General features: G+C 54.2%; 1 protein-coding gene and 2 non-coding genes across 5 annotated transcripts; 1 reads left to right on the top strand and 2 right to left on the bottom strand.

The window, feature by feature from the left end:
- Positions 1-9,534: 9,534 nt before the first annotated feature.
- Positions 9,535-47,176, bottom strand: DPP9 (dipeptidyl peptidase 9). Of its 3 annotated transcripts, XM_069480115.1 has the most exons (22): positions 47,004-47,176; positions 46,016-46,068; positions 43,369-43,458; positions 39,354-39,613; positions 33,389-33,501; positions 32,308-32,481; positions 32,061-32,229; positions 31,206-31,319; positions 30,763-30,891; positions 28,770-28,831; positions 27,086-27,186; positions 25,583-25,760; positions 25,227-25,389; positions 22,669-22,748; positions 19,796-19,948; positions 19,161-19,296; positions 17,026-17,171; positions 16,214-16,360; positions 15,221-15,373; positions 14,508-14,650; positions 12,934-13,045; positions 9,535-10,681 (listed from the first exon to the last, which is right to left on the bottom strand). In XM_069480115.1, the coding sequence occupies exons 3-22, from the start codon at positions 43,422-43,424 to the stop codon at positions 10,589-10,591; spliced, it is 2,682 nt and encodes an 893-aa protein (XP_069336216.1). In that variant the 5' UTR covers positions 43,425-43,458; positions 46,016-46,068; positions 47,004-47,176; the 3' UTR covers positions 9,535-10,588. The 3 variants fall into 3 exon arrangements, with proteins under 3 accessions (XP_069336216.1, XP_069336226.1, XP_069336237.1); XM_069480125.1 differs by lacking the exons at positions 9,535-10,681; positions 12,934-13,045 and adding an exon at positions 14,970-15,104 and having other exon boundaries at positions 14,589-14,650; XM_069480136.1 differs by lacking the exons at positions 9,535-10,681; positions 12,934-13,045; positions 14,508-14,650; ... (7 more) ...; positions 25,583-25,760; positions 46,016-46,068 and having other exon boundaries at positions 27,084-27,186.
- Positions 47,177-47,405: 229 nt separating this feature from the next.
- On the top strand, positions 47,406-47,477 carry TRNAG-UCC (transfer RNA glycine (anticodon UCC)). Its single transcript has one exon. It is a non-coding gene; the product is annotated as a tRNA-Gly (tRNA).
- Positions 47,478-47,706: 229 nt separating this feature from the next.
- TRNAV-CAC (transfer RNA valine (anticodon CAC)) lies at positions 47,707-47,779 on the bottom strand. Its single transcript has one exon. It is a non-coding gene; the product is annotated as a tRNA-Val (tRNA).
- Between the last annotated feature and the right edge of the window lie 22,149 nt (positions 47,780-69,928).

The following is a 69,928-nucleotide window of genomic DNA, read 5'->3' as shown; positions in this document are numbered from 1 at the left end:
GATCCACCCGCCTCGGCCTCCCAGAGTGCTAGGATTACAGGCGTGAGCCACCACGCCCGGCCTGTTCTTCCCTCTTCTTGCCCACTTCATCACCACCTACTCACCGCCAATCTGCTTTCCTCGGAGTCCTCCTACCATGGATGTCTAGGCAGGCTGACCACTCACTAACACTCTCCACCTGAGAATTATCATCCCCACAGCTGAAGAGCTCCTGGTCCAAACAAAAAAACTTTGGGGGGGACATGCAAAAAATCTCTTCTTGGTGTTTTCCCTGACTTACATAATTGTCAAATTGGCCTGCATATTTCTGGTAGCTCTCCTTTTCCCTTGTTTCCTTTTTAGCCTTGCCACTGAGAGGTAAATCGTGTTCATAGAAATTACTTTTTTATAGGAACTTCTCAACAACAGCAAGATTTCCATTTCTGTGAAATGCATTTCTTTTGTTTGAGTTTTACGATAGAGCCCATTTCCAGGGTCAGTTTGCTTTGCCATGTTGTTTTGCACGAATTAGAAAACAAAAACAAAAAAAAGTTGAGTGGGAAAAGAATTTGAAAAAAAATTTTTAACTTTAGTGTTATCACAAATATTTACCATAAATGCATAAAAGAAGCTATACCCTCTAATGCTTCTTTAAAAGTATCAATATTTCAAGTAAAACCTTAGATAATTAAGTTATTTCAAAATATTTTCATTCAGAGAATGCCTGAACTTTGAAATATGGAAAATTGACCGTTATATTGTGTCAATGTTAAAACAAAGGCATTTCCAATAGTTTGAAAATAAAGTTGGTTATCTATACCTTGTTTGTCATTTCCAGAGTGGCACCATGAGCACATAGTTTTGCTGCTATTGATAAATCCCCATTACAGGCAGCACAGTGGAGAGCAGTGTTGCCGTGGTCATCCACAACATTGGCATCGGCACCATGTTCTAAGAGCAGAATGACGCATTCCTGTGCCTGGCATTGTACGGCCTGTCAGTATCAGACCAAGAAATAGATTGTAAATTCTAAGAATTCAATATAAACATTTCACAGATTTCACTTATGAGTTATATTTCAATGAGATAAATTCATTTTTATTCTGTGGGTTTAAGGTAAACCCATCTCATGCTGAAATAGTTGGCAGCTATATACCTTTATCAGAGGTGTCCTGTTATCGCCATCACAGGGGTTAAGGTCACAGTTTCTGCCCAGCAGGAAAGTTACCATCTGTTCATTGCCTGTGGCACAGGCCAAATGGAGAGCAGTCCTATGAACGTCAGAGGACTTTTTAGAAAATTGTAGTTCACTATCTCAAAACATATTCATGTAATTGTAAACATTAAATCACATGGTACTCCATCTGTTTTCAAAACAAATCTTTAATTTTCTTGTGAAGATAGGACAATATTTATTAGCTCTTAGTACTCATGGCATTAATGAAAGGGCAGCCTATTGGAATACAAAGACATTGGCCTTTGGATTCAGTTCAACTTGGGTTTGAATCCTCCTTTAAGCTGTCACTTACTGGCTGTGACTTAGCTTTTCTGTGCCTCAGTTTCCTCACTATTAAAATGGAAATGAAAATAGTGGGGACCCCTCCCAGGATGCCACTCTGATGCTTACATGAGAATCTGTGCTAAGTGTTTTGAAGAGTTCCCAGCACAAATAACAGCTCAATAATTGTTAGATATTATAATGATTACTGTGCCTACTACCTAACAATGATGACATTCTAATTAAGTAAAATGATTCAATAATATCTAACCTGTGGTACATTTTAAAGATTAGAGATACAGCTGTATTTCCATGATTCTAAAATGCTCATTTTTTCACATTTTAACACCACTGACATTGGAATGCCACTTGTAATTCATGATTTATTATAACAATAATTGGCAGCATTTTAGAAATTATCTTATTGATACATAAGATAATGGGGCATCACACAATCCATGATGACTTACATTAAATGAAATTTGATATATACAACAGGTCTCTGGCAGTTCTTTTCGTATGATTGGCATTTAAAGAAATTTTAGTTTTTAAAAGTACGATGAAAAAAGAGAGCTGAAGTAACAACAACAATGCATTTTTTAAACAAAGTTAATTCTTACTTTGATTGTCAAAGAGCTTTAAACCAAAGGAAATGCAGGACTCAAATGAATAGGTATGGCCCATTTTATTCAGTACTTAGATTTATAGAATATATGTAAATCAGATATTTCCAATGACTAATATTAGTATTTAAGACTGTTACAAAATTTCAAAAAGGCACTTAAAGGTTTTCTTTCGTAATTTTCTACCTTCAGAAATGCTTTTGTTTGAAAGCAGGGAGGAAAAGCTTCACTTGAGATCAAGTTCTAATACAACAATTTTAAATCCCCCAACTTGCTGCAGCAGGGCAGGTAAAACATGAAGTTTTAAGGATGGAATGGCCCTGAGAGATAGTAGAATATGTCTGCTACGTAACAGATTTTGAAGTAATGTTTTATGAATAAGTAGACTGAAAGAATAGATAAGTACAGTTGAAGAGTTCAATGTATTTTTTAAAAACTCATAGAGTAAAGCAATACTTTTCCAATGTTAATAGTCATTTATATTCGCTATTTTTTATTTTCTTAAGGACACAAATAAAATGATTAATCTATAATGATTTGTACATATGTAATAAATACATATAAGTGAAAATATATGTACATGATAAAATGTGTGCATAATAAAATCTACAAGCACAGATAAAAACATTCCTTTACTTTAGAAGAGACTAAAAGTTAGCAGACGGTACCAATCCAAACTAATTAATAGAAAATGGGAAAGTATTTTTCCTGTCCAAGATTCATATCCTTGCCCTTCCCAAGGATGATTTCATTAATAATAAATTTTAACTAAAACTTTTATACATGCTCATTGCAGAAATCACAGTAAAAAAGGAAAAACTTATGATCAAACTGATTTTTTTCTCACTGGATATCTTAAAGTTCACCTCTGCATGTCAACAAACATCTGTGTCTATGCCACCTTTAATGGTCACATATTATTCCATCCTGTGGATGCACTGAAATTTATTTTCAAATCCATTATACGGGTTATTCTTAATACACTGCTACTTCAAGCAGTGCTGAGAAAAACAAATTGTATGGATCTCAAATTATTAATATTTCCTAAAGATATTTTAGTATAATGAACCTGATGGGTAAAAAGAATATGCATTTTTTAAAATGTGGTACTACCAAATTGTCTATTTGAAAGGTCATGAGCAACTCAGACTTTAATCACCAGCATAAATACCACTGCACTTGATCCTCAAAACCTTTGTGGATAGACAACAATATTTCATTCCTCTTTTAACTTAAATTCGTCCTCTTACCAGGAACACTAAATATTTTTCCTATGTCCAGAGGTCAACTGTAGATCTGTAAAAAACAAATGTACCTTACCCAATTTTAGAGTACTTTTCTTGTTGATTTAAAAGGATTTTCTCTAAAACAAAGATCTATTTTCATTTATTTATATCTGTTATAAATATTTTGCAAGTATGTTTTCCATTATTTTGTTAAGTATTTTGCTATACAGGGGTTTTAACTTTGATTTTGCTAAATCAATCTTCAGGAAGCTTGCGTGTGAGGTCATTCTTAGGAGGGGCTTCATTAACATAAAATTGTTATCTATATAAATATGCATTTGTGGTTTTTTCCTAGTACTTTTTTCATTTGGTATATTTCATCATGAACTAGTCTTTTTGTTTGTTTGTTTGTTTTTTGTTTTGTTTTTGAGACAGAGTCTCGCTCTGTTGCCCGGGCTAGAGTGCCATGACGTCAGCCTAGCTCACAGCAACCTCAAACTCCTGGGCTCAAGCAATCCTACTGCCTCAGCCTCTCGAGTAACTGGGACGACAGGCATGTGCCACCATGCCCGGCTAATTTTTTCTATATATATTTTAGTTGGCCATATAATTTCTTTCTATTTTTAGTAGAGACGGGGGGTCTCGCTCTTGCTCAGGCTGGTCTCGAACTCCTGACCTTGAGCGATCCTCCCTCCTCGGCCTCCCGGAGTACTAGGATTACAGGCGTGAGCCACCACGCCCGGCCCATGAACTAGTTTTGTGATAAGAAAATCTACCTAGTTTTTTCCAGTTAACAGACATTTCATTTCTGAAAAATTCATCTTTTGCTAATACTATGAAATGTGATCATTATTAAGTTCTAAATTCTTATCTATATTTTAGTGTTTCTGGATTTTCTATTCTGTTCCATTCGCTTACATGTCTTTTCAGATGTTAGTAAACAATTTGTGGAAATTAATAGCACATGTGGATATCTAGATGAGCGAGTCTTTGTTCACACCATTACAAAAAATTTCTTAATGTCATCACAATGATAAAAGACAGACACCATACGCAAATCAAAAATTTTTAAACTTTGGTATTTTAATGGGTTGATGTAAAATTAACAAACATAGAAAGAGCTCACATTTTCGGGAAAATGAGTCTTCCTATTCAGGAACACGGAATCATCTTCCCACTTTAAAGTTGCCCTCTAAGGTCCCTTAATAGGTACACATATATATAGGTGCCCACTGATCGAAAGTGGATGTTGGATTTTATCCAAAGAAGTTTTAGCCCAGAAGTTGATATGTTATAGGAATTATTCCTCTCGTTATGTACTTTTCTGTAATGTGTACATTACTAAATGTGTACATTAAAAATAAAATGTTGCGTATGCTCATTTTTGTTAAGTAACTCACTTTAAAATGGTCAATACAGTGCTCTACAAGGGCGGTTAGGAGAGGATCGGAAACCAAATGAAGTTTTGCTTTTGTTGAGCTGCTCACAAAGGTGGCCTGGGAGCGGGACCCCTCCGGGGTTTCCTCCTGCCACGTCTCAGGAGCCCGCGGAGGGGAGAAGGCCGAGCCCCTGGGGCGACAGGAGGGCCCGGGCTCCCGCAGGGCCCAGGAAGGGGGGCTTCTCCCGCACGCCCCGGGCCCGCCCCCGGCCCCGGGCTCAGGGGTCCTATTACCTGTGCTTCTTGTCCGTCCCGTTCAGCAGCTCCCTGGAGCAGGAAGAGCAGGGGCAGGAAGCGGCACTGCCAGCTCTTTCCTTCGGACACATATCCGCTGGGTGCGCGGCGGTGCCGCCTGTCTCAGGCGTGGGAGGTGGGTCGCCCTGGAAGGGGCAGGGGCAGGGGCAGGGGCAGGGACAAGGGCAGGGGCAGGGGCAGGGACAGAGGAGGTGGGCCCCATCCTGCCGCCCAAGCCGAAAGCTTCTTTCGGGTGGAGCCTTCCGGGTCCGCGGACACCTCAGCTCCCCCTCGCGTTTCCCCGCCTGCGTAGCCCAAGGCTGGCAACCCGGTCTGGCCGACACCCGCAAGAAGCAAGCTCCACGGTCAGACCAGTAAAGGCCAAGTCAACCGTCAGCGCCCGCGCGGCACCTCAGCAGGCGATGTCGCCGCGCGTGCGCACAAAGACCCACGCGCCGCGGCTAAGGAATTCTCTGGGGCCGTTGGCGTCGCCGGCAGGTGGCGGCCGCGGCGCGGGATGGCCCGGCTCTCCGCTGGCTGCCCCGGGGCCCCCGCGCGCTGCCCGCCGGCCCGAGACAGCAGCCGCGGAGCACGCGAGGAGGGTTCCGGGACGTCCTTCTCCGCCCTCGGCGCGGGCAGGTGCCTCTCCACGCCCGCTCCGTCGGCGGGGAGGAGCGGGCCGGGCGCGGACGGGCCGGGCGGGCGGACACCGCGGCTCAGCGCCCGCTCCTCACACGCACGTGGAGCGCGAGGTCCGTGCGCGCGGCGCCCTCCTGCGATCCAGGCTGAGCAGCCCTTCCCGCCCCTGTGTGCCCCGCCACCGCCGGGCTTGGCCGAAGTCGAGGCCCCTGGCACAGGGGTCCGGGCTGCTGGGGTCGCCAAGGGGTCTCCAAGCCTCTGATGCTAGCGCTCAACCTGCAGGTCCTGGCTGCAGCTGTGGCGCCAGCGCGAGCTACCAAGGCTGGTTGCTGTCGTCCTCACAGTCGCCCAGCGTCCTGTCCCAGGCCTGCTCCTCCTTGGCCAGCAGCTGGAGCGTGGGGGCAGCGGCACAGGACACTGGGTGGCCACCAGGAATCGGCGGCTGCTTCCTGGCACTGTGCCTGCTGTCGCGAGGCCGATTTCTGGCTTGGCGGCACTGAGGCGTCTGGCCCCGGGAGTCTGCGCTGCTGGGAAAAAGGGTGTAAGAGTTAATATAAACATGAGACAAAACTATAAATGAAAGAACAATTGGTGCATACTATGTGAACTCCTGACCTCAAATGGTCCTACTGCCTTGGCCTCCCAGAGTGCTAGGATTGCAGGCATGAGCCACCATGCCTGGCCAGGAGCCAGCCTTTGAAGCACCCCACAGGGGAAGGATGAAGCGAAAACCTGGAGTGATGGGTAACAGCATTCCCAGGAGCAAGGCACACCTCCATGGAGATTGGATTGAAAGGTTTAGAGACAGTTTGCACTGGAGAGTAGGAATTATAGGATTCAAATTCTTAAATGACCTTGGATATACAAGCATTAGCTACGATTGTAGTTAATTAAAAGCTGTGTGCTTAAATAAATACTATGTGCTAAATGCAGTGTGGCATACCAGATTAGATCCTAGAACAGAAGGCAATGAGTTGAAAAACTGGTAAGATTCTAAATAAAGTCTATAGTTTAGTTGACAGTATTGTTCCCGTATTAATTTCTTAGCTTTAACAACACTCTAGTTACATAAGATGTTAACATTAGGGAAGGTGGGTGAAGAAGTACTTTGTACTATTTTTTCAACTTTTCTGTAAATCTAAAATTATTCTAAAATTAAGCTGATTTAAAAACAAAGCTGTGTGTATTTAACTGTTGTGTTGAAATTTCCCATCTCAGCAAGGCAAAATACTTACATCCTAGTCTCAGTAGTGGCTTCATAAAAACAAGTAAGTCAGGTGGGACAAATATCTTTTAAGATGAAACTATGAATATGTGTTCTCTCCCTCTCTTTTTAAGAGACAGAAACATACTGTGGCTCAGGCTGGAGTGCAGTGGCTCATAGCTCACTGAGTAGCTAGGACTATAGATGCATACCACCAGACCTGGCTAATTTCTCTTAAAAAAATTTTATAGAGAGGGGGTCTTGCTACATTGCCCAGGCTGATCTCAAATTCCTGGCCTTAAACAATCCTCCTGCCTTGGCCTCCCAAGTAGCTAGGATTACAGGCATGAGCCACCACACCCCACCACTCTGTTCTCTTTGTTACAATATCAATCTCCCCATGTTTATTAATCATTTTTACATCTTGCAACCTAACATATGACCTCAGTTCTCCATCTGAAAAACTGGAACAATAACACCCACCCTACAAGACTGTTGTAAGGATTAAATTACATAATAATAGTATGACATATATTATATATTATATTGCATCCATATATAAATATATAATATATAAATATATAACATGCAATATACTCTGAATATTGATACAAAAAATGGTAATAGCTCCTTATAAGAGGACCCTAAGACACTCTGCCAGTTTCCTTCCTCAGAGCCTTTGCAGCTGCTGTTCCTTCTACCAAGAATGCTGTTCCACTACACTTGCATGCCTGTCTTACACAGCAGCCCTTGCCTCTATCCACCCACTTTACTTTGCTGTATTTTCCTTCAAATCCCTTATTGCTCTCTAATCCATCATGTATTTGTTGCTTTGTTTTAATTTCACCAACATTTATTGAGCACCGAGGAAATGTCAGGAGCTCTCTTAGGGACTGGGGACACCTCAGTGAGCAGAACACAGAAAACCCTAATGGTTCTCCCACAAGAAAGTGGCTCCAAGACTTGGGACAGTGTTTCTCCTGGTCCCAGCTGCCTCCTTGGTGCTAGAAAGGGGCCAGGCAGAGGTCATGCAATAAATATCAGTGGAATGAAAGGACAGTAAAGAACCAGGGTGAGAAGAGTGAGTCAGCGCTATTTTGTTCTTCGAAGATTTTTGGCATTCCTTTTGGGTTTTTAAAAAAATATTGCATGAAGGCTGGGCAAGGTGGCACGGTGGGCCATGCACCGTGAAGCTCATCTTGAATTTCCACTTGCACGCCTGCAGTTCCCAGAGTCCCAGCACTTCGGGAGGCTGAGGCAGGAGGATGGCTTGAGGCCAGAAGTTCAAGGCTACAGTGAGCTATGATGACACCACTGCACTCCAGCCTGGGTGACAGAGTGAGACCCTGTCTCTAACTAAACAAATAAATATTGCATTAATATACTATTTATCTGCATTGCTGAGTTTTTTGGTACCTCCTAAAACTTGCTCCCAAGCCAAGTGCCTCACTTTCCTCATCCTCGTTCCATCCTGATCTCCCCGCCACCCCCCTACACTTAATAAATGATGGCTGTTTATTGGTTTTCCAAAGCCAGGATCTAGCGGGACCAGGGGTTGGCCAGTTACAGCCCACGGGCCAAATCTGGCCAGCTGCCTGATTTTGTAAATAAAGTTTTATTGGCACACCCATTTGTTTACATTTTATCTAAGGCTGTCTTTGTGCTACAATGGCAGAGCTGAATAGTTGCCACACAGGCTGACTCACAAAACCTAAAATATTTACCATCAGGCCCTTTACATAAAGTTTGCTGACCCTGACTTATACTAACCAAAAAATCGGGAATGGCCTTGTATTAGGGGACTGGTGAAATAAATGACAGCACATTTGCACAACAGACTGGAATGCAGGCATTAAAAAATAAGGCAGATCTAGCACAATAATGTGGCACAGCCATCAAGATATATTCAACGAAAAGCCACAGTCCAGGTGAACACAGTCGTTACCTACCTGTGTGGACATATATGCGTAGGCTGTTCCTGGAAGGACTTGCCAGATGTGGGGAGGTTATCTCTAGGGAGGGGAGAGGATGTCTTTCCCCTAAATATCCTTTTGTACTGAGATATATTTTTCTTTAAAATCCATTTTTTTAAGAAAAGGGGAGCCTTCCAAAGGATGGAGAGTGGATCGGGCAGGGCAGTCCCTCCCCGCTGTTAGAAGTATAACCGCATGCCCTGGGCATGGTCACCAGGGTCTCCCTTGTTGGTGTCTTGGCTGCTGGGACAGAGGTGAAGGGGGCTTGGCCTGCCCTTGCTGGCTGGCATTTCGTGATCCTGGAAGTGTTGGTGGCTGGAGCATCTGGCACGAAGGACGCTGCAGTTCAGGTTGTGCTGTGTCGCTGGGGGAGCCGAGGCCGCACCTAACATCCTGTGCTGGGTTCCTGGAGACCAACCGACCTTTCTGGACCTCTGAGGACATGGAATGCTCTTGTGTGGGCAGCTGGGACTGTCCTCCATGGCCCAGTGTGATCAGGGGTGGGCATCCTCTAGCCAGGCTGGCGTGACACTGGTCCTAGGCCCGTGCCAGGGAGCCCCAGGTCCCCGGTGGTCCCTGGTGACCACCAAGACCACAGAGGCAGCGATGCCTGGTGGCAATCACTCCCTGGGACACCCCTCCCACTCAGAGGAGCCCAGACGTAGAAGGAACCTCAGACAGGGGCAAGTTTCCATCTGGAATCGTTTAATGAGTCTACTTCTTACACACATAATTATAAAAGAATAAGAATTGACAAAAATATTTTCTTTCCATAATATGTAGAGGTGGTTTGTTTCTGTTTTTTTTTTTTCTTCTTCTTCTTCTTCTTTTTTTTTTTTTGGCCCGCCCCTGGCAGAACTCTTGGCGGGGAGGGAAAGGAAGGGGACAGTATAACCCTGAGGTGGGGACGGTTCCAACTCCCAGCCCCCAAACCCCCAGTGGGCACGGGCAGGGCAGACACCTGTGGCCTGAGGGCTGGGCTGGGGAGGGGACAGCGGCCGCTGACCAGCAGAGCGCTGAGGCTCCGCGCGTTTCAGTGCCTGCCTGAAAGCCTGGGGGAGAGGCGGGCATGGGAGGGCGCGGTGCCCCCCAGCAGGCCCTGGCCACGCCTCCTGCTGGGCCCTCACAACTCTCCGCTCGGGCTTTGGGGCTCACCAGGGGCTGGGTTGAAACCCCACTGCCTGACACAGACCCCGAGTCTAGACTTAGGCACCCCTTGCTTTCTGTCTTTTAAATAGTTATGAAAAATGCCCCCTAAAACAAACCACAAACATGAAGTGTGGGGCTGGCGGGGAGGACAGGCAACTGCATGCTTCTGTGCTGGGGATGGTGGCTGGCCGGGTCAGGAGACTGAGGGGCCACCGGGAGCCACAGGCGGAGGGCGCCCCCGACTCCTCTGAGTCTCTTCTGGCCGGGGTGGCCCGAGCTCTGGCCTCTCCCGTGCCCAGCGGCCGGTGGCCTCCTCCTTGCAAAAGGCGGGGAAGGCCCAAGGCCATGGGCCACCATCTCTCTGTCCTGGCATCCAAGCAGTAGCAGGCAAAAACCCAGGAGCATTAAGAAAATGATAAAAGGCGTCAGGGTGGCGAAGGCGGCGGCTCCTCGGGGCAGCAGGGCTGGCCAGCGGGGGTAGGAGAGGCACCTCATCTGGGCCTGTGGGGCCACTCAGTCCCTCCCGCCTGGTCCCCGGGGGGGTGGTGGCAGCCTCCAAGCCACTTGTGCTCTGCTGTGACGGCTCCGGGCGGCGGGCAGGCAGCCGAGGCGGCCCGCGGCGGGCTCAGAGGTATTCTTGCAGAAAGTGCAGCAGTGTGACTTCGTAGTGCTCACCCGACTCCGGGCAGCGAATACTGTGTCTCTCGTTGGGGTAGATCTGGGTGGAGACACGAGGCAGGCTGGGGGCGCTGCGGGACCTCCCCAGGCTTCCCCCCGTTACCAGGCACAGGGTGCAGACAGGAAAGGCGCATGACCACTAAGACCCATGGACCTGGGGTCAAATCCCACCTGTACCACTGACTCGTGGTGTTAACTCTAGCCCTTCTCAAAAATGGCACAAATGCGGACTTTGCAAGTTCGCTGGGAGGATTTGGTAAGATAAGGTCTATAAAGTGCCATGCACCTGCCAAACCCGCTGGGGAGGGACAGACCCATCTCTGTGGAGGAGGCCAAGGCTGCAAACCTCAGAGACACCTGGGGCTCTCGTCCTAATTTCCATTTCACCACAAGGCCGCGTTTGAACTGCACAGGACAAGCTCTAGGCCCCAGGATGGCCGCCCCCCAAGGCTTTGTGTTTTGGGGGTTCTCTTGCCACCTAAGGGAGATTTACCCACAAGGGGGACAGTGACAGGGAACTCCCTAGTGTCCTGAGACCTGGCCCAGCTGACATCCAGGCCCTCGGGTGGACGGACATGGAGTGCATATCCTGCCCCTGGCCACAGAGCGGGGTCTCCCAAGGTGCTGATGGACACAGGAACAGCTCCCCCGCCCTCTGGGGGCTGGTGGGACAGACCCTCCCAGACAACGCTGGTGCTGGCCAGCAGCAAGGCCAGGTGGCTCATTCCTCGCTGCCTCCTGCGGCAAGATGGGTTTCCTAGACATGCCCCAACCCAGTGCTGCCACCCTGGCCCGTCAGCCTGGGAACGCACCAAGCCGCCCGCTGCTCTCCCCTCCTCTACCCTTGCCTTCCTTATCCGTTTCTGGACGAATCCTGAGTTGGGCAACATGGTCCCCAGCCTCTGCAAGACCACGCCAGCCTGACAGTGAAACTGGCCTCTGGGTCCCACAGCTCCTGACGCCTCACAGGCCCCTGTCCTGCTCCAGCCCAGGCACTGGCACCACCTGGGACAGATCCTGCTAAACCCACCGCCAGCCATCCGCACATGCTGTGCCCACGCTGCCACGCCACCCTGGGTCCTGGCTGCTCGGTCAGGGCCACCCCATGTTCCTCCCCATGACCTGGGAGGGGAGAGGGAGGGTCTCTCTACTGAACTCCCAGCCCCCGGCCCAAGGCCTGGCACGTGGCAGATGGGATTTGTGAATAAAGAGGGCCTGTAGCTGCCAGCTGCCCAGTCCAGCAGTCGCAGGGTGTCTGAAATAAGGTGGGGTGTACTCCGCGCATCCCAAACACTGCCCTACTCCCACCCCAGGCCCACCTTGCATGCTGTGCTCCTCCTGTGAGGACCCAGGAGGCAGCGTTACCGTAGGAGTGTCGCAGATTGGGAGTGCAGCCCGAGGCTGCCTGGAAGGGCCACCCGAGGTTCCGTCACAGATCCTCCTGACTCTGACCCCACCTGCAGCCACCTGGGCCTGCTGGTGAGGAACATGCCTCCAGGGCAGCTTGGGATGTGGGGGCCTAGGGGAGTCCTGCTGAGAGGTCAGCTCTTCACCCCACAAGGGAGCCCCGCCTCTTTAAAGCAGCCCCACCTCACCACTGAGGCCCTGCCTCTCACCTAACCCTGACCCTTTACAGAAGCCCCACCCTGTCACCAGAGGCCCCGCCCCTCACTGAACTCTGCCCCTTTAAGGAAGCCCCACCCCCATCACTGAAGCCCGGCCTCTCACTAAGCCCCATCCTCCTAACCAGAGGCTCCACCCCTCATTCCCGAGCCCCGCCCCTCAATGCCAAGGCCCCACCCCACCCAGCTCTGCTCCTTCCCCAGCCACTCTGGTCCCGTCAGGAAGCTGCTCCCTTCTCCATGTTTGTGTGTCCACCTGTGGGCCCCCAGCCCTGGCTGCCTCCTCACTCACGCCAGCACCCTTAAATGTTACCTGCCCAGGGAGGTCTCGGATCCCCCACCCCTTAGCAATGACCCTGCTAGATGCTTTCAGCACCCTGTGGTTACTTCTAAGCACGTTTCTGTTTGTATCAACATGTCAGTTTCAGTGACCTCCCTCCTAGGCCCTGGGGCAGGGGCAGTGTGGCCCACCCCCACTCTGTGCTCCCAGGTGAGGTCCACGCACAAGTGAATAAACGGACAGCGAGCAGGGACCCTCAGGATCATGAGGCAGGCAGTGGCGTGGGAACGCAGGGACCCCGGAACCTCTGCTTCTGGTGGGAAACACCTCAGGAGGCAATCCCAGCACGCCTGCTGACTACCCAGTGCAGGGCCCCCAGGAGCCACCCACCTGGAGCTGGTAAGGTTTTCCCGCTCGGATCAGCTGCGAGACGAGGAAGTTTGTGTGGAAAAAGTGCACGTTTTCATCCAGGAAGCCGTGGAGGATGAGCAGGCGGTTGGGCCTGGAACACAGTGAGGGTGAAGGGTGTGTGTGAGGCTGCGGTCGTGCCGGGGCAGGAGAGGGAGCGGTGGGCGCAGACTTCCTCACGCCCTGAGCTGCTCTGGCCACTGCCCATGGTCCCAACCGGGCTGAGTCTCTCCCCAGCCCCGGCTCGGCTCGGCAGTGGGAATGACCCGTAAGCCTGGGGCACAACTGGTGGGTCCAGAAGACCCCCTTGCTCCCAGACAGGGAGGGGACAGGAGTGTGGTTTGCGCGGATAGATCTCTGAACTACAAGGGAGCCTCTGTGGCACACTGTTCCACAGCACAGTCAACGACAGAATGTTCTAGACCTGCACCACCCAACACTTGAAACGTGGCAGGAATGACTGATGAACAGAAATTTTTTTTTATTTTTGGGGACAAAGTCTCCCTCTATCACTCAGGCTGGAGTGCAGTGGCGTCATCACAGCTCACTGCAGCCCCCAACTCCTGGGCTCAAACGATCCTCCTGCCTCGGCCTCCTAAAGTGCTGGGACTACAGGTGCGCGCCACCATGTCCAACTAAATAATAATTTATTGTGGTAAAATTCACATAACCTAAAAGCAACCAGGTAAAAGTACACGATTCAGTGGCACTTGGTGCATTCACGATGTGCAACCATCACCTCTCCCTAGTTCTGGAACATTCCATCACTCTGAAGCCAAACCCCATTCCCATTAGCAGTGACTTCCCATCCCTGGGCAGCTGCTGATCTGTGCTCTGTCTCCACGGATTTCTTCGTTTAGTTAATTTGGACGAGTGTAACCGTCAATTTCAACGGCCGAGTGTGACGACTGGCTCTCACACTGGACAGCGAGGTCCAGGTCGGTGGGTTGTGGGGAGACGTCATGTTACCCTCGCCAGGAGCCCAGGCCACGCTCCAGACCCCGGGGAGAGCGACACAGGTGGATTTTTAAGCACCCTCTGCAACTGCACAGGATCCCGGGTGACGCTAACCAGATGGAGACACCCCAGGAAGTGGCAGCACCCTTTTCTCTCCATCAGAAAGTGAGGCCAAGACCAACGTCAAAGTGTGAAACAGGACATCTGAACTGGCCCCACAGTCCTGGACATTGTCACCATTTAGGACACGACTTAAGACAGCCAGTGCATGACAAGGGGTGTAACTCCAGCTCCTTCCATCCTTCTGAGGGCAGGGCCAGGGCCTCCTCCCTCCATGCGCACCCTTGGGTTCTTCGCAAGGGGCGGTGAGGAAGGAGGGCTGGCAGGGGTGGGGGTGCTTTGAGACACACACAGGTAGACGCCAGCCCTGCCCAGGCCACAGGGGCACAACGGGGGAGGTGTGAGGGTGGCCTGGGGTCCGTGGCTGGTGCCAGCTGGGGTAGGGGGGCATCCCAGATGGGCAGAGAAACTGCAGGTTCCCTGGGGGGTGACAGGAGAGCGCTTGGGGGAATTCGGGGTGCGGGGCACAGGGTCCTTACTCATTGGGCAGCTTCTCCACGTGCAGAGCCACGGAACCCGCCTCGTAGCCATGCTGGTTGTTCTCTGGCACATCCATGTAGCGCTCTGTGTACCCCGTGTCATAGGCCATCCAGACTGTGACTGGGGCGCCCGCGATGGCCACCTGAAGGACACAGTGGACAGGGACAGAGAGGGAGCCAGGGGTGTTGGTCAGAGAGCCTGTGCCCATCGTCCCAGGGCCTCCCTGGAGCATAGGAGCGGTCATGCACTTAGGGCTGGCGGGCGGGGAGGGGCCCTCAGACGGTGTGTCCCTGTGGACCGTGAGCTGCTCCAGGGCGGGCAGGGCGCCACGGGCGGGTGGGTGAGGGCCCTGCTCCCCCTGCCCTTCCGCCGCCTCCTCCTCCTCATGGCCTCGCCCCGCAGCACCCTGGTGGTGCCGCTGGCCCGGGGCCCCTCCCGCCGCTCCTCACACCATGCCCCACCTCTGCCCATCCGAGGGCGGGGTCCCGGGCTCAGCCTCCCACAGAGAGCTGCTGGCAGGGTTTTGCGCAGCCGGATGCCATCCTGGGGTCAGCGGTGGCGGGCAATGAGGAGGGGGGCTCGGCCCCGTGGGGCTGCTGCGGGGAGAAACAGCCACGTGGCAAGGCCCCTGCCGAGGCGCCTCTGGGGGCGGCGGGCGGGCTAGCCGGGGGAGGGGCAGGTGCGCAGCAGGCTAGCCGGGGGCAGGACCCACCTTGAACACCTGGGGCTTGTGGATCAGCCCCATGAGCGAGAGGAAGCCCCCGTAGGACCAGCCATGGATGGCGACGCGGCTCAGGTCGATGAAGCCGTACTTCTCGGCCACGAACTGCAAGCCCTCCACCTGGTCCTCGATCTCCACCTGGCCCTGGGGGACGAGGCCGGGCACCTCTCAGCGGCCTCCTCCCAGGCGTGCCACTGTGGTCCCACCTCTGTCTTCTCCCTCTGAGATCACACGTGTCTCTCTGGGGGCCACCCATCTCCCCAGGCCCCGCCAGACCCGGCACCAGCCCTGCTCTGCTGCCTCCTGGGCCAGCGCCTCTGGGAAAGACCCGTCCTCTCTCTGGGCCTGGTCTGCTCAACCCTGAGACAGGGACATTGACGTGGAGAGGGCCTGCAACAGAGGGTGCCAGGGCGAAAGGAGACTGGGTGCATCCATCACTGATACCGTCACCACTACCACCGTCACTGCCACTGCTAGGGTCTGGGTGTCTGTGTCCTCTCTGGAACTCACGCTGAGGCCCCTACGAGGCCTTTGTCTTGGAAGCAGAGAGCTGCCCCCACCAGACACCAGCCCTGCTGGCGCCTTGCTCTTGGACTCCCTGGCCGCCCGAACAGTGAGAAATAAACATATATTCCTTATAAACCCCCAGCCCAGGGGGTTCTGTGACAGCAGCACAAACGGACTGAGATGGCAGCCATCGCCACCACTGTCACCGCTGCTATTAATGACCCTGCTGCTACAGCCACCAGCCCCTGTCCGGTGCAGCCCTCGGGACTTCCCATGGACTCGGACTGTGCCATGAGCTCAGGCACCAGGTGGCATGCATGTGTCCTCTGTGTCTCCAAAGGGCACAGCTCGGAGCTGAGCAGCAAAGCGGATGTCCCCCTTGAGTCCAAAAGGCCACCTCACTATGCCCAGGCCATCCCGGCCAGGACTTCCCTGTGCCCCACACGAGCTGGGCCTGAGTGACTGAAGAGAAGTTACCATCTGGTTCTTCAGGGCCCCCTCGAAGTGCAGCCCCCGCTGACACGAGCCCCTGCCGTCGATCACGACCACGGCGTAGCCCAGCGACGCCAGCGTGTTGAGCCGCAAGTACTTGATGCCCTTGAAGGAGTTATTCACCAGCTGCACCTGTGGGGCAACATGACGTGGTGCTCTGGGCCTGCGGAACAAGTCCAGCCAGGGACACCAACAGGATGGGGACAGGGACAGGAACAGGACGGGGCCTTAAAGCCTAATGAATGTGCTTCTGCTTTATCGTGAGGCTCTGGGGACACTTGGAGAGTGACAAGGTCAGATGTGCCCTGGGCCTTCCCTGGGAAGCCACTTTGACACCACCGACGTGAGGGGGAGGTTGCTCTCTGGGGTGGGGCCGTCTTGGGCATTGCAGGGTGCTGAGCAGTGTCCCTGCCTCCACCTGCTCCATGCCAGGAGCTCCCTTTCCTCGGCTGTGACAATCACCAATGTTCCCAGATGACGCCCAGTGCTCCCTTGGGGGGCAGAGCTGCCCTGGGTGAGACGCCCCACCTTTGACGGCTCCACCTGCCTGGTCCCAGCCCCTGCTCAGGGCACTGGGCCCAAGGCCCCTCTGCCCCAAGCTGGTGACCAGGGGGCTTCCCAGAGAGACAAGGGAGAGCGGGCAGGTGAAGGGGGAAGGGACGCCGTCTAGGAGGGAGCGAGGGCTGTGGGGACGGACGCAGAAGCAGAACGAGCGTGCTCACGATGGAGCGGTGGGGAAGAGGGTGCTAGAAAGGTGGCCGTGGCCTCCCACTGACCCTCCCCTAGCGGGCACCCACCTGGGGGCCTCCATACACGAAGAGGACGGTGGGGTGCTTCTTGCCCGGCTGCACGGAGTGCGGCTTGTAGATCATGCCGTAGAGCTGCACGTCCGAGCGCGTGTGGAAGTGGAAGATTTCCGGGGGCACGTAGTCCGGGGGGCAGCCTGCGGGAGACGGAGCGGCTGTGGCTGTGGGGCCGAGGGTACTGGGCCGGCCAGGGCAGCCACGTCTGGCCAAGCCACATCCACCCGACACCCTCGAGCCACAGCCTCGCCCCAGGCCCAGCAGGTGGACCCCAGCACCCACTGTCCTGGGCTTCCCAGGGTGTAGAGGCAGAACCCTGCCGCGCGGGATGCTGCCATCGGTGGACGGTGTGGAAGTTCATACAGCAGTTCCCAGGGCGAGAAAGCGATTCCCCTTTGCTCTCTCCTGCCATCTTTCTCTTACCCCAGGACCAAGGACCGTCCTCAGCAGCCCTGACACCTGCTGGCGCCCACGGAGGTGCTGACACCTCTGGAATTTGACCATGAGCTAATCTGAGGCCGACATCTCACGGATTTTTCCTTAAATTAGTTTTCTTAGGTAAATGTAGCTGAGTCAATTTACAGGAAGACCCAGTCAGGGGTAATTCAGGTCTGAGGTTGGGAGCAGTTTATTCTGAAGGGCCAGAGAGTAGGTATCTCCAGCTTGGCAGGCAGACTACTGTCTGCTACTGTGGCGCTAATGAGGCCATATGCCACGTAAATAACTTCATGTGGCCGGATGTGGCCGCGCAGATTAGAAGTCTGGTGAAACCCAGGGCGCCCAAGTGCCAATCCCTGCCCCACCCCCAGCCTCAGTTTCCCCATCTATAACAGTAGGGCCGAGCGCCCGCCTGTCTCAGGGCCGACAGAGGAGTCAAGGATGGCGCCTGTGGAGAGGAGGCCCTCGATCCATTTCTGCTCCAGGGGGTGAGGGTATCACAAAATCCTCTCCAGCCCACGTGTGCCAGGGACTGTTTTCTAGAATGTTCTGGAAACCTACCAACAGAGCAGAGTCAGAATTAGGGTAGGTCGTCCTTTTTACAGAGTGATTTTGGGGCACCAGGCATTTCACTGGATGTAGTTTTCATTGTACATCCTTGTGCATATCATTTCGTTGATAAAAAAACAACTTTGCTTTTGTTTTTTAGAGACAAGGTTTTAGGCTCTATTGTCCAGGGTGGAGTGCAGTGGTTCAATCACAGCTCACTGCAGCCTCCAACTCCGGAGCTCAAGTGATCCTCCTGTCTCAGCCTCCCGAGTATCTAGGACTACAGGTGTGCACCATGCCTGGCTAATTTAAAATTTTTTTTGTAAAGACAGAATCTCACTATGTTGCTCAGGCTGCTCTCAAACTCCTGGCCTCTAGTGATCCTCCTGCCTCGGCCTCCCAAAGTGCTGGGATTACAGGCATGAGCCACAGCGCCCGGCCTAGATAAGGAAACACTGAAAGGTGATGAACTGACACCTAAGGTTGTGCCTCCTGTGTGTGCTGGAGCCAGAACTGGGACCCAGGGCCACCCGTGCACTGTCCCGGCTGACCCCAGGGTCTTGTGCTGTCAGGAGCCCTCTTGTGTCCTTGAGGAGCCTCTCTCATGATTGACCCTTGCTCCTTTCCCAAACAAAGGCTTTGGGATGTCTGCTCTGTGCAGGCGCCAACGTGGCCGGCTGCTCTACAGGAAGCCTGCACAGGGCACCTCTGAGCACTGCCCCGGCCAGGACGCCACGGGCGGGGACAAAGGTGGAGCAAAAAGCCTGAGCACTGGGGTGGACTGTGAGGGAGCTCAGGCAGACACTGGTGCCCCTGTCTGCACCGACTGCCCTTGTTCCAAGTGTTCACTTGCCACCTTCCTGCCGGCCCAGCAGCTCCCCAAGGATGGGGTCTGCGTCCCGCTCGTGACAGGCGGGCACACAGCTGGCACGGAGCTGAACCCCTGCCAAGTTCCCTGTGAGGGACAGGCCCCTAGTGCAGCTCAGACTCGAGACCGTGTTAGGTGGCAGGGCCCTCAGACGGTGGGGCCACTGGGTGTGTCCCCCGTCAAGTTCCTGGGCTCTTGGGAGCACCTTGGGTGCCCGGGATTGGGGGGTGGGGACCAGCTGAGGCTCCCGAGGGGACAGGGCTGGGGTACTCACTGGCGGCCTCCATCATGCTGGCCCAGAACCGCGGCTGCTTGTGCAGGGGGTCGTCGTCGGGGCCGCTCAGCTTGTAGACGTGCACGCAGGGCGGCGTGCTCACACTGCTGTAGTGGCTGATGAACATGTCGAAGTTCTGCGGGCGGGATGAGGGGGCGCTGAGCACCGCGGGATGCCGCCGCCCCTGGGTGGCTCTGACCCTCACGCCTGGGCCTCTGTCACCAAGTTCTGGACTTCGACTGTGTGCCACACCCGCTCCCTGCTCCATGACTGAAACCCCAGAGCTCTACCCACTGACACCAGGTACCATTACCCACGTTTTGCAGACAAGGAAACAGAGGCCAGGAGAAACCTGTCCCCTGTCCAGGGGCCCACGGGCCTGCCCATCTTGCTGGTTCTGCAGCCCATAAACTGCTACTGACTCTTGCCCCGGACTTGGGGTGCCTCTGCACACCCAGTGCCTGAGGTTCTAGGAAGTTCCCAGGGGTGAAGGGCCGCCTCCCACCTCCCACCTCCCACGGACAGGCAGCCCCAGGGCTCCATCACTCTCTACCACGGGATGGCGGTGGGTACGCCATCCCCTTCCTCCCTTCCTGGGGAGGTGGGGGCACCTCGGGGCATGGGGAGGGGCCCACCTGGCTCATGGAGCAGCTGTGGGAGAAGCCGGGCGTGGTGAGGCGCACGATCTCCCCGGCCGCCTCGTAGCTGACCACGTAGAGGTGGTGCTCCAGCGGTGTGTCTTTTGTGCCTTGGAAGTACACCAACTTGGTCTCCTCGTTGACCCAGATCTGTAGGGGACAGGGGGCTCCTGTGACATGCCCTGGCCCCGGCCCTGGACTTCTCGTGCCTTCCTGTCCCATGCCTCTCGCCCTGTCCCGTAGGGTGGGCCTGGCACTCTGTGGACGGGAGAGCTGATCGCCCCCAAGTCTGGCTTCAGCCCACCTGCTGGGAAGGAACCGCCTCTGCGAGATGTGCTTATCTGACCCGTGGGCCAGGGGCACCCCCTGATCTGCCTGGCTGACTGCAGGCAGTTCCCTGGTACCCCGACCCCACATGGCTGATTCCAGGCTGAATGGGGAGGCCCTGCCCTGAGCCAGGACAGAAGGCGAGGGCACAGCGCTGGGACAGAGGCTGAGGGAAGCCCCTCGGCCCCCGGCCTGCTCAGCCCACCCCTCTGACCCAGGTGCTCGGGGGCCCATCTGCCCATCTCCTGGGGGAACGTCCCCAGTGGGCCCCAGGAGGTTCTCAGGTGAGGGCCCCAGGAACGGCAGGAAGGAGGCTTGAGCGGCTCCTGCCTAAAGGTGGCTGCGGCTTCTCCAACATGCGCCTGCACCCTCGGTCCCGGGAGCAAGCGCTGCCACCAAGGAGGGAGCCGACTGTGACCGACAGCAAAAGACAAAAGCGGAGCCAGGCTGCAGAGGTCTGTGGGACCAAGGACCCGCTCTCGCCCTCAGCGTGGACGGCAGGACATCGCTCTTGTGCCTGGGGCCTGAGAGGCGGGCAGAGGTGGCTGGAGCCTGAGGTAGGGGCAGGGACTTCAGGATACGTGAAGACACTGAGGACGAATGGCCTCCTGCGTCAGGGACAGTGGGGCACAGACTTGCAGGTGGGGCTCACACGCTGCTGTGGGGATGTGACCCGCTGCCGCCTGTCTGGGCCGCCCTGGCAGCGTGGAGGCCAAACACCTGAAAAGGGCACCTCCTCTGACCCAGGACTGACGCTCCCGAGGAACCCGCCCGCAAGGCCTCCGCAGTCCAGGCACGGGGACGCGCAATGTGTTTTTAAGACTGAAAAAATGGCAGCAAGTTCAATGCCCCAAGAGACGGAATTGGTCCTTCGTTCCAGCACAGTTCTCTGTGGCCACACTCACAACGACACAGGGAAGTAATAACACTGGCTCGTGTGCGTGTATGTGTGTGCGGGGCAGACACCATGCCGAGGTTCTCAAGTTATAGTACTGTGGGGCCAGGTGCGGTGGCTCACGCCTGTAAATCCCAGCACTCTGGGAGGCTGAGGAGGGAGGATTGCTTGAGGCCAAGAGTTCGAGGCTGCACTCCAGCCGGGGAGACAGAGCGAGACCCTGTCTCAAAAACGAATGTACAAAAAAAAAAAAAAAAAAGCAAGCAAGCACCTCCCCAAATTACAGTACTTTAAAGCAGGGTCCTCATGGCGGTGGGGCGGGGGGGGTCTGGGTGTGTGTGAGACTGACTGTGCTGTGAAGATGAGAGGTTTAGAGCTATTTAACATTCCCATTTTACAGAAGAGTAAAGTGAGTCTTAGTGCCCAGCCAGCCAGGGCCCGAGCCAGGCTGTGAGACGGGAGTGACTGTGGCCCAGCTGCATCCACAGCAGAGCAGGGGGCAGCAGGTGACCACCAACCACTGCGTCACCTTTTGGGGACAACCTTCTCCCTTCCACTCACACGTAGCGGTGTGGATGTGAGATTGCACAGAAGGGAGCTGTGTTCTCAATTTACAACTTGCTTCCTCCCTGGAAATTCGGGGATGCCGTTCCGCATCTGTGGCCAGGGGTTTGGATGCGCCTGGTTGTACCGGGCCCCACACGGCTGTCGCCTGTCTACGCAGCCCAGACCCGGCCACAGCACCCCCGCTCACCGGCTCCGGTGTTTGCTGACAGCCGTTGCCACCGTGTGAACCACCCTGCGATGCACAGTTCTACGCAAATATCTCACAAGCGCTCTGGGACCTCGTGGGGTCCACGACCCGTCTGCCTGGTCACATGACCAGGTGACAAAGGCCATCTCTGCCCCTCAGGAAGGCTGAGCCACGCTGCCCACCCTGTGCTGCCTGGGGTGCTCGGCTCCCCTTCTCTGGCCAGAGCCCCCCGAGAGGCATTGCTTCCTCCTTTATATTCAAGTCTCTGGCCCAGGAGGCATTTGCTTGGATGTGAGGGAAAGATCCAGAAAGTCCCTGTGTAAAATGTGGAATTTTGTAGAACCGGACCCCAGTGAAGACACTCAGGGCAGAGGTCAGGCCTTGCTATGTTTTTACAACGCTGTGTCTTGGGCAGGTAAGGAGACGCCTGTCATCTCTGCAGCTGCCCTTCTTGTTTGAGAACCTCCTGGGGCTGGCCAGGGGGTGGGCTGTGGCCGGAAGCAGCCTGTCAACTCTACAGTAGGCAGGAATGTCCCCGCCAGCTGCGCTCCTGGGGAGAGGTGGTTCTGTGGAGCGGAAGGAAGCGAACTGAACCGCCCAGGCAGCACAGGACGCGGGCAAGGCCCTCCCCACCGGGCCCTGGCTGGGCTGAGAACAGGAGGGAAGTGAGGGAGCCAGGGACAGGCCCTGCTTCCCTACCTGCAGCTGGCTGGAACCCAGCCCCGGGGACAGGTGCTCAAGCGGAGAGGAGTGGGCAAAGCGGTGGTAGCAGGGGGAGGGAAGAGAGAAGCCACAAGCACTCGGGCCCGGCGGGGGCTGGGGGTGCGTGTGCATATGCCCGTGTGTGTGCGACACGCGTGCGTGCAGCGAAAGGGCCATGAGCAGAGTTGGTACCTTGGAGCCGTGCCTTGCCAGAACCTCCCATTCACCGCTGGTCAGGGCGATCTCCTCCGTGATGGGGCACTTGAATTCATCTGGAAGTGAGGAGAGGACGAGAGGTGAAGGAACGTCGGGAGCAACGTGGGGACCCTCAGGCCAAATGCCACACAAGAGGACTTGCCATGGAGCTGGGTTTGTGGCAAGCTCGGATGCCAACTCAGGCCACAGGGGGACAGGAGGGGTGGCTGGCTGGGCCATGGGCCACAGTTGTGGGGCCAGTTTACACCATGAGGATGGCAGCTCAGCATTTCCCACGTTTATGACAGTTTCTTGGGGGGAGGAGAGAGACCTCACGTTTGGGTTTTCAGCAGCAGGTGACTGACAACAGCGCACAGGATATGTGTTCACACATATAAGCAACACCTGAGACCAATCTGCGTGTGAAGGCGCATTCTTCCTCCTTAACCTTTCGGGTCTAAAGCAAACTGCTGCAAACGTCTCAGGAGGGACCATGGCCCAGGAAGAGTGACGGAAGCTTCCCTGGAGCAGAGGTGTGGGCGGAGTCGCTGGTTGTCACAGGGCTGGCAGGGTGAAGGGCTCCCACCCGGGCCCCACCACAGAGGCTCCAGCCACAGTCCCCACTCTGGTTCCTTGCGATCGGCGCCCTGTGCTCCCCGTCGGAGACATGCGTGGCACAGACACAGCCCTGGAGCAGGGTGCTGGGAAATCCAGGACACCCACCTCAAAGGCCGGGAGGTCACCCGAGGGGCACTGTGGCACCCTGGCTGAGCAGCAGCTGCTGCCAGCTCCTCCCTGAGACCAGCTGGCATTAGCAACTCGTGCTCGGAGGCAGGCCACCTCCCAAGGGGAGGTGGAAACGAGGACTCTGAAGTGAAATCCCAATGTCCGGGTGGTGGCTAAACGAGACAGACCAGAAAGCAAAGCTCTGACCAACCAAAGCTAGCTCCCTTCCCTCCGAGACGGCTCGGCCGGGCCGACCTGAGGGAGGACCGTCACCCCTCGCCCGTGCCTGACTCAGCACCCCGGCTATGGCTTCGGTCCGGTTTGTGGGCTCTGTCTCCACACTGCAGGCTCACCTGGGGCAGTCCTGCCCCTAGGGCACACTGGGCAATGTCTGGGGACATGTGTGGTTGCCACAGTGGGGGCTGCTCCTGGCATGGGGTGGGTGGACATAGGGACGCTGCTCAGCACCTGCAGTGCCCAGGACGCCCCACCCCAGAGAATGATCCGGGCCAATGTTCTCCGTTCCCAGGGAAGGCCCTGGTCTAAACTGCGAGAGCCTGGCCACCCAGCGCCTCTGTCCAGTCCCTCTGGAGCTCTGTCCCATCCTGAGGCCAAGACACCATCCGTGGGCAGGGACGCCTACGCTCCCACCATGAATTCATCCTGTTCTCCTGAGCACCATGCCGGCCCAGTGCTGCTGCTAGCGGGCAGCTCACCCCGAACACACCCAACCCAACGGTGGGCTCCTCTCTCCTAAAACGGCCTCTCAGAGCCTGTCCCAGACTGGCCTCTGGCAAACCACGTCCACTAGGCTGTCAGAGCACATCCAGGATCAGACCTGTGGGCACAGCTCAGCCACTGCCACGACCCCAGTCCTGCCCCTTGGCCTACACCCACACAGCAACCAGAACGATCACCTTAAACCGATGTGGGAGTGACTTCCTGTTTCCTTCAGAGTCAAAGCCCAAGTGCTCCCTGCAGCCCACCAGGTCCTGAAAGACCTGCCCTGTCCCCTCCCCACCCTCCCCGCCTTCCCCTCCTCCCTCTCTCCCCTCCTCACTCTGCTCCAGCAACATGGGCCTCCTTGCTGTGCCTCCAACACACCAGGTGCGGTCCTGCCCCAGGGCCTTTGCACAGGCTGTGCCCTCTGCCTGGAGTGTTCTGTGTGGCCCCATCACCTCCTCCAGGCTCCCACTCCATGCATGTTACCCAGAGAACCGTTCTAGAGAGAAGGCTCTTCACTCCCTACCCTCTCACCCTACTGCATGTCCCTTTGCCACCCCCCTGAGACGGCATCTTTAATTGTTTTTAGGTTACTGTCTGCCTCCTCCACTGGAATGTTCCACACTAGCAAGGACGTTTCTTTTTCTTTTTTTTTACAATTATATCCTTAGCACCTGGAGTGGGTTGGCAACTTTTTCTACAAAGAGCCAGGAGTAAATACATTTTCTTAACGGCTTTTCAAGAGACAGTTTCTGCTGGGACCACTCAACTCTGTGGCACAAAAGCAGCTGCCATCCATGAATGAGTGGGTGTGGCCATGTGCCAATAAAACTTTGCTTAGGAAAATAGGTGGCGGGCTAGACTTGACCTCTGGGCCATAGTTTGCCAACTCCCGGTGGTGCTAACGGCCTAACACATAGTAGGTGCTCAATAAATACTGCCGACTGCATAAGCCAGCAGTTGGCTGCCTTCACCCCTGCCAGGTCATGAACACTCCCCAGGAAGGCTGGCCTCTTACTCCTCCCTGTGACCCCCTGGGCCAAGCTCAGTCAACAGGGCCCATCTGGGACGCCGCGACTCAGTGGTGCTCATCACGCTCTGCTCACCTTCGCCAGGGCTGAAGGGCTCGCTCCAGTCATAGCCCTTGGGTTTTAAAACGGCAGTGACTTTGTACAAGTGGCAGAAGCCGGTCTTGCACTCGTTGGCGCGGAGGAAGCAGAGCTCCTCCTCTCCCTCTGACTGCGGGAAGGGGTAGAAGATGTCGTGAACCTGTGCGGGCGGGAGAGACGGGGCTCTGACAGCTGGCCAGGCTTACCAGCCCCCTGGACTCTCCCCCTCCCTGGCTGGGGGACAGCCAAGCACTTCCCCACTCAGGGGCAAACCCCACTGGGGACCTGGGGGTGGGGGACGGCCTGACCCTAGGGGCTCAGAGGGGGCACACAGCCAGTGCGTCCTTCCTTACGTTGATCCAGACGTCGGTGACCTCTTCGTACACCACGTAAGGCTGGACGTTCTTGGGGACAGCTCTGGCGAAGGCCAGCCGCTGCTCCTCGTTCTCGGTGGCCGGGATGAACAGGGCTGGGGGGAGGAGGACCAGCTGGAGCCGCTGCTGGGGCCGGTCCAGGAACATGGCCCAGGCACTGAGGAGACAAAAGGAAGCCAGGAGCCTCAGTGGCCACCAGAGGGAGACGGGGGACAGAGCATCCACCTCTCCAAGCTTGATGCTGCCCTTTATTTCCTATTTTTCCTCTACACGGACAATCTTTCAACTTAGATTAATTTAATTAATTTATTTTTGAGACAGAGTCTCCTTCTGTCACCCAGGCTAGAGTGCAGTGACATGACTGTAGCTCACTGCAGCCTCCAACTCCTGGGCTCAAGTGATTCTCCTACTTTAGCCTCCTGAGTAGCTGGGACTACAGGTGCCAGTACGCCTGGCTAATTTTTCTATTTTTTGTAGAGATGGGGTCTTGCTATGTTGCCCAGGCCGGTCTCGAACTCCTGGCCTTAAGCGATCCTCCTGCCTCAGCCTCCTAAACTGGTAGATTTCAGGTGTGAGCCACCACGCCCAGCCTAACTTAAATTTATTTTAAAAGGAGACACATGAGTAACATAAGCAGAAGAACAGCAGCTGGATGTTAAGAAAGGGTAACAAAAACCAAACAAGAGAGACATTAAGTGGTGTGAAATCCCGACGAGGGACCCGGCCTGCCAAAGGTGCCACGCCTGACCCCGTGAGGACGGGGACCCGGAGACTGTTTAGGGCAGAGGAAAGCACACTTTTTCCCTACAACAGGGCCACACGGCAAATATTTCAGCTTTGTGGGCCACACTTCTTTCACAGCTACTCGACTCTGCCGTTGCAGTGACAAAGCCGCCACTGCTGGCCGGCAGGTGAATGACGATGGCTGTGTGCTGATAAAACTTTATTTATGGACACTGAAGTGTGACTCTCGTAGCGTTCTCACTTGTGAGAAGATCATCTTCTTCGGATTTCCCCCTCGCCCCACCATTTAAAAATGTGAAAGTCCTTCTGCGCCCACAGGCTGCACACAGACAGGCGGGGGGCCGGATTTGGCCTGATTTAGAAAGGCACTAAAGAGATTTTTCCCCCCCCCCTACGTGGGCAGGCGTGTTGGAAAACAAGCACAAGCGAGTGCTTCTGCTTTGTGACTTGGGGTTTCTTACTGCCTGGGGGCCACGTGAAACCCCCTCTGCGGGTCTGAGCCCCAGTTTGGGAAACTTGGCCAACATGTCCTGGTGGCACCAACCCCGGGACTTAGAGATCCAGCTTGGTGTCCCGACTGGCGGAGGTTAGGGGAATCTCCGCAGACAAGGGGGGGCAGGGAACAGAGCCATGCTCAGGGGGGCCGAGACCTGCCCTAGAGGGGGCCCTGGTGGCCCACCCAGGGTCCCGAGGCCCCGAATGTGAATTCCTCGGGTAACAACAGACGCAGACACTCACTACTTGCCGTCCCGCGTCCACCCGGCCCTGGCGATGTACTCCACCCTCGGGAACAGCGTGCTGAAGGGCTGTGCCAGCTCCTTCTCCTGGCTGGACACGATCTAGAGGGAGACAGACGAGGGTCATGCTCTGGCTGCTGTGGGGGGTTGGATCCTATCCCTCCCTCCATAGCGACGTTGGAGTCCCAACCCCCAGGACCTCAGCATGTGACCTTCCTTGGAAATGGGGTCACAGCAGACGGAATTAGGTAAGACGGCTGCACTGGGCCAGAGGGCAGGCTCTACGACAGGTGTCCTTATAAGAGGTGGACACGTGGACACAGACAGGCCCAGGGAGACCGTTTCGTGAAGAGATGCAGGGAGTAGGTGGCCACCTACAAGCCAAGGCAAGGCCCCAGAAGGAGCCACCCGCCAACTCCTTGACCTTGGACGTTTAGCCTGCAGGCAGATTTCTCTAGTCACCCCGCGAGGGCAGACGGGCCGGCGAGCCAACTACGGCATCCCAGCTGCTGCAAGACACCAAAGGCACTGGCCTGCGCTGGCCCTGAGAGCCAGGTGGCCTTAAGCAAGCCCGGCCTCCGGATATCCTGGCTTCCTCGCACCTACCAGGGACCGTAGGGAGAGAGCAAGGCCGGGCATCTGGCTCTCACACTCGAACAGGTCACTAGCACAGGGCCGCCTCAGGACCCCGAGCATCCTCAAGGGCAAGGAGCCCTTTAAAACAGCCTGGTGGAGGTGGGGGGGGTGTCATGCAGACTGCCAAGGCCACTGAGGGCAGATCGCCCTAAAATTTGCCAGAATGTTCCAGTCACGAGTGTAAAAGAGGTTTGGTGAGGGCCTAATTGTGCCAAAAATAAAACCTAGCCCCCAAAATGATGAGAATTGGCGTATTTCATCTTACATGCCCCCTAAAACATCACACAAGATGTCATTTTTGCAAAAGCAGGCGAGGGCATCCCTGGCTTGTCTCATCCACTGACGTGGGCGAGTTCTCAGGACGCCTGCGTCCCCACGGTCCACCACTCTTCTCTGTCCCAGCCTCTCTGGCCCGGGACTCTGTCTCTGAGCAGTTCTCTAACATGAGGCTGGTTAACTTCACAACGCCCCGTGTCTCATGAAATTTGCAACTTCTCAAGAGGCCCCATCAGCCTGGGGCTACCAGAGGCCCCCTGGGGTGGCAGGACCCTGACAGACAGGAGGGATGTGCAGGGCTGGTGGCGGGTGGCTGAGGGACACGGTCACAGGGGTCATTCACTAGTGACTGCTTCACTTTGCAGTGATGACGCTTTTGCTGCTGGGGGCTGTGAGGCCCTGTGCAGTGTGAGACTCCCTGGGTGATGAGGTCCCCTTTGACCCAATGGTGATGAGGGGACAGAAAGAAGGATCCGGAACACTGCCCATCCCATGACAGTTGATAGGTCCAGTGAGGACCTGCCCAAAATGCTGGGGCAGGGGAACAGGCTCGCTGAGGTTGGGGTCCCACTGAGTTCTCTGTTCTAGAAGCTCAGAGATGCAGGCATGGCCCACAGCCTGGCAGACGGGGGCAGCAGGGCTGGGCTGGCAGCTGGTACCCAGGAGCACCTGCCAGGAGGGAGGAGGGTGGCCTGCTGGTCCCATCCAACTGCCTCCCTGGCTCCTCTCTGCTGCATCTGGAAGCTTCTCTAGGATACACCAGGTCCCCTTACCTTGCCCTGACTGTCGGTCTGGAACTCAGCCAGTTTCAGTGCGATCCTGGGATTCTTGCTGCCTGCAAAGACGGAAGTGAGCTGAGTGCGACAGGTGCTGCCTGTGCGTGCCGAGAGCTGGCGTGTGGGTCTGGGGCTGCGGGGTGACGTCCGCAGAGAGGAGGCACAGCCGGCGGGGTGCAGGGCAGGAGAAGGCAGGTGTCCCGGGTCTGTGTGCTGGCGTGTCACCCTCCCTGGTACAGGCTCCAAGCCCTCCAGGCGGGGATTTTCTGACGTTGGGCCTAGACCACGATCCTGACAATGACATGCCACCCGACTTTATCACGTAAGGACACAGGCCAGACCCTGTGGGGGACAGTCACCAAGAAGACACCATCCCTGCCCGAGGAGAACTTGAGAGACGGCTGCAATGACAGGAGGCATCACAGTGGTGTGCGTCCCGCACAAAACGACAGCTCGCGCCAGACGGCTGGGCCCGAGCCCTCGGGAGACAGATGGCCACAGGCCAGTACCACTCCAGAAGGCTTCTGAGAAGTGGCACCTCGTTCAGGCTCCAGCAGAGGGTACAGGTCACGGCAGAGTGGGCAAAGCTTATTTGTTCAGTTAGACCTAGGACAAATCTCAACTCTGGCCCTCCGGGCTGGTGACATCCCTGAGCCTCAGTTTCCTCATCTGTGTGAAACGAAGTGGGGAAGAGCCACGTGGCCCACTGGCAGCACGGACTGGATGTATCACACGGGAGCTTTGTCTAGCACAGCACAGAGCAGACGCTCGCCAAACGTCGGCAGTAATGACTGTCGCACCCTCCGCGGGGGGTGCACACAGGAGGCCAGGGCGCTGCATCCAGCCCGCACGTGTGCTCTGCTTGGCTCAGGAGATATTTTAAAATAACTCGGGAGATGCCGATTTCTCGTGTGAGCCTGGCTCCTCTTCCAGAACTGGGCACATGCGAGTCTGCTCTCCCAGGGAGAGGAACGGCCTGCCCTGTCCGCTGCCCCCAAGGCACAGAGCGGCTTCCCTGGCCACGTCATGCTGGGGCCTGGTTTTGCCCTGTGAGGCAGCTGAGCTGGTGCGACTGAAACGCAGGTGTCACAAAGGGATGAGAAAGTAACTGAGGACGCCAGGACAGATGGGGAGGATGAGACGGTGCGTGGAAAGCCGAACCCTGTGGTCCGTCTGGCTGTACCAGGGGTTAGTAAACCACAGCCTGAGGGGCAAATCCAGCCTGCCTGCTGTTTCCATGTGGCTAAAAAGCCCTCTTATGTTTTCAGGTGGTTAAAAAGAAAATCAAAACAACAGTGATATCTTGTGTAATCTGAAAATCATATGCAAGTTGTGTGGGTTTTGTTTGTTTGTTTTTTAAAGACAGAATCTGCTGTGTGGCCCAGGCTGGAGTGCAGTGGCGTCATTGTAGCTCCCAGCAACCTCAAACTTCTGGGCTCAAGTGATCCTCCTGCCTCAGCCTCCCGAGTAGCTGGGACTACAAGAGCACTCCACCATGCCCGGCTAATTTTTCTATTTTTTTTTTAGTAGAGACGGGTCTCGCTCTTCCTCAGGCTGGTTTCGAACTCCTAACCTCAAGTGATCCTCCCTCCTTGGCCTCCCAGAGTGCTAGGTCTACAGGCGTGAGCCACCGCGACCAGTCAATTCAAGTTTGGATTATTGCAACTCAAGCGTCAATAACGTTCCACTGGTCATGCAGGATGGCCCTGTACTTGCTGCTTTTGTGCCACAGTAAGAGAGTCCAGCAGTGGGAAGGGACTGTCTCAGCCATGGAGCCTGAAATTTGTGCTCCCTGGCCCTTCGCAGACACAGTCTGCTGACCTCTGAGCTACAGGATGCTGGGGCCTAGGTAAGCCAGGAGCGGGAAGCGTCCCCCAGAGGGCAGAAACCTCCACCTGTGATCCCACAGGTGCCCAGTGCACCTCCCCAACCATGACCCGGTGGCCTTGGGCCACTGGCCCAGCCCCGCTGCCCTGTCCCAGGCACTCACCTGTCCTGGGGTACCGGTATGAGTCTGTCTTCCTTTCCTCCAACGCGGGAGAGGGCACGTGGATGACCTCCACCTCGGACTCGTCCACCTCCTCATACAGCATCCGTAGTGTCTTGACGCCCTCGGAACCTGGGTGGGGGCAGGGCGAGCTGCGGAGGACGCTGGGAAGCAGCGCGGTGTCCCTGCCCCCACCCACTCCCTCCCGCAGCACGGGAGGACACAGGAGGTGGCCACGTGGGGTGGAAGGGGCTGACCTGTGTCCTCCCCACCCCTGTGCAACAGAGAAGGCTACAGTCACCAAAGAGCTCTCGGAGCTGGTATCAAAAGATTGCAGAGATGATTTTAAGGGAAAGGAGCAAAGAGCAGAGAAGTAGAGAGACTGTAATTCCGGTGAAAAGGGAAGCGTGTGCAGGAGCCTTTTTATAAAAGGGAAAAGGACCTACCTTCCCAGGAGGCCGTGGGGCACCACCAGTACCCAGTGAAGCGGTCAAACTCTTCCTGAATGACGAAGGTGGCCACGCCCGCAGACTTGGGGTCCTCCAGGACGCTGCATAACCCTAGCGGTGGGGAGGGAGAGCAGCCTTCTAGCAACGGGGTACAGCTGCGGACGCCTTGGGCCACACACAGGAAACCAAGGGACTCAGAGCCACCTGGTTCAAGGCAGGGCTTCCCAACTGCACACCATGGACGTCGGGGCAGCCCCTTTTCTGGGGTGGGGCCGTCCTGGGCGCTGCAGAGCGCTGAGCAGTGTCCCTGGCCCCCTCCCACTGCCGGCCAGGAGCAGCCCCCCACCAGGTCTGCCCACTGAACATGTCTCTGGACACTGCCACGAGCACAGATTTAGGAAAAAAGGGGTCACTCGGGCCGTGGGACAGGGACCCACAATTTGACGCCATTGAGCAGAGAGCTCTGCGGACACCCCAGGAAGGATGAGGTCGCCTCTGGGGAGCAGGGCAGGGGAACCCAGGAGGCAGGTGGGACTCGGCTGGGGTTGGACAGGCAGAGTGGAGGTGGGAGGGGCAGAAGGCGTGGAAACGCACAGTGAGGCCCCTGCACTGGGCTGCTGCACGTAGCGGGAAACCACAGACCAGGCAGGAATTCGCCGGCTCTTCCTAAGAGACCCTGGAAGGTCTGCACGGGAGGGTGACCAGGCAAGGTCAGCGCGCAGGGAGACGCCTGGTGGGGAAGGCGAGTGGGTTGGGGGCGGGGGCCTTTCTAGAAGCCGGACTGATGGCTCCACCCAGCTGGACCCTACAAACCACAGCCCACGTGCAGGTATCCAGGCATCCTGGCCTCACCTTGGTGGCAGAAGGTGAGCCGCCGCTCCTCGCCCGTCTCGATGTTGGCCACCCACAGGTCGTTGTTGTTGATGAAGGAGAAGAAGGCAGGGTCGGCAGGGCAGATTTTGGGGTCCATCCGGGGCCCGGAGCACTGGGTCTTGATTTCCAGCGGCTTCATGGGGGACACCTGAGGACAGAGAGGCCCGACTAAGGCAGGGCAGGAGCCCACCGCCACCCGCCACGCGCAGCTGGGACCGGGGCTCACCATGAAGCCGTTCTTGCCCCCGTCGCGGCAGTGGAAGAGGCTGTTGCTGGCCTGGAAGAGGAAGAGGCCGCTCTCGCTGTGGAAGTCGTAGGACGTGATGCCGAAGACTCCCAGGCGCTTCCGCTCCCGCAGCAGCTCCTCCTCCCTTGAGTAGACCCCATGGTGGGGCGTGGCCTGGGGACACACAGGGGACAGGCAGCAGCGTCAGCAGCAGAGGCTCTGAGTTCTGGGGGTGACGGGATGCCCCGCCCACAGAGGCAGAGGTTCTCCAGCCTGGGTGTTCGGGGACAAGCTGACTTGGGGCCCCAACAGAAAGAACGTCCCGTGCTGGGCACCGGCAGCCAGAGCCCTTGACCTTGCACAAGAGCAGAGGCCATGCCAGGCGGCAGGGGGATTGCAGGGCTCACCGGAAGCTTCCTCCCTTCTTGCGCCCCTTCCCCATGGAACCTCTCCAAGGCCGATGGAGCCCCTAGATGGGCAGCCCTCTGCCCCACACCCCTGGAGCGCCCTCCCCCGGCCCCCAATGCCAATCCTAGAGCACCCCAACCCTGTTCACCCTGTTCACAACCCCTTCCTGCTGAGAGCACTGGATCTAAACCCACCAAACACCAAACACCTGCCCTTTCTGCAGAGGTGGGGTCCAAACTCAGGAGCACCAGGACACCCGAATGCCCGACCCTAGGAGCTCAGGTAGGTAAACTATCGCGCACATCACGAGGTAATAGAATTTCAAGGCCACGTGGAGCAATACCACAGAGAAGAAACACATTTTTTAAAAAGCAGCACCAAAGGCAAAATTACCCCTGCGCTGTGAGGAAAGCTACATAATATGAGTTCCTTGGCTTGGGGACTCCCAGGGACAGGCTACTAAACTAGCAACAGAGAAATTCAGAAAGCACCACTCTCCCGGCCACCCGGGTATCGTTACGTTATTGTGACAATCTAAAAATCCCACTTCTGACACCAAATAAACCTCCCACCCATGCAAAAGGCACTTTCCCTGGTCACCCACAATCTCCCCCCACAGACGAGAGTCGATTCAGATGAGATTATTAGCTCAGGCCCCGAAAGCACAGCTCACCTGGAAGTGATCCAGCATCTGCTTCCAGGACAGGAGCAGGAGAGCTTCTTTCCGGACTTTCTTAGGGATCTCGGAGTAGAGCAGGGAGTTCTCTCGGCTGCCATAAGGCATTCCTGGAGGGAAGACAGTGGGAACCCGGAATGGGTGGCCTTGCCTGGGAAGGGGTGAGGGTCTCGGCCACGATGCTGACTCCCTCTGCTTCTAGGTCATTCCGCCAGGCTGCTGGCAGCATACCCCTCCCCAGAAAGCCAGAGACCCTGAGTCTGAGTCTGTCAACAATGGGGTCTCGCAGCTCTGAGATGTCTGTGCTGAACATCCTGGCTGTGATGACTAAGAAACAGCACACAAGGGCATGAGAAAAGGGCGGTCAGCAATATCCAACCGTCGGCAGGCTGGGCTCCGCTTGCGAAGTTCCTTCTGTACCAAAGTCGTTTGCAAAGGTGAAGAATTAAATTAATCTAGGATTAGAGTGAGAGCAAAAGCCACAAACAGGAATTGGGAAACGTACCTAATCCAGCGTTTCTCAGTGTCACTACTAATGATGGTTGGGACCGGATTGATCCCTGCGAGGGGGAGGCCACCCTGGGCACTGCAGGTGCAGAACAGCATCCCTGGCCTCCACCCACTCCATGCCAGGAACAGCCCCTGGGCATGACAACCACAGATGTCCCCAGACATGGCCCAGCGTCCCTTGGGGGGGGAGGAATACCCCTGACTGGGCATCACTGACTTAATCTAACCTTCCCTATAAAATGACAGTGGTGATGGTAGCTGCCGGCTAAGGATTTTGTATGGATTAAATGAGGTAAGAAAAGCAAAGCTCTTAGCACAATGCGCCTGTCACTCAGAGCTACCGGCACATTTCCCCAGCAAGCTGCGGTTTTCCACATACTTGTGTCTCTGCAGTTGGAATGAACCTCACTGCCGGCGGGGCTCCTTGGTCGTTTTGTTTTCATCTCCCTACTCTGGGATGCTGCTGTGTTCTTAATGGCAGGTAAAATAACGGTGTATCTTACAACTGGCTGTGTCTTAGATTCCACAGATGATAGGACAACTGTCACTAGTGAAAGGAATGGCAGGAAGTAGAATGACTATCTCCAGGAAGCCTTGGTTTGCCCTCTCCTGTCACAAGGCTGGGGGACCAGGACAGGGCTCCTCCAAGCGTGGAGCTGTACAGCAGCACACGGGATGTTCTGTGATAGCCCGTGACCCTGACGTGGCTGATGACAAGTCAGAGAGCTCGAGGCTCTAGCCCACTCTGTTCCTCTTCCACCCCGAGTTCCTCCCGCAGGGAGACTCCAGTTGGGACCAGCCCTCCCCACGCTCGCTCGCTTTTAAGAGAGAACAGGAAGGCCACGAGCTCAGCACCTATAGGGTTAGAGCCTAACGAATAACGTCTATGCCACTTATGTTTATTGTAATAGGCTGCTGTTATAGGCCCCCCCGTCCCTGCCGACCCACTTTCCTCCTGTGTCCTGCTGGGAGAACCCAGAGTGCCCCAACCATTCTGTGACCCTGGCAGCTTCAGGCTAGTCCCAGCAGGCCTGAACCCAGACCAGGGCCTAGAACATTCCCAGGCACTGATAATGGTATCTAGGTTGTTGCTCAAAACTCTGAAAGAAACTGGCCCTGACCCTGACCCGAATTCCTTAAACCCACCTGTAAACTCCACACCCTGACCTGTGGCTGGGGACACGCCTATGGAGGACACCCTGTGGCCCACTTTGTACGTACGTTCCCCTAATAAATGCTTTGGCCTGATCGCCCTGGCGTAGCTCAGTAACGGAAGAGGGTATTTAAAGATAAATATTAGATGAGTAGGTTTCCCTTCACAGTGTATTTAGAAGAGATGCGAAGTTAATTTATTAGTAGACACCTGTGGGCAAGGAAAATTGTGCAAGGGCTTGAGGGGTTGGCCAACAGCCCGAGTGCTGTAACCACAACTTGATCTCTAAGGATTCCTGAAACTGCCAAGGTCCGACTCTCATTTCCAGCCGGGGGCAGACAGGACCCCACCCATGCAGGCCGCCTGGGAGGACTCCCCTTCCCAGAGTCACGAGACAAGTACAGACGGGAATCGTGCTGGGTGACCCCATTTATGTGAAATGTCCAGAACAGGCAGATCCACAGAGACAGGAAGTGGATTTGTGGCTGCAAGGGGCTGGGGATGGGGACTGCTGATGGAGATGGGGTTTCTTTTTGGGGTGATGGAATGTTCTGGAACTAGACAGTGGTAAGGGTTGCACAGCTCTGTGAAGGTACTATTAAAAACCACTCAAGGCTGGGCGAGGTGGCTCACGCCTGTAATCCTAGCACTCTGGGAGGCCGAGGTGGGCGGATCGTTTGAGCTCGGGAGTTCGAGACCAGCCTGAGCAAGAGTGAGACCCCATCTCTACTAAAAATAGAAAAAAATTATATAGACAGCTAAATATATATATAGAAAAAATTAGCCGGGCATGGTGGCGCATGCCTGTAGTCCCAGCTACTCGGGAGGCTGAGGCAGGAGGATTGCTTGAGCCCAGGAGTTTGAGGTTGCTGTGAGCTAGGCTGACGCCACGGTACTCACGCTAGCCTGGGCAACAGAGTGAGACTCTGTCTCGGGAAAAAAAAAAAAAAAACTACTCAGCTGCAGTTTTAAAAGTGTGAAATTATGGAATGTGAATCAATTGGGGGGACGGGGTCTTGCTATACTGCCCAGGCTGGTCCCAAACTCCTGGCCTCAAGCAGTCCTCCTTCTCAGCCTTCTGAGTAGCTGGGATTACAGGCGTGAGCCACAGCGTGCCTGGCTCAATTTTTCCCAAAAAATAGTGTCCTGAAGCAACATGGAGGGCTGGGAGGGCGCAGACAGTGCTTTTCATCCAGTGAGCCATGCTCTGGGCAGCCCCTGTCCACGAGGACTCTCCCAGAGAGCTGGAGCCTTCCAGACAGGAAGTCAGGGGTGTGGCCTTGCCAAGGACACGAGACACCTCCCCTCCCCGGCTGATTAATAAGTGATCACACCAAACGGCCCCTGCCAGCACATTCCTTGGACAGGCTGCCGTTGGCACCAGTGACAGTGACGACTGGCATTGGAGGCACAGGGTGGAGGTGACCAATGACAGCCTCGGATTCCTGCTGCCCTATCCCTCCTCTGACCCTCTCACCAGCTCTGCCACCCACACACGCCCGCTGTCAACCTGCCAGCCAGCCCGCCCCCCAGTGGCGCAAACACCGCTCCCAGGCACTGTGGGCTGTGGCTCCCGTGGCTGGCCTGGCAGGGACTGGGCTTTCTCCAGGGACGCATGGGGACGGGCATTCTCGACTTCCCTTCTGAGAGAGTCTCAGAGCTACTGGGGACCCCGCGCCCGCCACTGGCCATAGAAGTGGAGAGAAGCCAACCCACACAGCAGGAGAGTGAGTCGGGAGTGTTTCCTGACGCTGCAGTTTGAGTCCTGGAAGCCGAGCTGTCCCCAGTCCCTCTTGCTGGCAGCGGGAACTGGTGTGTGCCCTCATCCCATCTGTGCACCCCGGTGACTGGCTCCATGTGCCCCCAACCAGCGAACCTGGTACCTGCCAAGGATGCAGGGGTCCCTAGCGGGGCAGAAGGGCAGGTCACACGCTGGGCCTTGCCTGGAAGTGTGTTGAGTGCCAGCATTGGCCGGGGCACTGTGCTAGCGCCAAGACAGGTTATAAATACCCTGGGGCTACAGGGAGGCTGGCCCCAAGAACTTGGATGTGAAGCGAGGTCAGTGCTGTCCTGCTAGCATTAAGTGACAAGGACTGGATCAGCTGAACATCATCCCAAAATGGAGGGCCTGGCTTCTGGGCTGCTGTGGGTACACTCTGGGACCTCTGCCAGGTCCCCGCCCTGGGGCCTGGACAGAAACTTGCCCTTAGGTGGTCAGACAGGACGGGGTGGCCGGGATTAAGTTAGGGATCTTGAGCTGGCGAGATTAGCCTCGTTACCCAGGTAGGCCCAACGTCATCACCGGGGGGAATTTTAGACGGACAGAAGAGGAGGCGGCCGTGTGACCACAATCCCAGCGACATGGCCACAGGCCTAGGGATGCCAACAGCCACCAGTAGCCGGAAGAGGCAGGGGACAGCTCTCCTCTAGAGCTGCCAGAGGGAGCATGGCCCCACCGTCACCTTGGTTTCGGCCCAGTGGAACTGATTTCGCACTTTTGGCCTCCAAAACTGTGAGATAATAAATTTCTGCTGTTTTAAGCCACTGAACATTGGTCACTTGTTACAGCAAAAACCGAGGCAGACTCCCCCAGGCACGCTGACCACGATGGCAGCCCCGACATGAACAGGTGGCCATAAGAATGCATTGACACAAAGGGCTTGGGAGGCCACAGAACCGCAGGAAAGGGAGGCGAAGGCCCGCAACAGCCTGGGTCTGGGATGGCGTCAGTCCTAGCAGCCAAGCGTGCTCTCAGGTAAATGGAACTTGAGGCATTTCCATCCCAATTTCTCCCAGAGCTGGCGCACATTTTTGGCCTTTGGGCTGTATCATCCGTGTGGCAATGGCTCTGCTGCTGGAGCGCGAGAGTGCGGACGACGACAGGAACGGAGGGGCCAGGAGAGCTCGATTTCTGAAGGCGGCTGTCGCTGGCCAACCCCTGCTCCAGAGTGGCCCTCTTTTTAAATTCTTTGTTTGCCAAACCACCATCTGATTTCCACACAAGCCTGTCTACGAAGGGGACGGCCATCTGGTGTTCATCGCAATCCTTGTCATCAGCATGTGGTCAGCCTGAGGCGGAGGCTGACACTCTTCATTCATTCACCTGAATACTGACCGAGGGCCTGAGCACGTGGGGCTGTCATGGGGCTGTCTTGGGGCTGAGGCTACCCCCGTGAGTCGTGTGGACAGGTCCTGCCCAGAGAATAATCTAGGGCCACCCTACCCCCAGGACGGTTCTTCTCATGTGGAGTTGATTTTGCCCCCCAGGTGACACTTGGCAATATCTGGGGACATCTGTGACCGCCACAGCTGGGGCACAGCTGCTCCCAGCATGGGGTGGGTGGAGGCAGGGACGCTGCTCAGCACCCTGCGGTGTGCAGGACACCCCACCCTAGAGGACGCTGGGGGCCCAGTGTCGGGCATGCTGAGGTGGAGAAACTCTGCCTCGGTCAACAGCCATGTGTTGCGCTTTCAGAGGCGTGGGCCTTGCCGACTCCTACAAGGCCCTCTTCCTCCCGCCCTGTAAGGCCCTTGGGTGCGGCAGGACGGCATCCACTCACTCGCTAGGAATTTACTGTCCCGCCCCAGGAAGGCCCCATCTGGCTGCAGCGTAGGTGAGGCCTGATCTGGGCCCTGAGGGCTCTCGTGGCCCTGTGGGAACACAGTCCGCATGAGCAGCTGCACACAACACGGAAAGTGTGGCTCACAGGGCGTGCGCCCAGAGGAGGTGGCTGTCCAGGGATCTGGGGCAGGAGAGTGAGCGTGTGCAGAGCCTCCCTTCTGCTGTCGGCCCGCAGGAGATGTGCACATGCCACCCAGGGGGCCTCGAGATCCTTCTTAACACATGGCTCCATGGCCAGGTCCTACTGGCAGTACTGTGGCTCCCACTGGAGATCTTCCTGCCCTGTCCTATGTGTCATGGGCCCCACCCGGCCCAGCCCGGGTGACTGGGAAGTGACTCAGGGGGTGGGCCCAGCTGACTGGAGTTGGAAACAATTTCCGGGCTCAGAGCAACTCAAATCAGCCTGAACCACAGCACCCTGGCGGCGCGGAGGAGCAGGCCTGCCCTCTGCCCGGCTCACCTGCACAGCTGGCCCCGGGGCCTTCCCTCTCCCCTTTGAGCTGCTCTAGGCCCTCCCTGCAGTGGGTGGCACAGCCCCGTGGGACAGTGCGCCCGGGGCCAGGCCCATCCACGTACATCTTCCCACTCACAGAACCTGTTGCCCTCTGCAGAGTGGAGGACTTGGGAACAGCAGTCCCAGGAAGCGCCCAGGCTGGGCAGCCTGCGACGGGGCTTACCTAGGTAGTAGAGGCGGTGGGAGTGGGGCCCCGACTCGTCTGTCTTCTGCACGAACTGGAAGTCGTGGGGCGCCTTGTTGACGATGAGGCCCGAGTACTTGCGGCTGCCGTGGATGATGTTCCGGAGCCCCTCCCACGAGTGCTTCTGCACCTGGAAGTGGGACGCTGGCTCGTCCGTGTCCACCGCATCGCCCCGGCCGGCCACTGGGGCCCCAGCGGTGGCTGCCATCCTCTGGGCCCCCTCGGAATTCAGCGAGAAGCTGCGAGGAGGGCAGGGAGCCCGTGAGAAGAGAAGATCTTTTTCCCTACAAGCTGCCCGCGGTGCCCTGTCAGACACCCCCAGACCCCCGAATGTTCCCCAAGTTTTTCCACTGCTCTCCAGGCCACTGTCACCCCTCTGCTGAATGACTGACGCCGTCTCCCACCGGGACTTCTCACCTCCATTGCAAGTGTGATCCTGGGCCTGAAAACTCTCCCTGGTTTCCCATGGCCCTGGGATAAAAGTGTCCTCACCGTGAACCTCAAGGATACGGCTGACCGCCCCAAAGTCCTGCACCCCAGCCCATCCAGCCTCCCCTCAGCTCTTCAAACAGGTCAGACTCCATCTCCCACCCCAGGGCCTTTGCATGCACTGTCCCTTCTGCCTGGAACACTGTTTTCCTTTCTTTGCTTGACTAACTTCTAATCAGATCTCAGCTTAAGTACCTGGCAGGTTCTCGGAATGTGATCACCTGTGATCACCTACGCAGAGGCCGATCTCCCTGTTTTTCACCAGCCACCCGGCCGCCCTCCGTCCTTGCAGCCTCCATCACAATGGTTATTTGTAAAACCCCTGTTCCCTCATGTCTGTCCCGATTGTGCCGTTGTCTGAAGACCCTCATGTGGGACCCGGCACCCAGTGGGTGCTCCACGGAGAGCTGTGGAGTGTCTCTCACTGAGCCCCCGGGGGGCCACGTTCGGACACCAGCAAAGGTGTGAGCGTAAGGAGTAAGAGGCTGATCTCGGTGGCTTGCTGTCCAGAAGGGGACACCTTATGTTTCACTGGAAGTACCAGGACAACAGTCACATATTACCCGGGAATGTCAGAAATCCAGGTGAGAAGGTGAATGTAAAAACCATTCGCCAAAAACCATCCCACTTTCTCCTCCCACTTGGCACGTTCCATGCCTGCAGAGCAGCCGCCGCGAGCAGCTGCCGCTGTGCACCATCTCCCCCGGCCCCCACCCCGACGCCTAGCGCACTTCTCGATGGGACGGCCTGGCAAATATTTGTTTTAAGGAAATCTAAACATGGCTGCGGTGACCCAGTTCTGGAAGAGCCCCAGTGGCCTGGAGGACAGAGCCGGTCACTTCCCTCTGCAGGCACCGAGGGGCTGACAACCTCGCTGGATGCTCCCAGCCGGGGCCTCGGACACCCGTTCTCTGGGACTCACTTAAAGGAAGTGAGAACTGAAGCTACTTCTCCACCTGAGGGCCGGTACAGCAGGGGCTGGCTTTTAGAGAAGTAAAGGGCGGGGGAAGGGGGGGGTGTCTTCCTCAACTCCTGGTGCCTTCAGTTCCCAGAAGACCTTGCCCCTTGCCAATGAGAGACCGTAGACAGCAACCACCGTGAAAGAAAGGACCCTGGCCCGCTTCGAGAGGGAAGGGGAGAAACGGACATGAGGATGTGACCAAGCACCTTTAAAAAAATCAGGCCCTGCAGCTGTCACCTCACTTAAGCTTGTGACAGCCCATTCTACAGATGAGGAAACTGAGGCTGGGGGTACAGAGGGGCTCACTCCCAGTCAGAGCTGAGTGAATGAGAAGGGTTTGGGTAGGGGTGGCCTGGCTCCCAGCCCAGCTGGGTGGTGGTGCCAAGGGCCAAGCGATCGTAGCAGGCAAAGTCCTCTCTGACACCCATGTCCTATGGGAAGGCCCTGGAAGGAGAGCGGAGTGGGGGCCTTCCCAGCACAGGGACGTGCGGAAGACCCAAGGGGCAGGAGCGTGGTTAATTCAGCGCTTCCTGAGACGGTTCTGAAGACGAGAGGCCACCTCAGGTCAAACAAGCCAAACCCAGAGAGGGGGAGCGCCCGCTTTGGGTCACATACAGGACTGTCCCTGGCCCAGTGCAGAGCCCTGTGATTTCCCCCGAGGACAGCAGGCAGCCCTCAGAGGTGTCACGCAAGGGCCACGGCCAGTGCCGGTTGAGCCACCAATGAACCGGCATAGCCCAGAGCACTGCTGGCCACAAGCCCAGAAAAACCAAGCCAAGGAACTCCCCAGACCGGCTTAAGCAACACCCCCAAGCCGTGCCACCCCAACTCAAGCCATGCCCACAGCAGGAAAACAAAAAGTGACTTTCAGCACCCCCGAGGGAGACCCCATAAGCTGAGTGCCTGGCAGGGACATGTACAAGACCAGCAGCTCATGTCCACAGCAAAGAACAACAGAAATAATCTTGCCTCTGATCGCCACAGACGGCCCAGGAAGCAGAAGTGCGACCCAGGAGGTGGGAGATGAAATGAAGCATTGGGAGGAACTTCTAGGAATCTTCTAGACGTGGCTGTGATCTTTAGCTCAAGCTTCCAGGCAGGCTGAGGCTCGGTGCTAGAGCCTGGCCCTCCGCCCTGTCTGTCCCCGGAAGCAAAGCCCGGACTGCGCCGGGGCTGGGGACAGGAGCAGGTGAACAGAGCCGAGCACGTGCCGCCTTTTTCCACCCAGTGTCAAGTTTACACAGCTGGGAGATGAAAGTGGATTCTGGGTCACTTTACTCAGGCCCACCTACGCTTTCCTTCCGCCAATCGGCGGGGCGGCTTGGCCACCTGGGACGCCTCCAGCAAACAGCCCCAGCCCTCCTGGCACAGTCACTTGTCAAGGCCAAGTGGAAGAGCTATGTGTGATCTCTGTCTCAGCTGGTGCTTTGGGGGTGGGGACCAGCGTCCGCCCTGGTGTCCTGCCAGAGACCCAAGGGGCGCAGTGATGGCGGATAGGACGGCAGGCGCTGGGTAAAGGAACGTGCGTGCGTGGTGAGGCTCGGGGTCCTACCCATGCTCCGGAGGGGAAAACGCCCCAAAGTGGACTTCGGGCAGGTGGCTCCGGCCAGGCAAGTGTCCCTGCAAGTGGGGGCTGCCGGGGAGACAGCATGCCACCCTCTGGCCCATGAGCACTGCCCCTAGTGCCGCCTGGGCCTCCAACTTTGACGACCACCTTGAACACAGAGTCGGCTGGCAGCCTGGGCCCAGCAGGGACCTCATGCGTGTACAGATGACAGAAAGGAGACCGATGGCCTCCTGTATCTGCCCCAAATGCACTTGCCCGCCAGACACTGGGAGTACTCTTGTTTAGAACCTGCATCTGGGGAAATCCCAGCACTTGACATTATCCTCGTCTCCCCAGATCCCGATCACTTGTGCTCCATAAAAACAAGCAAGGCTGAGAATATGAGAAACCCAACACGGGATGGGTTCACTCGGTCGAGAAATTCGATGGTCTTTTCATCTCTTGCCAGGCCCTGGGATGTGGAATTTATCAACTGCCCCGGGCTGTGCATGTATAATCACGTTTAATTCACACTGAAACCTTGGGAGGTGAGTTCTGGGATCTTCCCCATTTGGGGGACCAAAAATCGGGCTCAGAGAGGTCGACCAGCCTGCCCAACATCACCCAGCAAGGAAGGGGAGCAGAGCCCAAGTCTGTTGGACTCTGAAACCGACATCCTATGGGCAGGCCAGTGGTTCTCAACTGGGGACGGGTCTGCCCCCAGCAGACACCTAGCAACGTCTGGGACCTGTGTGGCTGTTATGACTTGGGGGGCAGCTTCTGGCATGTCGTGGGCAGAGCCCGGGCTGGCCACAATGTCCCCAGTGCTGAGAAACCCTGCCCTAGCCATGCTGCCCTCGTGCAAAATACCCGGAGCTCTGAGAAACACAGAAATGCAGGGGAGATGGAGAGAAAGTGCCTCCCTGATCTAACTCCATTGAGAATTCTGGAACCTTTGCTCCATCCCCACCAGCCAGGGCTCCCGAGGCCTGCCTTACCTTCTCCAACTTCCGGTGTTCTCCTTGTCCAGGCGCAACTTCTTAACCTTCCGCATTAACCACTCAGCTGGCCTCGAGAGGGTGGGGTGCCTACAGGTGATGGGGGGAGAGACCACAGGGCTGCAATTCCCAGCAGGGAGGGCCATGAGCTCACGCTCCCTTCTCCCCCTCCGCATTTCCCCAGGCAGCCCCCCGAGCCTCCAGGGAGCGCCCCAAAACCATGAGCATCCTCATGAGGCAGGTGTTTCCGGCCCTGCCCTGAACTGCGAGAGGTGTGGGGCATTTGCTAGAATCCCGCACCTTACTCGCCGGGAGGCTGTCTCAAGGTAAGAAGTCCCTTAGTTTCAAATAACTCCAGGGATGCCACCCGAGGGGCACTTGTTGGAAACAGAATCATCCCAAATTCCTCACTGTGGCCACTCCCTGGTGGCCTCATGGTCATCTTCCCTCGCCCTTGGCTGTGACCTCCAGCCATAAAAGCCTCCTTACTCTCCCCTAAGTACACCGGCTCCTTCCCACCTCGCAGCCTTTACACTGTCCAGTCCCTCTGCCTGGGATGCCCTTCCCGTTTTTATATGACTTGTCTCTTATCCTTCTGGTCCCAGTGTCACCTCCTCAGACGTCTTTCCTGAGCACCCAATCTAAAGTCACCCCCATCACAACACCTAGACGAGAATACTGGCCTGCTACCCTCCCCCTAGGGGAGTACTTCCCAACTAGGGGCGATTCTGCCCCGTAGATGACACTGGCCAATGTCTGGTGTTATTTATGGTTGTCACAACTGGGGATGCTCCCGGCACACAATGGGTAGAAGCCAGGGATGCTGCTCAGCACCCAGCAGTGCCCAGGACAGCCCCACCCCAGACAGTGACCCACCTCAAATGTCAACAGTGCCAAGGCTGAGACCCCTGGATTTGTTATTTGGGGAAAACTTTGAGTTTGAGTCCTAGGCTCACACCAGACACCAGAATAAACTCCCAACGGGGCAGACGGTGCAGACCAGGTGACCTCCAGCTCCTGGGACTCCCCTCCCTTCTCCCTCCCCACTCAGGGCGTGGATTTAAACGTATGCAGCGTCCTAGGACCTCAGCAGGGCAGGTGACTGTGGGACACAGAATCCCCTACCCCAGCTAGGGATAGGTGCCCCCCCACCCAGGGACATTTTTGGGACGTGGGAGGGTGGGGAACAGTGGAGGCCAAGGATGCTGCTCGACACCCTACAAGGCACAGGTCAGTGCTCCCACTACAAAGAATGATCCGTCCCCAAATATCAACAGTGCCCTGGCCGGGCGCGGTGGCTCATGCCTGTAATCCTAGCACTCTGGGAGGCCGAGGCGGGTGGATCGCTCGAGGTCAGGAGTTCAAGACCAGCCTGAGCAAGAGTGAGACCCCGTCTCTACTAAAAATAGAAAGAAATTATATGGACAACTAAAATATATATATATATACAAAAAATTAGCCGGGCATGGTGGCGCATGCCTGTAGTCCCAGCTACTCGGGAGGCTGAGGCAGTAGGATCGCTTAAGCCCAGGAGTTTGAGGTTGCTGTGAGCTAGGCTGACGCCACGGCACTCACTCTAGCCCAGGCAACAGAGTGAGACTCTGTCTCAAAAAAAAAAAAAAAAAAAAAAAAAACAGTGCCCAGGCTGAGAAACCCTGCTCTGGGGCAGTGGGCACTCCCCACTGGAACAGCAGCCCCGCAGGGCCAGGCCACATCCCTCATGTTCCCCGAGCCCAGGCTGTGCTTGGCACACAGGAAGCACCCAATAAGCATTTCAGGTTGAATGAACAAGTTGTTGTCCCCTCTTGAATGCTGTCTTATAGCCAGAGGGACCTCTGGTTTGGTCAGTGCCCAACCACCTTCTCAGATGACCCAATATCCATGACAGGCAGTTGCCCAGGTGCTTAAAGCAAGAGAAGACAGCAACTGGGCACAGGACAGAGATCCTAACGAAAGAGGTGAAGTAAAAATGTCACCACAAAACAGCCCCGGCTTCACTCTTAGTCCAGTGGTGCAAAGTGCGGGCATTGGTGTTGGAGAGAGATGAGTTCAAATCCTGGCTCTGCTGCACCTGGGCTGTTTGACCTTGAAGAAGCCACTTAACTTCTCTGTGCCTCAATTTCTCCGGCTACAGAATGAAACTATGGTATCTCTCCCTGGGGTTACTGTTAGGGTTAAATGAGAATGCATGCGTGAAGCTCTTATAATACGGTTCCTGACGGAGCACAGACTAAATGACACCTAGTACTGTCAACTGAACAAGCGATTTAAAATCACACCAGGGGGAGAATGAAAGGCACTGAAGTCCCTTTCAGAGCTGGGATCCCGACCACGTGCTGACTGACTCGGGCACTGTGTTACATGTGGGAGAGATGCAGCTACACCTGCAATCAATCCAGCCGGAATCAGCGTGCTCCCCTTCCTCTCCCCGAAGCCTTCAGGAGGTTCTTACCAGAGGCAGTTGGAAGGGGACATGGATGGAAAGAAACTGCACAGAAGGCTGCAGCCACTGCCCTGGGGCTGAGCCAACTGTTCCCGAGGGTGATGGAAACCATTTCCTGTCAATCTCTATATTCGAGGGCAAGCAGATTAATCCCACCAGCCCACACCCCAGCCTTCCTGGCTGCCAAACCCCAGCACGACCAACCTTCTAAAGGGTCCAGGGAGTCTCCATTCCAGCTGCAGGCATGGGACACAGACCTCGATAGAACAAACGTGTCATTAATGTGGCAGGCCCATGGAGAAACCAGCAAGCCTCCTTCACTCCGGAGCTGCAGACGGTCGGGGCCTAATTCTACCTGGCTAGGCTCTAGCTGTGCCTCACAGCCCCGCAGCACTGTCTGCATGCCCTGGACAGAATCTGGGAGAGGAGCCATCCCACGGGGCCCCAATTCCCCCAGGACCCAGCCGAAGAAGACGGGGATTGGTGACTAGCGTCCACACCTCCTGGGCTTTAGTCCCAGCTCCTCGAAAGCAGGTTCGTTCTTGCCGCCCAGGCAAGTGACTTCCTCCCAGCCCCCGGGGGAAGCAGAAGTGGGGGGAAACGGGGAGAGGGCGGCTTCCCGTCGCTCAGAGGGAAGTGTCAGGGCTGGGCTGAAAGCGTGTGGGAAGGAGGTGGGCGGCCGGACGGGCTCGGAAGCGGGGCGAGAGAAGGGGCCCAGGAGCGGGTCTAGGGGAGACCGGGCAGGGGCAGGTCGCAGGTCCAGGGAGGTGGCCTCTGCGTTCCCACGGGGGTCGCACGGGAGGAGGGAGCAGGGCAGGTCCTCCGGCGCCTGCACGGACGGCAGAGGGAGTCCGGGGAGAGGGAGGCCCGGTCCGTGTCAGCGAGGGCGCTCCTGGGTGCGGCCACCCCAGGGAGGGCAGCCACGGGGTGGGGGGTCTGGGCTGGGAAGGGCAGCGGCCGAGGCGGCGCGGCCAGCGGAGCGACTGCAGAGGCAGGGAAGGGGTGAGGGGGGCCCGGGGCGGAGGGGCAGCGAGGCGGCGGCGCCGGGGACACCCAGGGACCCGCCAATGGCGGAGTCGGGGCGCGGGAAGGCCGGTCCGCGGCGGGCTGGGGTAGCGGCTGAGGCGCGGCCGCTCCATGGCGGGCGCAGGGTCGCGGCCGAGGCGGGACGGGGCGCGCAGGCGCTGCTCACCGGGGCGCGGGGCGGCGGCCGCTCTGGGCAGGGCGTCCCGGGGCCGGCAGCACCTCAGGCTCGCGGCTCCATGCCCGGGACTGCGGCCCCGGAAGTGGCGGACGCGGGGGAACGGCGGCAGCGGCGGCGGACACTGGAGACCCGCCGGCTTAAGCCCCTTTGACCCGGAAGTTGAGCGGCCCAGGCGGCGGCCTGGGATTGGACAGCGCCAGGCCCCACCAAGGGGCCCGCGGCTCTGGGGGGGACTACTGGCAGGGCCCCGGCGGCCAACGGGTGGAACGCTCCGTGGGCGACGTGTTCCGGAAGACTCTAGGGAAAGACACCCCCCACGTAACTTGGTATCACCCGCATGAACCCATGCATCTCCTCTTAAGGTCATCCAGAGAAGCGCTTCGTATGGTGGCGTTGGTGGTATAGTGGTTAGCATAGCTGCCTTCCAAGCAGTTGACCCGGGTTCGATTCCCGGCCAACGCAGCTGGTAAACAATTTGCTGTTTTTTTGGCCTTTTCTGAAAACTGCCTAATAGTCATCGGACAAAAATTTCTGTTAGTTACTTTGAATTCACTTTTAAAACCCCATCAAAATTCCTAAAAGGCAGGAGGAAGAAGAAGAAAAAAGAACCAGACCAGAATTGCTATTAAAATTGATTTGAAAATTCGTGAAATTCTACAATGTTTGAAAAACGAGAAGAGAAATACTCTCATGTTTCCGCCCGGGATCGAACCGGGGACCTTTCGCGTGTGAGGCGAACGTGATAACCGCTACACTACGGAAACTGGTAGAGAGCACGCCTCTTTGAGATAGTATATATACTCAATAGAAAAAATATATTTTGTTTACACATAGTAACAGTGAGAGTGTTACATTGTAGTTCTTGGTGGGAACATTGTTTCGCTGCGGTCAGTTTTTCCGCACTAGCAGAATACCTATCACTCTGCTTGATGCAGTAGAAGCTGAAAGAAGGAAAGTCTAGAAAAAAATCCTATAAACACCCTCCCCAACACACACACACACACACACACACACACGTATTACTTTATTATCACTCCATTAAAACAATCCAAGACCCAAAAACCCATCCTGAAGCCAAATCGACCTTTCATTGGTTTGTCTCATAGGTGGAATCTATACTTAAAATATCAGCTAAGTTTCTACAGGTAGTCACCCTTTTGCTTAGATCAACCCACTTTCTAAAAGAACTTTCTGAAACAAAAAACAAACCTGTGTGTATGTGTGTGTGTGTGTGTTTGCACGCTAGGTGCAGGAAATTTGGAAGGAAAAACAAAATTTAAAAACAAGTCAGACACAGAAAGAAGATAATGAAAACAGCTTTCATCTCATCATCTAGACCTAATTTATTACATTTTAGACCAATTTTTTTTCTTTTTTCTTTTCTTTTCTTTTTTTTTTTTTTTTTTTGGAGAGACAGTAAAAGGAGAGAGGGGATGGTGGCTGGAATTCAGGGTCCAACTGCTGTAAAATTCCACACGTCCCGCTAACCCCGCAGGGCTGGGATGAGGGTGGTGAGTGAGGCGCTGGCCCCACATGCGACAACGAAGGGGCCTCCAAAAAAACTCAGCGCTTTGCCTAGTCACATTGGAACCTGAAGCAAGATTAAAAATCTTTCCCTCTCTACGCCTATCTTTATGTATTTTCATGGTTTTTTTCCCCCATATGTTGTTGAAGACATATTGAAACATTAAGAGTAGGTATGTTAAAACTCACAACATTAAGAATTTATTACAGTTTTACTTTTCTGGCTTTGATGGTGTTACAGCGAGTGGTCCCGAGGACAAACCGAGCGGCACACGGAGAGTCTGAGGATCAAGGTTTATTCGCTGGCGGGCTCAGAGGGGAGCCATCAAATTCTGAGCCCCATCTACCCAATTTTTCCCACTTTTATTAAGTTGGGGTGGTCCGAGGGCTGGGGTCTCAGGTGACTAATGCCCGCCAGGTAATAGGTTAGTATTACCTATTGATGCACCGGGAGGTGATGCGCCAGGTAATAGGTTTAATGTTATGTTGATGCGCCAGGTAATAGGTTTAGTGTTATGCTGATGCACCAGGTAATAGATTAGTTGATGGGCCAGGTGTTACGTTAGTATTATGCTAATGCGGGTCTTCCGTGAGGGGTGGGGAGTCTCAGGTGGCTGCTGGGCTAAGTAATAGATGGGGGTTTTCCTTATCAATGGAAGCAAACATATCAATAACATTTTCCACATTTACTTCTGGGGGGAAAATTAAGTGTTAAAAAATTGCAGAAATGCACGTGTAAAGGGGCACTCCTTTCTCCTTTTTCCTCCAAGTCCAAAATGTCTTGGCCTGACACTGTCACTCAGCAGTATGTCCTGAAGACATTCTGCGTTAGTTTCCTACTACTGCTCTAATAAATTAGAACAAACCTAGTGGCAGAAAACAATATAGATTTATTATTTTACAGATCTGGAGGTCAGAATTAAAAAAAAAAAATTGGTCTTAGAGGCCTAAAATCAAGGTGTCAGCAGGTGCTGGAAGCTCCAGGGGAGAGAGTCATTTCCCGCCTTTTCCGACTTCCAGAAGATGCGCACACCCCTCAGCTTGGCCCCACGTCACTCCCACTTCTGTTCCAGTCATCACATCTCCTTATTTAATTTTGACCTCCTTGTCACCCTCTTATAAGGACCCCTGTGGGCACATCAGACTCACCTGGGTGATCTGAAACAATGTCCCCATCTCAAACATCTTTAACTTAGTCCCATCTGCAAAGTCCTTCTTGCCTTGTAAGGTCACATAGCACAGATTCGGGGAATGAGGAGGTTGATGTCATGGGCTGCAGTGCAGTGGTGTCATCACACCCCACAGCCACCTCGGACGCCTGGACTCAAGGGACCCTCCTGCCTCAGCCTCCTGAGTAGAGGTGCTGCCACCACCACACCCAGCTCATTTGTTCTATTTTCAGTAGAGATGGGGGTCTCGCCCTTGCTCAGGCTGGTCTCGAACTTCTGAGCTCAAGCGATACCTCTCGCTTCTGCCTCCCAAAGTGCTGGGATCACAGGCGTGAGCCACCGCGCCCAGCCGGCCCATGCTGCTACATTTTGAACACAATGTTGCCCCTGTGTTTGACTGTTTCTCTTTGCAGCAAAACTCGTTGAATGGAATGAGTCGTCACCACCCTCCACCTCCACTTCCTCTTCTCCAACTCTCTCCTGAGCTGGGACGGCCACACACCTGGCTTTGGGTGGGACGGTGCCAGCTTCCGCCCCCTTTCTCACTCAAAAGCATCCTGATTTCAACAATAAATTATGTGGTCACTCTGTGTCAATCGTCAGCACAGATTCTTATGTCCTCCTCTCCCCAGAGACTTCCCTGCCGTGACCATCCGGTGTGCAATGCCAAGGTCAGTCTCTCAGTTTCAGTCCTCTCGGTAGCATCTGACTCGCCGGATCCCCTCCTACTTGGGACACAGGGGCTCCAAACCTGTCTACACCCAACAACCGCTGCAGTCCTGTCTCTGCACCAGGCCTCCCTGGAGGTCCAGGCTCCCAGGCCACCTGCCCCTTGATGTCTCCCCATGGGGGGCTCATGGGGTACCACACTTAACGTGGCCATGCTGTGCCCAACCAGCCTCCCAAACTGTTCCTCCCATGGCCCCCGTCTGACTCAGTCAGAGGGCAGCTCCGTTCTTCCAAGGGCTCAGCCAGACCCCTCACTCTCCCACCCACGTCCAATCACTCAGCACATCTGATTGGCGCTGCTTTCCCCCTCGGTGGCTGTCTTCCTGGTCCGGCCTCCATTACCTGGAGTCACCTGAACCAACACAGTCACTGCTGCCTCGCCCCTCCCTGGGCACCCCATGGTCTGTCCTCCCTGCAGTAGTAGCCACCAGAGGGCGCCTGTGAGCACCTGAGTCAGGGCGCGTCCCTCCTCTGCCTACAGCCCTCCATGGCTCCCACCTTACTTGGGATGAAAACCCAAGTCCTCCTAAAAGCTCACTAGGCCCTGCACGACCTGCCCCACCCCCTCCCCGCCCTCCTCTCTTCCTTCTCTCCTCTTTGCTCACTCTGCTCCAGCCACACAGGCCTCCTTGCTGTGCCTCCAACACACCAGGCAGGGTCCTGCCCCAGGGTCTTTGCACATGTTGTGCCTGCTGGCTTCCTGCAAGTATTTCCAGGGATCACTCCCTCTCTGCTTTCAAGTCTTGGTTTCGATGGTACCTTCTCAGCGGGGCTTTCCCTGCCTGAGCCTGATTAACTTGAAGCCTGTCCTCTCCCTCCTTGGCACCCACAAACTTGGTCCCTGCCGCTTCAGCATGTTCTTTGAATGGTTTATTCATTTCTGAAATAAACACATGTGTAGATTTGTTTTCTAATTTCTCCTCCATCTTCAACACTGGGCTATAAGCTCCACTGCTGCTGTTTTATTGATGTTTCTTGGAGTCTATTTTGTCCCCTATTGTGTCACTAAGTCTCAGAAAACATTTGTGAAATTAACAACAAATGAACATGTGGCCAGAGAAGAGAAAAGGCCTGGGGGTAGGTGGTGGCAGTGCAGCAATTCAGGTGGACTTCCTGGTGCAGGGGGCAACCTGGGAGGATGCGTTACCTTCCATGAGAACTCCATCAAGGCCCGAGCACTCACTTATCTGCCCAAAACAAACACATCCAAACACTGTTTTAAAATGGTTTCTTGGGTCCTTCAGACCCTCTGGGGGCAGCCAACGTGCTGTGTGACTCCTGGCAAGTTGCTCCATCTCTCTGGGTCCATGTTTGCCTGCGTGAGGTTGGGTAGATGTTTCAGAGGTGTAGGGACCAAGTGCCAAAGGCCCCTGAAGTTCCACTATAAAATCACTGACATGAGGCAGATTGGTTAATAAAAGAAAAAGGCTGGGGAGGTGGCAGAGGTGGGAGGATCGCTTGAGATCAGGAGTTCGAGACCAGCCTGAGCAAGAGCGAGACCCCAACCTCTACAAAAAATGGAAAACTTAGCTGGGCGTGGTGGCGCGTGATTGTAGTCCCAGCTACTCAGGAGGCTGAGGCAGGAGGATCGCTTGAGCCCAGGAGTTGGAGGCTGCAGTGAGCTATGATGATGCCACGGCACTCCAGCCTGGGCGACAGAGTGAGACTCTGTCTCCAGAGGGGAAAAAAGAAAGAGAGAGAGAGAGTCATACAAATTTATTTAACATGTATACACAGGAGCTTTCAGAATGGAGACCCAAAGAGACAGGGGAAATTGTTTATTTTATGCTTGGGTTCAACAAAGTATGGACAGCCGTGTAGAAATATGATCGGACAAAAAGGGCATGATCTGATGGTAACAGGCTGAGTGGGGACACCCAGCAAGGCCTGTCTGCCTAGATTCTTCTCGGCCTCTCTGAGCAGCGTCCTTCCTTCTCTCTGGAACGGGGGTCTGATGACCTACGGTCAAACAAGGTAGGTCAGAGAGGTCAGTTTTTACACAGAATAATTTCAGGTTTCGTGGCTGGCTGTCGGGACAAGGGGTTCTGGCTTTTGTGATCTGCCTTGGGGAAGAGGGATTCTAGTTTCTGTGGCTAGCCTCGGGGGAGGATGGGACTGAGAGGCAAGAGAATAGTAGAAGGTCAGAGAAAAACTTTAGATTTTGAGGCTTTTTCACTTTGGGGTTTCTGAGTTCCATCAGGGGAGGCTGGAACCTCACAGAGGCGCTTTCCCAAAAGGGGACGATGATTCAGTGTTTCCACTAGGTGTCAGCAGGAACATAACTGGTCTCAAGTGGAGTCCCCACCCCCCAATTTCTCCCCTGCCCCATCCTCCCTTCCACTCTGGGCCCCCCAGACTCCAGCATCTCAAAGGTAGATGCTTCTCCCCCCCCCCCCCCAGTGCCCTTCCCATATTTCCAGACATGTGTCTGTCCCCAACCAGGCCTTCCTATTCTACCTAGCCCGGGCAATAGAGTGAGACTCTGTCTCAAAAAAAAAAAAAAAAGAAAGAAAGAAAATTACAACCTTGTCTGTAAGAACCCTTGGTGTAAAACAAAACAACAAAAAAATCACAATTCAAAAAAGGATTCAAATGTCTACGAACATGGTCCGGCATATACACAGTATATCCCTGCAAGAAACCCAGGAAGTGGGACGTCAACGTGGTTGGCCGTGGCCTTAGGGCGGGGGACCTGGGGGCCGAGGCGCAGACACTGACTTTCCACTCATACACTTTCTTTCTTTCTTTTTTTTTTTTTTGAGACAGAGTCTCACTCTGTTGCCCGGGCTAGAGTGAGTGCCGTGGCATCAGCCTAGCTCACAGCAACCTCAAACTCCTGGGCTCAAGCGATCCTACTGCCTCAGCCTCCCGAGTAGCTGGGACTACAGGCATGCGCCACCATGCCCGGCTAATTTTTTCTGTATATATTTTTAGCTGTCCATAAAATTTCTTTGTATTTTTAGTAGAGACGGGGTCTCGCTCTTGCTCAGGCTGGTCTCGAACTCCTGACCTTGAGTGATCCTCCCTCCTCAGCCTCCCAGAGTGCTGGGATTACAGGCGTGAGCCACCGCGCCCGGCCTCATACACTTTCATATAAGCCGAACGTGCATTTTCTAAACTATCTCACAGGCACAGAAGAGCACGCAGGGCATAGGACTGTTGCTTTCACACAAAAGAGTCTTTTCTCCCACAACCTGTTTAGATAAAAAATGGCACCGCCCACCAGTGGGGTCAAGGGGCGAATGGTGGAGGGGGATGTACTGAGGGAGGAGGACAGCCCCACCCGTCCCCCCAAGACATTTAAAGTTAAAAGAACAAGCGACAGATGGATGAGTCTGCCTGTTCTCGCCTGCATGGGTAGACATGTGAAAGTAGACACTCTTGGAAATTGCTGGAATCAAATATGAGACGCTGCTGGGAAGGGAAGTTTCTGGCAGTAAGACAAGGGCGGGAGAGAGCCTTGCTTTTTATGGGATACCCTTTTGCACTGGTGAATTTTGAAGAGCCAAGCGTTCATTTCTTAACGAAAACCCATTAAACGTTGTAAAAATATAAAATAAATGTCATTGCTGACATAGTTCACACCCTCTGTCAACTGGTATCACTATATCAATTGAAAATTTGTGAAGAAAAGCCAGGCATGGCATGTATTGCCAGTGACTCAGGAGGTCAAGAAGGGAGGATTGCTGGAGGCCAGGGGTTCAAGACCAGCCTGGGCAACATAGCAAGACCCCATCTCTACAAAAATCAGTTGGGTGTGGGGGTGCGTGCCTGTAGTCCCAGCTACTGGGGAGGCTGAGGCAGGAGGATTGGTTGAGCCCAGGAGTTCGAGGCTGCAGTGAGCTATGATCTCATGCTATTGCATTTCAGCCTAGACTCTGTCTTTAAAAAAAAATTTTTTTAGTTAAGAAAATAATGGTAGTTATTAGTTAATTAATGTTTCATGATAATTTAAAAGCCAGTCATTAAATAATGATAGTTAAGGTGCCAGTTACTGAGCCGTGTGTTGAATTATAATACTTCCTTGTTATAAGTGACCCGGTAGGCTCAGGACTGTTCTATCCCCCTATGACAGAGGAGGAAACCTAGGTTAATCAAGGACCTGTGAACTGGAGAGAGAGAGATTGATTTCACAAACCGTCTCACTCACACGGGCCCCCCCCCCCGTAACGGTGGTGTTTCAATTAAGAGGAAACTTTTGCCATTGGCAAATACTTTTCAATTAAATTGCCTGTTCCTTCAGCATCATAACCGCAGCAGTCCTGGTTATCTTTAATGCCACAGTGGCCATTCTTCAGTGCATTAGCCAGGGAGGTTGGAAGTACCTGGAACCCCTCATACCACTGCTTCCTTGAAATTTTCATCGATTTAAGAAAGAATGCCTTTTATCCGCCACCTGTGCTGGTATCTGCCATCTGAGCCCTTAAATCCTATCACACACGGCACCATAACCACAACCATAGCAATAAGCGACATTTATCGGAGACTTCCGGAGCACTGAGCATTCTCCTGATGTCCTCACAACCACGCTATGAGGTGCGATTATTTAATTCCGTCTTACAGACGTCGGAACTGAGGCCCGGAGGGGTGGGCCACCTGGGGGTCTTTAACCCTGGCATCCTGACTCCAGAACATACATTTCTGTTTCTGAAGCTCTATGCAGTCAGCCAAGTGCCTATACATACAGAAATGGTTTCTCAAGCAAGAGACGATGGCAACGTAGGCTCGATGTTTTTGCCTTTGGGGATGCGTGAGTGACGGATGGAAGAGGTTGGGACTGCAGAAGGGGGAGCACGAAAGGTGGGTGGATCTTTCCTCCCTCCGTCCCTCCTTCCTTCCTTCCGTCACCACGCTGCAGCTCAAGGGCCACTTAGCTTCATTCAGAGATATTCTTAGCTCTGCACAAACAGCCACCCAAGGGAAGACTAAATGGAGGGAGAGGCGGGGCACGGGGTGGGTGGAGGTGGGGAGGCTTCTCTCATCGGCCCCTGACTGTCCGACCCTCCCTCCGCCCCCACACACAGAATCTGCTGGAGTTTCCCCAGCCCTGGGTTTCTCTCTCTCGGGTGGTGTGATAACCACAGCCTTGCTGTGCAACCTTGAGCAGATCACTCTCCCTCTCTGTGCCTGCACTTCCTCATCTGTAAAATGAAGACAATATTAGTGCTATCTCATGGGGGCTATTGAGAGGAGGATATAAAATAAGGGCTAAGTGTGGGTCTTGGCACATAGCAGATGCCCAATAGAGTGTCCACGGTGATTTTTTCTTTTCCTTTTTTTTGAGACAGGATCTTGGTCTGTTACCCAGGCTGGAGTGCAGTGGCACAGTCATAGCTCACCGCAGCCCTGAACTCCTGGGCTCAAGTGATCCTCCTGCCTCAGCCTCCCAAGCAGCTGGGATTACAGGCATGCACCCCCACACCTGGCTAATTTTTAAAATTTTTTGTAGAGACAGGATTTCGCTATGTTGCCCAGGCTGATCTCAAACTCCCTCCTTGGCCTCCCGAAGTGCTGGAATTACAGAGCTGAGCTACCGTGCCCAGCCCTCCTCTCAGTTCTGAATGAGGGTCTCAGTTTTCTTCAATATTTGGGGGCATTGACTCCCCAAAGGGCCACACTCCAAGAGTGAAGATGGGGCGAGGACAGACTGGGACGGTGGCTGAGGGTACCCACAGCTGGTCCTGTTTGCCTTCCTGATCCCCAATCCCTTTTTCCTGCCTCTGTCTCTGAGACCAGCCTGAATGGGCTGCATGCATGGACTCCCAGACCCTGTGGCTCCCAGTGCCTGAATAACTCACTTTATCTTTCTGAACCTCAGTTTCCTCATCTGCAAAATGGGACAGTCATGTCACCCGTTGTCCAGATTACACACAATAAGCCACATAAAGTGCATCATGCCTAGAATGCTCAATCGGCAGTAAAAGCTAAAAGTTCACAGGCGAGAGAGACTGAGTGGAGTGTAGCTCGATGTCATTTAACATTTGAAAAATAAACTTCAACCGTCGCTATGACCATGGATAACCAGAATGAAATAGCAACTGCTCATAATTCCACACCCCACGGGTAACTTGTTGATGAATATCCTTTTAGACGAAAAAAGAAAAGCAAAAGAAAATGTGTTCCAGCCCACTCTGTGTGGGCTGTCTGAGTCCTGCTTTGAATGAACCGATTTTATAAAAATGTCTGTGGGTCTTGACAGGCTGTTCAATGCTATTAAAGGATGGCTGCTAGTTTTTTTAAAAAGAGTGGTGATGATATTGGAATGATGTATTTTTAAAAGAGTCCTTGTCTTTTGGAAACTACTGAAATATTTGTGAATGAAACATCATGTCTGGCAATTGCTCCAAAATTGAGACCCAGGGTTTGGCACGTGGGCGCTCATTAGGCACTTTTGTTCCCAGTGAGTATGTTTGAAATTTCCCATAATAAAATGCTTTTAAAAGCATATAACCCAGCCATTCTACTCCCTAGGTATTTATCTAGGAGAAAAGGAAATTTATATTCATAGAAAGACTTGTTCTGCATAAACGTCCACAGAGGCTTTCTTTGTAATCAACCGTTGTGTAATTAAGAATTGATTTATCCGGTCTTTGTCTTAGGTTTCTGGGAGATAACCTCCAAATTCTAGAAATTTCCTGTAGTCACAGGAGTGCCTTTGTCCTGCATGGTGGGCTCGGATCACAATGGAGTGACTAAGGAGGTGACTCAGAGTGGGGTCTTTTTGTGCCAGGAAGACCAACCGTGTGATTAGAGGGTTGAGGCTTTGAACCACACGGACAGCAGCCCGACCCCGGGGAGTTGAGTTCAGTTATGTTGCAACAATCTCCAGCAATGATGTCTGTGTAATGAAACCCCGGTAAAACTCTGGACACCAGAGCTGGGCGGAGCTACCCGATTGGTGAACACATTGCCATTCTGGGAGGGGATACACCCTTAGGTCACAAGGAGAGGGCAGCGGGGCTCTGTTTGGTGTCACTGTAGCTCCCGCCTCAGCTTCCCAAAGTGCTGGGTCTACAATTGCCACCATACCCGCCCCTCAACGTGAACTTTTGTGCCTTTGGAATCTTGTCGCCTGTGTACGGAATACCTACTCCAATATAGATCCAATTTAAAAAAGAGAGTGCTAGGTCGACATGTACTGCCTGGGAGTGATGTGTGAATAAGTTCAATGAAAACTCAACGAAACGACACTCTGCGGAGCCAGCGTGTGGGACAGAGACAGGAACAGATGGAGACAGAAATCCTCCCTCTCCCCTCCACGCCCATCAGAAAACATTCGCTAAACTGCTCCATCTAGAAAGTTCCTCCTGGGGGCGTAGAGAACCCTCACTCCTTAATTTAAACACTTTAAACAAATAAGAGAATGTGGCAACATTGTGGATAATTTTTACCTTCCCACCCCTGGGCCGCCGTGTGTTTCTCTAACCTTTTCAGCCTGTCGAACACGCCATCGCTCCTGTAATTACTGTGGTAATTGCTTTGGGCAAGAAAACAACTTTAAAAATGTTTCAGAGGTGAAAAACAAGACCAGGAGCCAAAGGAGGCGTGAGACGTGGTGACCTTAGGTTTGTAGCACCCCTGCAAGTGCCCGGGGGTGACAGGAACCCCCATCTGGGAACATCGGCATACAAGCGTGTGCGTGGACGTCTGTTTTCGTTTCTCTTGGGTAGATCTGTGGCACTGAAATTGCGGGTGGGTGTCGTTCTCTGTGCGTCTCTGCGCTGTGCGTGGAGCCCGGTTTGCTGGAATGTTCTAGAGTGGCAGCGGTGTCAGCCTGAGTGTGTGGGAGTGTGCACTGTGATGTCCACGTCCTCACTCTGAGGGAACGTTTTGTGCCTACACACGCGTGGACGTGTGTGTGTGTGTGTGTGTGTGTGCGTGTGTTTGTGGCATGGGGACGAGTGTCTGTGACCCTGCGTGTCGTTGTATTTAGGACCGTGTGTCTGTGCCTGTTTGTGCGTGGGCACGTGACCGGCTGGGCGTGCTGGGCAGAGCTTGTGACTCAGGCGAGTCGCCTGTGCCCCAAGACTTCTGTGCGTGGCCTGGGGCGCCCTCCACAGTGTGTTGATGGCTTTGGGCGCACACCTTCGTGACTCTGCAGGACAGTGCCCCAGGGGCCTGGGGGGTGGCCTGGGGGCTGCCTGAGCATCGGGGGATGTCAGTGGCTCTGGGGTGACCCTGAGTGTCCGGTGCATGTACCCACAGAGGGGCCCCTGGGATCCAGCCTCCCCACGCCGAGCCAGCCTGGTGTATTTCCCCAGGATGCACAGGCTGGGGGGCTCGCTAGTGGGGATGTGTCCCCCGCCCTCCTCACTTCCTTCCCCTCCCTGTCCCCTCTCCCAGCCCAGCTGGCGGAGGCACCGGGAGAAGTGGCCGTGGGCTGCCGGCAGCTGCAACAGGCTTAAGTGGCCCATTTCCCGGGAGGCTGGGCGCCCTGGCCGGCCACTAGGGTAATGAGCCCTGGGCCCCCCACCCGGCACCCTGGTCACCGAGGAGGGGCTGTCCCGGCCCCAGGGCTGCCTTTTCCTCCTGTGGCACTTAGACGTGGGGGGACCCGGGAAGGGGCAGCCCCACGGGCCCAACCGTGGCCAGGCAGTGGCAGGACGGAGCACAGGGTCGGTGCAGGTAGGAGGCGAGACAGAGACAGCCAGAGACACCCGGGGCCACAGAGACTGAGAGATCACAGGTGACAGAGACGGAGATGAAGAGAGACCAATGGTCAGGCCAGCAGGGAGGGAGGGAAATGAGATAAAATGCTCGCGGGCAGGGAGGGAGACACAGGCCGGCGGGGAAGGAAGGGGGTAAATGGAGGGTCACCCATCGTCACCCAGGGGCCAGGGAGGAGGGAGACAGTGGGGCAGGAGAGAAGGGGAGAGGGAGACAGAAGCAGAGAAACCGGGAGAGAGAGAGACAGAGAGAAAGAGGAGAAGACAGAGAGGGGACAGCCACAAACACACATAGCAGGGAGAGGGCGCCCAGCCATGAACAGAAAAGAGAAGAGAACAAGAGGAAAAGGCTATGGCTGCTGGGGAGAAGGACAAGGGTCCTCCCCGGGAAGGGGGGACCAAACACAGACCCAGGCGGGACAGGACCTGCCAGGGCCCCCCACACTCCCGAGTGCAGTTTGGTGGTAAAATGAGTATTTATCAGATATCATGTGTGCCAGGCACTGGGCAAAGCTCTCTGTTGGCCTTATTTCTGTCCTCTACCTAAACAAATGTTTATTGAGCACCTACTGCATGCCGGGCATTGAGCTAAACCCTGGGGGACACCGCAGTGGGAACAGACAGAGGGAAATCCCTGCCCTGCTAGAGCTGGGCTGAGGCAGGAGGATCGCTTGAGCCCAGGAGTTAGAGACCAGCCTGGACCACACGGCCAGACCCCATCTCTAAAATTTTTTTTTTTTAATTAGCCAGGTGTGGTGGCACCTATAGTCCCAGCTACTTGGGAGACTGAGGCAGGAGGATCACTTGAGCCCAAGAGTTGGAGGCTACAGTGAGCTATAATGATGCCACTGCACTCCAGCCTGGGCAACAGAGCAAGACCCTGTCTTTCTATGCAAAATGAAACAAACAAACAACAACAACAAAATTGTCCAGCCGAAGGGCTCAAGGGCCTCCTCAACAAGTTAAACGTGAAGTTGCCGTATGACCTAGCCATTCCACTCCTGGGTTTTTCCCCAAGAGAAATAAAAACCTACATCCACACAAAAATTTGTACATGAATGTCTGTAGCAGCACGATTCATAAAAGCACCAAAGTAGGAACAAGCCAAGTATTCATCGATGGATGAGTGGATCAACACAATGTGGCCCATCCATACATATGATGGAATATTACACAGCCATGAAAAGGGACGAGACTCTGACACAGGCCACAGCGTGGATGGACCTTGAGGACATCGTGCTCAGTGGGAGACACCAGACACAGAAGGACACACAGTGTGTGACTCCATTTATATGAAATGTCCAGAACAGGCAGATCCACAGAGACGGGACGTGGATTCATGGGTGCCAGGGGCTGGGGAGTGACTGCTGATGGGGACAGGGCTGCTTTTACAGGGGATGGAAATGTCCTAAAATTAGATTGTAGTGATGGTTGCACAACCCTGTGAATATAGTACAACCCACTACATTGTGTACGCTAAAGGAGTGAATTGGATGGCGTGTGAACTAAATCTCAATAAAGCTGTTAAAAATAAAGCTATCCCTAGATCCAAGCTGTGATGCACGAGAGTCATCTGAACACAGGCTCCTCTCAGTAGCCCTTGAGACAAGGACTTGGGGACAAATAGTTGAGGTGGGAGCAGAGGAAGCCCCACCCCCCCAGCTGGGGGTTGTGGATGTGAGTAACAGGAGCCCACACCTGCGGGGGACCCTGGAGACCACACCTGCAAGTCGTGCCCCCCAAGAGATAAGAAGTGGGGCTACTTATCCACCAATTCCCACATCCCACTGTTTGAGGGTCACTCCTGGGGCACTGGCTCCCCGCCCATGCAGCCAGCACCGTGCCCTGAGCAGAGAGCATGCTCAGTTAGCGAGGTGCAGGACGCCACCAGCAGCTGATGGCCAGCGTGGGCTGAGGCAGTAGGGCTGGGGCCCCAACATGCCTAGAGTAGAAACACGGGAATCATCTTGTTGACGTGCCCTTCCAAACCCACCCATATGCCAAAACCAGTGGGCAAAAGTATGGTGAGAAACAGGAACCCCACAAGGATGAGGATTAATGTCATTGACGCTGGGACACATTGGGCTTCATGTGCCTCCTAACATGCTGCACTGAGGAGGACGCCACGTCCTCTCTGCCGTACCCTTCTCCAAAATGCAGACCTTCAATCTAATTATGAGAAAACATCACACAAACCCAAATTCAGGGACATTCCTCAAAATATCAAAAGTGTCACAGTCACAAAAGGCAAAGAAAGACTGAGAAACTGGCACAGCCCAGGGCAGCCTAAGGAAGACATGACCACTAAATGCACGTCCCGGGCCAGGATGCAATCGAGATTTAATAATATTTATGTAATAATTTTAATGAGAATAGGATTGATTAATAATTTAATAATATGAATTCCATTAAGAGAAAAATTGGTGAAATTTGAATAAGATCTGTCATTCAGTTAAATAGCGTTGTACCAGGACATTAGTAGGACAATTAGTGATATTTGAATAAGGCCTTAAGATGAGTTCGTTGCGTTGTATCAATGTTAATTTCCTGTGGTTATGAAAAATGTTAAATTAGAGGAAGCTGGGTGAAACTTAGATGCAAATTCTGTGTTGCTCTTTTTGGCAACATTGTATAAGTCTAAAATTGTTTCAAAGTAAAAGAAAACAAAAAGAAACAAAATCTATCTAGGATTCAGAGTCTAGTTAACAGCCCTGTGAGTGATCTTGGACGCCACTCCTTCAGACCCAGTCGAGCCTTCAGATGATATAGCCCCAGTCAACATTTTTTTTTTTTTTTTTGAGACAGGGTCTTGCTCTGTCACCTAGGCTGGAGTGCAGTGGCATCATCATAGCTCACTGTAACTTCAAACTCCTGGGCTCAAATGAGCCTCCCACCTCAGCCTCGCAAGTAGCTGGGACTATAGGCACACACAACCACGTCCAGATCATTTTTTAAATTTTTTGTAAAGATGGGGTCTTGCTACATTGCCCAGGCTGGTCTTGAACTCCTGACTTCAAGTGATCTTCCTGCCTATGCCTCCCAAAGTGCAGAGATTACAGATGTGAGCCACTGCACCTGGCCCCAGCCAACATTTTGACAGTAACATCATGAGGAAGCAGAGCTAGAACCAACCAGCCACTTCTGGATTCCTGACTCACAGAAGCTGTGAAATATTAATATTATTAATAAATGTTCATTGTTAGAAGTTGCTACATTTTGGAGTAATTTGTTACACAGTAAAAGCTGAGCAATACAATAGAGAATGGATGGTTGAAACCAGCAGAAGAACACCCTGGCTAACCCATAGATCATAAGAAATAATAAATTATTCTTGTTTAAGCCTCTAAGTTTTGGGATGGTTTATTAGGCAGCAATAGTAACTGATACATTATTGGCCAGTTGAGACAATGTCATCGAATGGACCGATGAGTTGGCCAATGATCCTTTTAGGCAAGTAGATAATAGCTGTGTAGAGGCAGCAGACGCTTAAACAGTTGGTTATGTTACTTTACGGAATCTTTAACTCAATTTGTCCATTACTGGACTGTTTGCCTGAACCAGCCCATTGTGGAACAGTTGTCTGATCCCATAAGAACCATTCAACCGAGTTGACCACATGCATTGGTCATTTGACCCAATGAGCTATGTGGTCAACCAAATAAATAGACTGATTTCATTCATCTATTCATCTAGCATTTATTGAGAATCAAGATAAATTTAGAGAGTGACAAATATTCTGAGGGAAACGAAAGAGAAATACGGCAGTTACTCTCCGGGCAACATTGGCCAAGGCTTCTCTGCAGAGGTGACATTTGAGATAAGACCTAGCTGTTAAGAAGGATTAGCTAGGTAACATTCCACAACGAGGAAATAGCAAGTCCACAGGTACTGAGGGAGGAATTAAGTGGCGGCAGTTTAAAAATATATCCACACACTTTTTATTCTTAAATTCTTGCCACAGAGAGGTAGAATTTAGTTCCCTTCCCATTGAATCTGGGCAGGCTTGGATGGCTTCAACCAAGAGGATACCGTGGAAGTGATGCTATGTGACTTCCAACGCTGGGTAGTAAAAGACCAGCAGCCTCTTGTTCACTGAACACTGCCCCTTAGGGCCCTTGGTCACTATGGAAGATGCCTGACTACACTGAGGCTACCATGTTGTGAGGAAGCCCAAGATACATGAGGACGTGACCACGTGTAGGTGCTTTGATCGACACGCTGAGCTGTCTTCTCAACTGAAGCCCCAAACAGAACCACCATTTTCCCTGTGTCCTGTCCAAATTCCTGACCCACTAAATCCATGATAGTAATAAATGGTTATTGTTTTCCAACATTAAGATGAGGGTGATTTGTTACTCAGCAGTAGCGATCACTGAAACTCGAGCTTGGTGTAGCCCAGAACAAGGAAGCTGATATAGGCAGAGTAGAATGAGGGAGGGAGAAACGTGAGGAGAGCTGAGAGGCAGGTAATTGGAGGTAAGGATGAGGAGGGTGGAAGAAGGCTCCCCTGGGCTGGCCGCTCAGTTCCAGGGATGCCCCACAGAGCAGAGATATTAATCCCTGAGCAAACAGCCTGTGCTCAATAAAGGCTTTTTGAAGGATCTCCTTGAATACAGGTGCATCTAGACATCTCTCTGGGACCCCTCAGCTAAGTGGCCTTGTCAGGATGGCCCACTGTCCCCTTGCACCCCAGCTCATTGGGGGTCCAGGGATGGGATGGGGGCTTCTGGGTTCAGGCCCCGTCAGACCCCTCCCCAACCTCTAAGGCTCCTGCTGGGGCCGGACTCCCGTCTTTCCCCTCTTCGCCCTGTTTCTTCCTCGGGCTGTGTTTGGGACTGTCTTGTATCTCTCTAGGGGTGGGTTTCTGTTGCATGCTCGGTGTTTTCTGTCTGGGGGCCTGGCTGCAGCTATCTCTGGGTCTCTCCCTGTCTCTGTCTCTCTGTTCTCTGTGTCTCTGTTTCTCTTTGTCTCTCTGTCTCTTTGTCTCTGTCTTCCTCTCTGTCCCTCCCTCTCCTTCTGTCTCTGTCTGTGCACTCCTGCCGCTGTCTCCCCCCTTCTCTCTGCATCTCCGGGCACCTGCCTCCCTCCCCCCACCCTCACACCCCTCCAAACAGGGGCCCCTGGGCTTGGGGAGGACCCCACGGCAGCAGGTGGCGGGACAACCCGACACCGACACCGGGGATTAGCAGCCCTGCCCCTCGCCCCCCCAGCCACCCCGAGAGATCCGATGCCACGATGCCACTGACTTTTTCACCGTGCCTTAATCAAATTTCCTGGCCTCCACCGGCGAAGCCCGCTCGTTCGCCGATGCAGCTTGATCCCACGTTCCATCCTCCTCCCCGGTCACCAGACGGCCACCTGCACAACGACACCCCTGCACCTGCCTGGGTCTGCCTGGCCTGAGCCCCGCCCCTTTCCCCAGCACAACACGGCACCCGGAGGGCCACCCCGGCCTGGGACCTCGGGGGCATCGACCCACATTCTCAGTGACAATCTTATTAAAAAAAAAAAAAAAAACCATCAGTGGGTTGCCTAGATTTTTTCCGTTTTCGCCTACTTGTCTTGAGAAGACACACACAAAAATGTGTGAAATTCATGTTTCCATTTCTCAACCTCAGATTTTTTTTAACTTTTTATTTTTAAAATGATGATAGGCTCGACAGGAAGCTGCAAAAATAGTGCAGCCAGCCCTGTACCGTTTACCCCGCTTCCCCGAGGAGTAGCGTCTTACATAACCGTAACAATTCTCAGAGCCAGGCAACGGCCGGGGACAGCGTCGCTGCCTAGACAGGAGATCTCCATTTCTGGATCTTTTACTTTAAGCTGTCGTCTTGCACACACAGCTGAGCACGTGTGCACACCGTTCCGGAGTCACACACCGCATGTGACCCCTGCAACGTACACACCCCTCCCCCGCAGAGTCACACACCTGCATGCAAGCACACCAGTCAGTCACACACCTTTACCTGCACGTGCATGTGTAAGCACATTCAAACACCCACACACATGTGCACATGGGCACACGTGTGTGTGCATTTATATGGGCACACTTACAGATGCATACATGCACACGGCCTGTCACGTGCAGGAGAATGGACACCCGAACACACATGGGACTCACCCGTGTTCACAGGCAGCTCTGACCGCCTATGTGAGAGTGCACACACACATCGCACCCACACACACACACACACAGACGCACACGCAGACTCAGACACCTCCACAAACACGCACGCACACACAGTCACACCCACGGATGCAAACACACACGCAGCGTCACACGCCCATGTCCGCATGCACAGGCACGCATACACACGCACATGTGCACGTACCTGCACACAAGCTGCCTTTCCCTACACCAACCCGCGCTGGAAAACTCTGCAGAGAATTATTACTAATGTCGTCAGCAGCCCTGCCCACGGTCGAACCAGTCACCATGGTTTCGGGAGGAGGTTGTCTATATTTGCCAATTTCCCTCTCTGTCTCTCTCCCTCTGTTCTGACTTTGGATTTAAGAGACACAGAAATATATTCGATACTCTGCAAGAAGAGATTAACAGGACTGTGCCAAGGTCTGCCATTGTCACCCTTCCAGTGCCGTCCCCAGCTCTGTCCTTATTCCAGTGCTGGAGAAGGGGGTATGGGTGTGGGACGGGGGGAAACACAAGGCTGTGACACCCCACGTTGTCCCCAAGCCCAGCTCTCACCCACCTCCCCTCACATACAACCTCTCAAACCTTCCCCACAGCCCTCTGTCCCTAGCAGACACTTCAGCACACCCAAACTTGAACTCATGATCCATCTCCCCTAAGCCCGGCCCTCATCCAACCTCACCATCATCCATCCTGCCTCACAGGCCACAGGTTTGGGAGTCCCCTCAGTGTACCTCCTCTGTCCCCAACGCCAATCGTGTCTCCCCACACAAGAATCAGGAACCTTCCAGTGACATCTCTGACTGGGATCCCCCTCACTCACTTTCCTCCATGGCAGCCTGGCTGCAGAGCCTAGAATGGGCCATGCTTCCTCGCACCGCAGGGCCTTTGCACATGCCGTGCCCACCTCCAGGAACACTCTTTCCCTCTCCGCTTCTCTTGGTGGTGCCAACGACACGACCTGCAGTCTCAGCTCAAAGGTCACTCCTCAGGGAAGCCTGCCCTGGTCACCTCTTACATGCTCACTCATGTCACTCTATACTGTTCTCCAAAGCTCTGCATTAGGATTCATTCGTATTACCATCTCACCCCTTCTAGATCACAGAACTCTTCAGGGCCAGAGATATTTGTTTATTTTGCTCATTGCTCATCTAGAACAATGCCTGGCCTATGGCACATGCTCAATACACATTCGCCTAAAGAACGAATGAATGAGGGTGTTTTCAACCCTCGGTCATGTCAACAGAAAAGTGAGACTGTCAGATGAGCCCAGGCTTTTGATTTCATTAGAATCAAAAAAAGAGAGGGACAAAGGTGGTCTTGCTCATTTCAATTGGGGTTTTATGACTAGGAACAGACTGAGCTCATATTCTGCAGAAGTAAAATTCGTGAACATAGGTTCGTATCCATATAGAGAAATATCTGGCAGTGTACGCTCCAAAGTGTACAAAGTGGGCCGGGTGCGGTGGCTCATGGCTGTAATCCCAGCACTCTGGGAGGCCGACGCAGGAGGATCACTTGAGGCCAGGAGTTCGAGACCAGCCTGAGCAAGAGTAAGACACCCGTCTCTACAAAAAAATTAAAAAGTTATCCAAGCACTGTGGCATGCACCTGTAGTCCCAGCTACTCAGGAGGCTGAGGCAGGAGGATCGCTTGAGCCCAGGAGTTTGAGGCTGCAGTGAGCTATGATGAGGCCACTGCACTCCAGCCTGGGTGACAGAGGGAGACCCTGTCTCTAAAAATAATTAAATTAATTAAATAAGTGTGGAATAAATGAAAATGAATATAGACCATTGCACGAACCCAAACCAAAAGATCATTTATAAACCCCATCTCCTGACATTGCCAAATGTCATGCACAATCCCCGCCCACCAGTTGAGTGTCACCAGTGTAGACACATCGAACACAAACCCACACGGACCCTCTCTGTTTTTCAGGCCCCAGAACTGGCATCACAGGTGAGCTGGAAAACTCTGCAAGGGCCATGAGGGACACAGGGATTAAAGGGCTCGCTGCCAGGCCTCTCACCTGCCTGGGGCCTCCAAGCAGCTGCGCAGAGCTGAAACCTGAGCTGCTGTTCTCACAGCTGGCCACAGAGGCTCCCAGACCTGCAGAGACACTGCGGATGAGCCGGGAACAGGCCCTCGGGCCCAGTGCTGGCCAGCGGGAGTGTCTGGCCATGACTTGGGAAATCTTACACTTGCGGGACCAGTGACCTCAAGCTCAAAGAGAGTTGGAATTGCAGCTTGAGGTTCATTGGCGACTCCCAACTGCTAGTCGCTTAGACATGGAGTGTTTCAGCTCCTGATCGTGGAGTGCTTCAATTATTGTCATTCCTTAAAATCACTCATCCTAGATCGCTGGGTGTCACCTGGGGGCGATTCTGTCCCCAGGGAACACTGGACAATGTCTGGAGACATTTCTGGTTGTCAGAACTTGGGGTGCTGCCAGTATTGAGTGGGTACAGGCCAGCGATGCCACTGAGCACTCTACAGCGCCCAGGACGGCCCCCCACAGCCAACAATCACCTGGCCCATCTGTCACTAGCGCTGAGGTTGAGAAACCCCGAACTTGATTCACAGAACAATAATGCTCCTAAGGGTCAACTTTATCTACTGTGCATTCAGTTGTCACCAATCTCACCACATGTTACCCCCATCCATTGAATTCTCACAACCCCCCTGTAAGCGTTAAAGACTCTGATCAGCCACATTTTCCAGAGGAGGAAACCAAGGCCCAGAGACGGAAAGTTTCCAAGGTCAGGTCACACAGCGAGAGAGCGGTAGAGCGGGGACGTATGGCCGGGAAGGGCTGGAATTCACAAAGCGGCACCACATCTCATCCCCGTGATGGTTTTATGATACGACTAGGAAGGCAGGGGCAGAGATCCTAGCCTGTCCTGTTTGCTGCTGTGACGCCAACACTTGGCATGCAGTAGGCGCTCAATAAGTGTCTGTTGAATGAATGAACAAGAGAATCACTTCCACAGAGACAGAAAGTAGGATGGTGGTTGCTAGGGGTTGGGGGAGGGAGAGAATGGGAGGTTTTGCCTAGTGGGGATAAAGTTTCAGATTTGCAAGGTGAAAAGTTCTGGAGATCCGTTTCTCAACGATGTGAATATACTTAACACTATTGAATGGTGCACTTAAAAATGATAAAGATAGTAGATTCGATGTTATGTGTTTTTACCACAATAAAAAAATGAACCGGCCGGGCGTGGTGGCTCACACCTGTGATCCTACCACTCTGGGAGGCCGAGGCAGGAGGATCATTTGAGCTCAGAGTTCGAGACCAGCCTGAGCAAGAGCAAGACCCCATCTCTACTAAAAATAGAAAGAAATTATATGAAAAACTAAAAATATATATAGAAAAAATTAGCCAGGCATGGTGGCACATGCCTGTAGTCCCAGCTACTTGGGAGGCTGAGGCAGGAGGATCACTTGAGCCCAGGAGTTTGAGGTTGCTGTGAGCTAGGCTGACGCCATGGCACTCTAGCCCGGGCAACAGAATGAGACTCTGTCTCAAAAAAAAAAAAAAAAAGAAAAAAGAAAAACAATAAAAATAAATAAAATAAATAAAAAATAAAAAAAATGCACCCAACTCTCCCCTTCTCTGCACCTATATCAGCTTCTAGAATAACTGGAAAACAATCACATATCTGGACATCCGGGAGTCTCCACCAAGCCATGGCCAACACCTGACAGCCTCTTTAGTCTCTCTGGCAGCTCACTCCTTCCTGCCACACATTGTCATTTTTTTTGGTCCCAAAATATACACTCTTCTTCCCACCCCCAGGCCTTTGCCTATGCCTGGACTGTCCGCCCACTGAGTTCTCAGATGGCTATAGCTCATTCTCATCCTCTCATGTCTCCACCGAAATATCAAGTCCTTTTTCAGAAAAATCCTTCCTTGATCCCTCCCTCCAAACCCAAGTAGTTCCTGAGTCACTCTCTTCTGCAGTAGAAGTGACTTACTTGTCACAAACAGAATATAATGAAAGTAGTAGGATGTTCAAACAGTACAAAAATGGACATAGCAGCATGATTCACAACAGCCAAAAGGTGGAAACAGCCCAAGTGTCCATCACATGATTAATGGATAACCAAATGCGGTGTATCTAATGGAATATTATTCAGTTTTAAAAGGGAGGAAGTTCTGATTCATGCTATGTGGATGAAGCTTGCGGACATCATGCTAAGTGGAAAAAGCCAGGATCGGAAGGACAAATATTGTGTGATTCCATTTGTATGATGTCCCTAAAATGGGCAAATAGAGACAGAAAGTAGATTGGAGGTTACCAGGGGCTGGGGGAAGGGGAATGGGGAGGTATTTTTTGTTTTTTTTCTTTTATTCTCAAGCTCAATGGCAGGGAATGGGGAGTTTTTGTTTAATGGGCATGAGTTTCTGTTTGGGATGATGGACAGCTTTTGGAGATGGGTAGTGTGGATGGTTGTACAACAATGTGAACTGAAATGTACGCTTAAAAATGGTCAAAATGGCAAATATCATGTGGTACAGTCATGTGTCGCTTAACGATGGGGATAGGTTCTGAGAGATGCATGATTTTGTTGGGCAATTTCGTCTTTGTGCCAACATCACAGAGGGCACTTACACAAGCCTGGGTGGGAGAGCCTGTTATTGAATACACTCCTAGTCCCCCTAGGGTACGAACC

Source organism: Eulemur rufifrons, chromosome 2 (assembly GCF_041146395.1).
Source record: "Eulemur rufifrons isolate Redbay chromosome 2, OSU_ERuf_1, whole genome shotgun sequence".
Taxonomy (NCBI): Eukaryota; Metazoa; Chordata; class Mammalia; order Primates; family Lemuridae; genus Eulemur; species Eulemur rufifrons.
This window is presented reverse-complemented; position numbering and strand designations above follow the sequence as displayed.

What these genes read in the sequence shown, in the direction of transcription:
- DPP9 (XM_069480115.1), bottom strand. Translation starts at nt 43,424, where the DNA reads ATGCGGAAGGTTAAGAAGTTGCGCCTGGACAAGGAGAACACCGGAAGT. An exon ending in TGGACGCGGGACGGCAAGTA is followed by an intron (nt 25,761 to 27,085) that starts GTGAGTGTCTGC and finishes TTGTCTCCTCAG; the next exon opens with TGCCTGGGCCATGTTCCTGG. An exon ending in TCACCGACGTCTGGATCAAC is followed by an intron (nt 25,390 to 25,582) that starts GTAAGGAAGGAC and finishes CCGCCCGCACAG; the next exon opens with GTTCACGACATCTTCTACCC.